Raw genomic sequence first — 60,948 nt, 5'->3', positions numbered from 1 at the left:
CCGTTGTTGGCAGCAAGGATGGAGGAGGTGGCGGGGCTCAGCCTCGGTCATCTGGCAATCACTTAGTATACTTATGTCTCATCTATTGTTTGTAGGAATCTTATATTCTTCTATAATCATTTACAAATCTATAAGAACGAGTCATGTGAGCTTAATTCTACTAAGCACCAATATATTGCTTATCAAAACAGCCTATCATCAGTTGATTTTTTTTCTTGTTTTTCCAACCAGCAACTTGCACCTGACTATGCTATTGCATATGATGCGGTTTATTCTCACGTGAACAACCTATATATTTTGTTGAAGCGGCTCTCATAGCTTGCATGTAGATGCATCACATAAATCACAAAGAAGCAAGAGAAAAGAGCGAGTGCCTACCTAGCACCGCAACGGCACGCCTCAGGCGGCGCAGCAAGGCTGCGCCCCAACAACTAGTTGTACAAGTATTATAGTGTGCTTAGATGTGTTTGTGGCTGTTTTATTTATAATATCTTGGTAGAGGGTTCTACTATGCACGAGTTTAAGAGGTATATTACAATTATATCATGTCTTATTTGAGTATTAGCTCACTTAATAGTTTGGTCCACACATTTGCATGTAACAAAGTTATATTTTTATATTAATAGATTGGGTAGCAAATAGATGGTGGAATAGAAGTTGTCCCCTTTTAAATTGAAAACCCCTTCAAGGAAGCAGATATTAGTGGATGGATTATTGTACACGAATTGCATGTCTTTATAGTTATGCGTCAACCGTATCATCAGTGTTTAGATGTTAGATTTAGCATAGGCGATAAAATAAGATAATCCAATGAATCAATATACATTTTCAAAAAGATGTTAATGCACAAAATATGTACAAAACTGTAAACATGAGTCGTTTCCAAACCCCCTGAGCAGTAGTATAATAGATGAAAAAAAGGCATGATATTGCTAAAATCATACAGGAAGACAGAAAGGAGACTAAAAGTGAGCAGAGGAAAAAAACTCTTTTCAAGTATCTCTACACATATTTAGATTATTGACTCCTCTATCTACTTCATATAATCTGTTTTCTGATGTATATAAATCCACTACTTCTTCTTGGTGTATGGATTTTTTTACCTGGGTGAAATCCAAATAAACCGAAGCTTTTACAAGGAACTAATCCCCACCCCTAGGGACGTTGTTGTGAGAATCTATCCAAAGGAGGGGGGCGATCGGAAAATATTTCCACAGCTCGCCTCCATGGCCTCCTTGGGTCGTGCTGTGGTTGGGTTTGTTTCCATAAAAACCCTACCAAAAGTCACAAATTAAGAAAACCCTCCTCAGGATTTGCTTGCTGCAGTCGCCGGATTGTGCAAATAATACCCAGAGGAAATCAGGACGCCGGCGGGAGCGGCAGCGGGAGGAGGAAGGGAGGGAGGAACGGCGACCGGCAGAGCGGGCATGTGCTGTGGCCCTGCGCGGCCCAGCGGTCGAGGCAGGCGCGGTGGAAGACGTGCCGGCACCCTCGCGGCCGGCGCACGCGCGCGGCGGCGTCGAAGTCGCCGAGGCACACCGCGCAGCCCTCCGGCAGCACCAGAGCTTCGGCTTCGTCTCCGCTGGTGGATAGCGCGTCGAAGCGCATGGCCGGGGAGTGCTCCTCCAGGTCCTCGAGGCGGTGGTCTTGGCGGTACAGCTCCTGGCGGCGGTGGCGGCCGGCGCTGCGGGAGGCAGTGGGGCGGTCAAAGCTGAGGTTGGCGTCGACGCCGGCGCCTGCTAGGCGGAGCAGCCAGGAGGAGAGGCGGCGGAGGCGGGCGAGCAGGAAGAGGAGGCTGAGCAGCAGCCTGGGCAGCTCTGGCTCCGAGAACACCGGCGCCGGGAACCCCATTAGCTAGCTGATCTCGATCGTCGGAGAAGAAGACGAAGACGAAGAATTCCTTGGCAATCTTGCAGCCCAATAAAAATACCAAGCAGAGTTGGAGAAAGAGGAGTGGTCTCTCTCACATGGCAGGGCACACAAAGCTACCTCCGGCCTTTATAAGGATGAGCTAGAGCTGGAGGGAGGAAGGAGAAGAGCTTTGTGAGCTACAGGATGGGGGTTGCAGGATGGTGACGGCCGGAGATCGTCGCGGAGGGACAGACATGGGCTAATTGTACTGCATGCTTAATTCATTATGATCTGTTGGGGCATGCGTGGCATGGAGTCCACGACCGAGATCAATGCATGCTTAATGGCTAGTTGGGTGGTGGGGTGGGGGTGTCGGGACAGGGGCAGGTCAGTTGTGCCTTTCGACTCTCTCCGGTCCGGCCAGATTTTTTTTGAATGGAATGCGAGCCTTTTTACGTACGAAATACGAAATCCATCAACAAATAATACGTGCGATTTCTTTCACTGACAGTTGGGTCGAGCGTGCAAGCATACGTGGGTTGGGGCAAGGCCGTGCATAACTCTAGGCACCGGAGCCGGCTGCTGCCGGGAGACTGCAGGGACAGACTCCACAAATGAAAGCACAATCCTTTGGGCTTTGGCGTTGCGAAACTTGGTAAGAGTAGACCATTTCACCTCCGCTGATGGTGCTCGCGCCGCCGGACGTACGATGGTCTTGAGCTACTTTTCTGCCTTAGCAGCCTGTGCTAGCAGTACTGGCTCTGGATCGCGGCCTCTGCTTTTCTGACTAAAAGGAACTGGCCAGACTAGATAGCCCCCAGTTCCTCATGCAATATAAAGCTAGTAAATCCAAACTTGTATCTGCATATGGTGGCTTCTCAATAGTACCGGCTTGGAAGATACGAAACAATCTGCGAATAAGGATTTGATTTTGGTTCCTGGCAAACTTGTTATGTGACAGCCGACGAAATTCAGACTAAGTTGCTCGGGGGGCTCCCCGCCGCACTGAGGTCACCGCGAACACCATCAAACTTCTCAAACAATTTGGTACAACTTTCATCCAACATGCTGCATATACCTCCCTTACGTAGCAATATAATAATAAAATCAGAGGGTCTCCTCAATAAGTTTCCATGTAGAGTATAATGGAAAAAAAGATGTTAGTAAGAAACAAGTGGAAGCACCTTAGAAAAAAAGTTTCCATGTAGAGTATAATGGAAAAAAAAATGTTACTATGAAACAAGTGGCAGAACCTTAAAAAAAGGGATGCGTCTGCCGAGAGTCGAACCCGGGTCTATTGCTTGGAAGGCAATTATCCTAACCGTTGGACTACAGACGCAATCATGTTCCGTTGTTCTCACACTATACTGATCTCCTAACATTTTTGCAAAACAGACAACTATTTGGTTACCTCATCAACTAAATTTTTGTCCACTCTTACTTTGAATTCATTGTACAAAGTATAATAACATTCATTTTTTTTCTATGATGGTCAACTACTACACGAAGAAAAAATATAGGGAAGAAAGCAAACACTCTAGTAAAACAGTACGAGGTAGACAGCCTAACTCGACAATCATCTCAAAGTTTTCCTAGAGTACATATATATGTAAGTACTAGAGAGTAGAGGCTGGACTAAAAGTCCCACCATGGCGCGCCGTCGTAAACAATAGGACATATGACTTGAGATGGGATGCTTTCCTTTTGAATTAGCCTATGAAGGCCCTTTAGTCCGGGTTGGTGTTATCAACCGGAACTAAATTAAGGGTCCTTTAGTCCTGGTTGGCAATACCAATCGGGACTAAAGATAGACCCTTTAGTCCGGGTTAGTGTTATCAAACGGGATTAAAGGATCAAGGCCTTTAGTCTAGGTTGGTAACACAAACCAAACCGAGACTAAAGGTCCCACACCAACCGGAACTAAGATAGAAGTGTTGCCCGTTCGCTCCTAGTCGCCCGAACCGGGACTAATGCTAGTCCCGGTTCGTAAAGCGACTGTGACTATTGCTCGATCGGGGCTAGGACGAAAGCTCTTTTTCCTACTAGTGGTCGTCGAGAGAGGGGGTGTCCTTACTCGTGTGTCGTAGTTCTAGATAACTTTTTTAGCATGTTTGCATCCTTCGTGGCTAGATCTGGGCGTTAATCGACAGGATGAACGCACCGTCCAGCTCCTGTCTTGGTCATCCTCATCTTGGTTTTCATTGCGGCCTTCCTCGCCGATGCCTTTGGCTCCTTAGCTGGAGGCCCACTTTATGGTCATTTGATGCAGCTCATCCGTCTCAAGCTCCTTAACCGGAGGCCCACTTTGTGGTCTTTGGATGCAGCCCATCGACAAGCAGGTTAATTTCAACGTTGCTTTAGTTTCTACACGGAGGCCACCGTCCATCCAAAGGGCACATTTCTCTCTCGCGCACGTTGTTACACATGATCCTTGCCGTCGACGATCTACTAATCCTCGGTGTCAAGAGGTTGCTTGATGAAGTCGTCTTCATCCCCCTTTAGGTTGTTGGTCATCATCTTCACCACCGGTGTCCGGCTACATGTTCTACTTGATGGTGATTGTCGGCAACAAGGATTTGAGGTGGAGCAGTGTCGATCGGCTCTCCTAACGTTTGCTAGACTCATGGTGGCCCTTCATGTGCCCTCTTCCTGCGTGATTGAGTGGGACGTGTTTGCTACAATATCCTTGTAGATGTTGTATTCAGTTCTTTTAATCAATGACATGCCTTTATTTCGAGTATTTAACCAAAAACTACCATAATTTATAGAAATGTGTTCAGAAACTACCACCACTAGTGGAAAACAGGCCTTTGCCCTGGACCCTTTAGTCTCGGCCTGCCTCTGGGCCGGGACTAAAGGCCCGGCCACGTCGCCCCAATTCCCCATGCCTCCCTCGAGGCTTTAGTCCCGGCCCGTAAGGATCCTTTAGTCCCGGTTCGTATCCCAAACCGGGACTAAAGGGCTACGCGGTGGGCAGCCCGCATGTGAGCCACCTTTAGTCCCGGTTTGTGTCTCAAACCGGGACTAAAGTCCTCTGCCTATATATAGCACAGCCCCCCTCTCCCCTCTTCCTTGCATTTTTCTTGGATGGAGGATTGTGGTTGGGTGCTTGCTCTCCAATTTTTTTTATGCACTAGAGGTGTTTGTTGAAATGTGTGTTAGAGCGATGCCGCTTCAGTTCACCGAACACAACTACGATATGAGATGCCCGAGCCACGCTTAAACCTCTTTCTCTTTATTTCTACTTATTCTAAAAGGTTAGCAACTATATTTCCTCGTTTAGACCGTGCGGTACTAATTTTTAGGATCGTGATTGTATTTGATATACTGTCGTATAACATAGATGAGCCATCCATGGATGTACGGTGATCGACGCACAACCGCTTACAGAGAAGGCGTGCATTCTTTTCGAGATGCAGCCGATGCGAACAAGCATGGTGGTGGCTATATGTTTTGTCCATGTGTTGAATGTCGGAATGAGAAGGATTACACTTCCTCAAGAGTCATTCAGAGCCACCTGCTTCGGTCCGGTTTTATGTCGGGCTATAATGTTTGGACCAAGCACGGAGAAAGAGGGGTTATGATGGAAGACGACGATGAAGAAGAAGAGAACGATGATGACAACTACCGATTTATGTTCCGTGAGTATGTTGATACCGCAATGGAAGACAATGAAGAAGAAGATCGGGATGAAGAACGGGAACCACATGAGCCCGCTGATGATCTTGGCCGGGTCATTTCTGATGCACGGCGAGGTTGCGACACAGAAAAGGAGAGGTTGCAGTTCGAGCAGATGTTACACGGTTGCCCAAGATAAAAAGAGCACCAACCAAAATAGTGGTGTCCGCTTTAATGCAACAGACGAGAATGGGCACTGTTTGGAAATATATTACGGGTACATAGAGGAGATATGGGAACTTGACTATGGACCTACTTTTAAGATCCCTTTGTTTCGGTGCAAATGGGTGAAGCTGACAGGAGGCGGGATAGTTGTAGACCAAAAGTACGACATGACAACAGTGGATCTCAACAATCTTGCGTACATGGGCGAACCATTTGTCCTAGCCAATGATGTCGCTCAGGTTTTCTATGTGAAGGACATGTCTACAAAAACGAGAAAAAGAAATCAGCAAAAGAAGATATCGTCCGATGAGCCAAAACGCCACATAGTTTTTTCAGGAAAAAGAAACATCGTGGGAGTAGATGACAAGACATACATGTCAGAAGATTATAATAAGTTTCATGAAATTCCGCCCTTCAAAGTGAAAACTGACCCAAGCATCCTACTGAATGATGAAGATTCTCCATGGCTACGACCCAGAAGAAAACAGAAATAATAGATAGGAATATTGGTGCAATAATGTAATAACGTATTAAACCTTTTATGTAATGCATGTATGGAATGTACTAAATGTTGAAATTTTGTGATGTGCCTTTGAATGGTGCATTTTAAACACACAAAAAGTATGGAGTTCAAATAAGTTCAAAAAAATGAAATCCCTTTGTAAGAGATGAGTTCTCGTTCGAAACCCTGATACTTCGAGAGAGATTGTCCGTTTTGTACACGAAGTGCATCCAGTTTTTGTCGTAGCCCTCTCAACTTTTTAACACATGCTATGTGGGTGAAATGATGATAGCATGCCAACTTTCAACATTTTCACAGTTCATTTGTAGTGCTTTTCAATTTCAGGGTCAACTAGCTCAAAAAAAAAGTAAATGCACGAAATATACCAAATGAAGTCAGAAATTGTTGAAATTTCGTGATGTGCCTTTGAATGGTGCATTTTGAACACACAAAAAGTATGGAGTTCAAATAAGTTCAAAAAAATGAAATCCCTTTGTAAGAGATGAGTTCTCGTTCGAAACCGTGATACTTTGAGAGAGATTGTCCGTTTTGTACACGAAGTGCATCCAGTTTTTGTCGCAGCCCTCTCAACTTTTTAACACATGCTATGTGGGTGAAAGGATGATAGCATGCCAACTTTCAACATTTTCAGAGTTCATTTGTAGTGCTTTTCAATTTCAGGGTCAACTAGCTCAAAAAACCATTGCAGAACATATGACCAAATTAATACAAGTTCATCATCACATTAAAGCCAAAGAACAGTAGTGATCAAATTGCAAAAAATAAATACATAAAGTTCTCTCATAAAAAACATACAACTATGTAAAACATTTAAATGCAACAACAAACGCGATCAAAATCGCAACTAAGGTAACAATTGACCCAACGGCATAATGATACCAAGCCTCTTTATCAATGGCATATTTTCTAATATTCCTAATCTTCAAGCGCATTTCATCCATCTTCAAGCACATTGCATCCATCTTCAACCGCATCGCATCGATCTTCATCTTGCGATCATCGATGACATCGGCGACATGCAACTCCAGTTCCATATTCTTATCCTCAATTATTTTCAATTTTTTCTTCAAGTATTTGTTTTCTTTTTCAACAAAATTTAACTTCTTGACAAGAATTTTTATGTGGGTTGGAATTTCCGGTTCACATACCTCCTAGATTAAAAAAATATATGTCACATTGGTCGTCATAATTGTCATAAACACTAAATAAAACAAATAGTTATAAAAGATAATATATACCACATCCGAATCATAGACAGGACGAGGGCCGACGGAGGCGGATACCAAAACCATCGCACTATATAATAACAAAAAATAATGAAAGTGAGTAATTTATACAAGTATGTATCTAAATCAGACAAGTAAGATTTTTTTCTTTTAAAAAGAAGATAAGAACAAGAGGCTCACCACGATGGTGCTTGCGACGAGATCGGCACGGGGCGATCGACAATGGTGAGGACGGGCACGGGACGACACCCTACGCATGTGCAGACTCTAAGAAGTTAATTTGAGCATTTGAAATGAGCTACACCAGCAGTGACAAATGAAAGGATGAAGTAGCTAACCTTTTAAAAGACGTGTGCAGTTGGTGCATGGCCAAACCTAGACAAATATTACGGAAAATGGAGCTTGGAGGTCGAGCTTGGAGAAGAGAAAGCTTAAGTAGAGTGGCTCGGGCATTTAATCAAACACGTCATGTGCATGAATTAGAGTGTCAAGAGCATGGCATGGTCACACTTCAACAACCAAAAAACAGGGGATATAGTGGGCAGGGGCGAGGGTTTATATAGGCAACACTTTAGTCCCGCCTTCTGGTCTGCCAAAAAAGGGCCTTTAGTCCCGGGTCGTAGCTCCACCCGGGACTAAAGACACCCTTTAGTCCCGGTTCTTGCCACGCCCCGGGACTAAAGGCCCCTGCTTCCCGCCTTTTGGTCTGCCGAAAAAGGGCCTTTAGTCCCGGGTCGTGGCTCCACCCGGGACTAAAGGGGTCTTTAGTCCCGGATCGAGCCCCGAACCGGGACTAAAGATCCACGTGTATAAGCGGGAGTTAGAAAATTTCGAACCCAAATCGTCCATTTCTCTTCTTCTTCCTCTTGTTCTCCTGCCCGGCGCGGCACAGCTAGCGACGAACTCGACGACGCCGTCAGGCTGCCCGCCGTCCTGCTCGCCGCCGCCTGCCGTCCTCCTCGCCGTCGCCGTTGTCCTGCTCGCCCCCGCCGTCCTCCTCGCCTCGCGCCGCCCTCCGCGCCGCGCGCCGTCGACACCTCCGGTCGGTAAGCCCCACACCCCCTCATCCCCAACACTCCGGCCAGCACAAGCAAAGAAGGAAAAGGAGAAGAAAGGAAGAAAAAGGAGAAGAAAGGAAGAAAAAGGAGAAGAAAGGAAGAAAAAGGGAAGGAGAGAAGAAAAGAAGAAAAAGGAGATGAAAAGAAGAAAAAGGGAAGAAAGGAAGAAAAAGGAGAAGAAAGGAAGAAAAGAAGAAAAATATTTTTTTGTCATTTAATTCCTATTGTTATTAGGTTTGTGCTAGATTATTAGGGTTAGTAATATGTAGAATTAGGAAAAAGGAAAATAAGAAGAGGAGGAGAAGAAAAGAAGAAAAAGGAGAATAAGAAGAGGAGAAGAGGAGAAGAAGAGGAAAAATATAAGAAGAGGAGAGGAGAAGTAGTAGAAGAAGAGGAGAAGTAGAAGTAGAAGAAGAGGAGAAATAGAAGAAGAGGAAAAATTAGTTTAGGGTTACAAGAAGAAGAAATATTTTTAGGGACTGGGCTCCGCCCGGCTGGTATTTTAGAGTTTAGGTTCTAGCCAAGACCCGAGACTAAAGGTCCTCCTATATAAAACGACACTTCGAAGTTTCCAACCCCTCTTATATAGTTTGTTAGTTTATTAGTTAATCAAATGTCCGTTTTTTGCAGAACTATGGATCCACATATCAGGAACCTCGAAGAGGAAGAACTTCTCAAAGATATAATCAAAGACGGCCCCGACGTTGAACCAGCTGAATCTCCGATGTCATATCTAAATGACTCCGGATATGGAATGGAGGTCGAGCGACCCGAAGATGAAGCGGATGGGCAGGAGATAGGTCCAATGACGGAGAAGGTGATAGCTCCACTGATGGAGAAGCCGGTGGAGAAGCCGGTGAAGAAATAATAAAGTCCGGCGAGGTATACATATGAAGTTCGACAATCACTTGTAATATGTGAAAAATATTGGAGATAGCTCTATATTGTATACATATACATTCATTTTACGAATATTTCTCCCTCTTAGGCCTCCACATCGAGCAAATCTACGAAACGAGGCCCGACTAGAAAGTTGGATGCACGGACGCATTACACCTTTGAGGTGATAATGCCTACGGGCGAACCCAAGCTTCCTAAGAATGTTGCTGACACATTCAAGAAGCAATGCGGAGTTCTCGTTAGGGATCACGTCCCGATCAGCGTTCGGAAGTGGAACAAGCGCAAAGGGGCAGCCGATAGTGACTATGTCGCCGAAAGGTACAAAGATAATCTTTGGAATGATCTCATGTCACATTTCAACCTGCCAGAATGTGAGAATGAAGACACCGCAGACAAACTGAGGGCCAAAGTCAAGCAGTGGACTCTAAAGAAGATGGCCGAACTGTTCCGTAGCTGGAAGAAGAAGCTATGGAAAAACTATCTGAAGACAAAGAAAGTGCAAGTATTCGAGGGGTATCTAGCCAAGCAGGCGAATCACTGGAAGGAATTTCAAGAGTACAAGGAGTCAGAAGATGCCCAGGCATTATCAGAAAAGAACAAGATAAATGCCGACAAGAAGAAATATCACCACAAGCTGGGGCCAGGGGGCTATGAGACTGCCATCCCAAAGTGGGATAAGAAAGAGCAAGATCTGATAGATAAAGGCATCGTACCTGAACCACTCCGTGATGAGTGGGAATTGAGAGCAAGAAATTGGTTCCTTGCGCATGGTGGGTCGTACGACGAAACAACAGGGGACCTCATCTGCAATGACGATCTTAGGATACCCAGGGAGAATTGGAAAAGGATAGTGAAAGAAATTAAGGAGGGACAAAGAAAGTTCACTGCAGATAGAGATAAAGATTTGCTCACACTGGTCCTCGGCAATGACGAACATGGAGGACGAACGCGAGGCTTCGGTCCTTCTTACCCGTGGTGGCTTGGGTTTGCCAGAGACCAAGACACTTACAGAAGCCGAGAGAGAGCAAAGAAGCGGCAGCAGGATGAGGAGAATGACAAGTTCAACCAGTTGCTTGCCAGGATTAACGAGCAACAGAAGCAGATTGATGAGCTTAGAGGAGTACCGCGCCACGAAGATCCTGCACTTGATATTACCGGCGCCCCATCTAAGCGGAAAAGCAGCGTGGCTGAATCTAAGGCCCCGCCCGACGATGAATGAAGAAGATAGAGGGCGGTCCCGGCTACCCCGTGGATGGAATCAAGGAGTCAACATCATGTGAACTCCATCAAAAATTCAAGAACATATCCATGAAGGTGGCCGTCGGACAAGCTTTACCTTCTGGCCCTGATGCACGCTGGCATGGCCGTGAGATTCCAGCTGGCTTTGCTAAAGTCGGGGTGGATGAAATCATGACGGAGTTTAATGATATGGAGCTCAACATAGCTGGACCCGAAGATGAGAGGACACTCGGAGAAGTACTAGGTGGAGTCATCCTATGGGACAAGAACTACATCAAGCTTCCAGGCTCGGCCCCAAGGACAACACCGCCTCCGAGTCATCGCAGGTCACCTACACCTCCAAGCCCTCCACATGACGTCGGCCAGAACAACACGAGTCCATCTCGATCACCGCCGCCGGACTTGTGTCGTCCGTCTCCGCCGCCGCCCGCTCCGGATACAAAGCGGGAGCGTGCCACCAAGAACGCTCCGCCGACGATTCCTAAACCACAGAGCACCCCAAAGCGCAAACGATCGCCCCTCCCAAAGGTACGTCATGCTAATCTTCCTATCAGACCATATGATTGTACCCCCGAGGAAAACGCCAGGATAGCAAAGGAACATCATGATGCGCAGATGAAAAAGAAGGAACCCGAGCCCCGCCCGGAATACACCGAGAAGCAAATAGCATTTGCAAAATACTTCACGACCCTTCCATCACCGTATTACTTACACCATAAGCCTGATGACTATAAGGCACAGTTTGTCATGGGTGAGCCTTTGGTCAGCAAAGATGATCTCCCAACAAATATGCGTTACTTGCATCAATGGTACTTAAGTGAATCAAAGAATGGGAGAACGATGATCGTGCTGAGTGTCCCACAGGAGTACTACGGCCGCCCCAAACAAATCCATATCGACTTTGATGAACTCTTCCAGATGTACAATGGCGACGCCCTCGACAAATCGCTTATGAGTTGCTATTGTCTGTAAGTTTTTCAATTCGTTGTCTACATATAACTTGTTTAGTTATTTCAATTCATTGTCTATATATAACTTGTAGTCTATTATGCAGAATGAAGATTCTGGATTGTAAAAGTAAGAGCATCCTAAATATTGGGTTTATTGACCCAGATAAAATACATATAGCGACGCTAACTAATTATCCCAAGGAGACGGAGGAAAACCTTTTAAGGTTTCTAACAGATCAAAATTTCTGTGACCACATACTGTTTCCATACAACTTCAGGTGAGGGTCTTTACTCTGTTGTGTCCATTCCCTTATAAGTGTAATTGATAAGTTACTGACACACACACACACACACACACACACACACACACACACACACACACACACACACACACACACACACACACACACACACACACACATATATATATATATATATACATACATACATGTGCAGCTTTCATTGAATTCTGTTGGACATTCAAATTGATAAGGGAAGAGTTGATGCCTTCGACCCATTATCGAGACCCTTGGAACAGTTCCAAAGCCTGCAGGACATGCTCCAAGGGTAATTTCAATCATTCTTGCGCTCTATCGGTCTCTTTCGATGATTTTCTGATATATCAATTAATGAAAAACTTAGCAAATCATTATCCTTGTCGGGCAGGGTTTGGAAGCGGTTCAAGTGCGTGACTCCCGGTATCGAGCATGAGAAGCTGACCTTTAGAGCGGCTCAGGTAAGTAGTAGTATGATATACTTCTATTTTCAATACATTTATGATGCTAGATTATTATTTTGATTATATATATTCTATTCTCGTGAAGTGCGACCAGCAGCCACGGGGAATGCATCTATGCGGATACTATGTTTGCGAGACCATTCGCACGTTTACCTCTGAGCACAAGGATCACAGATTCGACGTAAGCAATGAACATTCACACCTCTATTTTTACCCGTCATTCTTTGTTATCATGATTGATATTCATATTCATCTCCTCTTCTTATATAGCACACGGCCATGACGACGAAGGTCCTACCAGAGCAACGCGCGATTGCTGTTGAAGAGGAGCTTACGGGATTTCTGAGGACGGAAGCTATAGATGATAAATGACGATTTAGTGTAGCTAGGGGCCATTACTGATGTTCGTCCATGTAATCGAATAGACGGGCTCTAGTCCCGATAATTCAGATCTTCATATAATTGTATATATATGCTCGCTTGTAAAATAAGTTAACCTTATATATATATGCATAATTATTTCTATTTAAATTATATGAAAACTAATTCCCGAACACCAAACGAGGCATCACGTTAATCTCCCGAACATCTAAACCCTAAAACCCTAAAACCCAAAAATAATTTCATTAAAAAAACCCCGAAAATAAGCAAAATCTGAAAATCTTTAGTCCCGGCCCGTGTAACGAACCGGGACTAAAGGTCCTGCCCCTGGGGCGCTACGAGGCGCCCACGTGGAGCACCTTTAGACCCCGCTTGTAACAGGGCCGTGACTAAAGGTTAGGCCTTTAGTCCCGCCTCTTTAGTCCCGGTTGGTGAACTATACGTTTTTGTGTAGAAAACTACCACTTTTATCCTAATCAGTGGCAAAAAACTATCAAGCGTGAAAACTGCTCCATTCACCTCTTCTAAACGCCTTTCTGGCATGCTGGGCCCACAAGTCAGGTTGACCATTAACTTCAAACATTGTTTTTTTCTTTTTAGAAAATGTTCATGATTTTCAAAACGTGTTCAGGGTTTTTAAATAATGTTTTTAAAATTATGGAAAATGTTTCTGTTTTCTCAAAAAAACTTTTCTAGATTTAATAAAATCAGGATTTTGAACAATTGTTTATCAAATTCGAAATATGTTTTTTCTTTTTAGAAAAACGTTCTGGATTTTCAAGACATGTTCTGGATTTTTCAAAATTATCCCAAATTTATTCATGATTTTTAAGAATTATTCTTTGTGTTAAAATTCATGTTTATTGTTTTGTGAGCATCTTTTCAAATTTGCGAATATTTTTGTGAAATCACGAACAATGTTTGTACAAATTTTTAAAAATCATGAACAAATTTGGGACCGGGAACAAGTTTTGGAAGCACGGATATTTTTTGAATCTTACGAACAAAATTTTGAAAACCCCGAAAAAACATGTGGAAGCATTAACAATATTTTTAAATCACGACATTTTTTTTATTCTTGAGAACAAATATTGAAAATGAGAACAATTTTGAAAAATCCTGAACAAATTTATAAACATGAACAACTTTTGAAAATATGAACATTTATTGAATTTTATGAACAAATTTCGAAAAATAAGAGCTTTGTCGAAAAATCCAGAACATGTCTTGAAAATCCAAAACATTTTTCTAAAAAGAAAAAAAATTGAATTTGATAAACAATTGACGAAAATCCAGATTTAAAAAAAAATTCTAGAAAAGTTTTTTTTTGAGAAAACAGCAACATTTTCCAAATTTTAAGAACATTATTTAAAAACCCTGAACATTTTTGTAAAAATAAAAAACAATTTTCGAAGTTAATGGTCAACCTGACTTGTGGGGCCAACAGGTCAGAAAGGCGTTTAGAAGAGGTTAATGGAGCAGTTTTCACACTTGGTAGTTTTTTGCCACTGATTAGGATAAAAATGGTAGTTTTCGGCACAAAAACGTATAGTGGTAGTTTCTGGACATGTTTCCATGAATAGTGGTAGTTTTTGTTAAATACTCATTTATTTCGTATACCCTTTATCTCACAGTGCCATATGCTTTTCGTTCTTTGACATTATACTAGAGTTAAAAATGCTTTAAATCATTAGATGAAAAAAGTATCACACTTAGGCCTTGTTCGGGTCTTTCAGAATTAAAAGGGTTTGGAGGGATTAAATCCCCTACTAGTCAAATTTCATCTCAATCCGCTTCAATCCTCTCCAATCCCCTCCTTGCTAGGATTAACCGAAAAAGCCCTTAAGATGTTGTAGATTAGCTACTAGGTGTACACATCATATCCCGTGTACCCATGTGCGCCTCATAGCGGAGGCATCGAATGGCCGAGAACATCGCCCTAGCACACATTAATCGTATTCATTTTTCTTAAAAACCACATGGCTACATTTTACATTTTATTATCCCACTCGTCTAAGTCTTCCATTGATAACACGCACTCAATGTAAAAACATTGCACATATCACACTATCTTTGTATAGTCATGTTGAAAAAAGAGGGTTTATTTGTTCATTATAATCCCATCTCGTTTTATTTACGTCCGTGGAGCACGCATGCCTTCCCCATGCCAAATCGGCCGATCGCGACGGTCAGGCAATGCCGCTGGTGAGCCCGAGCGCGACGACGGCGAGGAGGCCGTACTCCTTGTCGTGCCCGGCGACGGGGACGGCGCCGGCGCCGCCTCCTCCCTGCGCATCCTCCTCGCCCTTCCACGCGTCCTCGCACCGCTCGGCGGCGCCCAGCGCGGCCGCGATCTGCTCCACGGCGCGCCCGTACACGCCCACACGGATGTTGTCCAACGCGTCCCGGAGCAAGTCGGCGACCGCACAGTAGAGCTCTGTGCACCGCCCCAGCCTGGCGTGCGCGCGGGGGCTACCCTCCGCCTCGCCCAGCCCCTTCATCCGCGCCCCCGTTGTCGCCGCGTGCTCCACCGCCATCCGCGTTGCCGCCGCCGCCATCGCGTGCATGTCCGCCGCGTCCCGGCCCTCCCGGTCCGACGATAGGGACGCCACGCAGTGCGCGTAGTCCACCGCCTGTCAGGACCCAAATGTTTGAAGCAAGATCAACAGATGATTTTAAATGGAGAAGATGGCGGGAAGCTGGCAAGACCGTCCATCAAGGATCCAACGCATGACAAGCCTTCTTACCATTTCGCTTTAAGTAAGGACTCGGCAGCCGTGGATCCTCGATCGTACGATGATCGCAGCGTCGAGCGTCCCTGTCGCTCTTCCGACACGCTCTCCTTTTCTTTTCTGCTTTTCTTAGCTTTACCGTCCCTCTCATCTTGTAAGGCTATATAAGCCATGATTCTAGCTCGTGTATGCTCATCTTTTCCTTCTAGGGTTTCCCCCTATTGCGCCGCCAGTGTTCCTGGCTGGACTCTTGTAAGATAACCTCGGCTTCTTGCCTTAAATTCACGAGTAAAGTGGCTAGTTCGAGTGCATATTCCCCTGTTTTGATTCTTCAGTTAAGCAGAGCATGACAATGGTAATTAGAGTCAGTCTCTCCTCGACAAAGTGCTAGATCTGGTAGCTGTGATGCTGGGGGACGAGCAGTGAAATCCCTCCCTCCCTCCCGATCTAGGCGGCGGTGACACTATGGTGGCGCTGGTGGCGGCGATCATCCGGTACAGGTCAGGTCAGGTTTGTGGTTGCAAAAGCTCATAGCTTGCGCAGTAAAATCCCACCACCCTCCCGGATCCAGTGTACTTTGGTGGCGCGACGACGGCGGCGGTGTCGGCGGCGGCAGGGCTAACAACACCAAGTTCGGGTTGCAGTTTCGGCTGTGGTAAAATTCCTCTCTTGGGTCTGTTGGTCACCATTGAGGTAATTGACTATCTCTGTCAAAACCCTCTCTGCCTGGTCTCATGACAAAGATGGTGGGACCTTCAGAATCCACTTCCACAGATCAGCTGGAGTTTACTTCTCTCCAACTGGATGTCCAACTGCTTCAGAAACACAGAGAGCAGGATAAGATGGAGTTTGATGAGTTCAGAGAACTGGTTCATGACAACTTTCAGTCTCTGCAGAAGACTCTGGGTGACTTGCAGGGTCCCTTGTCCACTTTCATCTCAGGTTTTCCCAAACCAAGGGAAGTGTATCACAACCCTCAGGATGTTCCCCAAGCCAGCACAATTGCTCACTCCCCACAGGGCACTGTGAACAAGTTCCAGGAAGCACAACCATCCTCTGCTACTGTTGGGTTTGCTACTTTAGTGGACAAAACTTCTGGTAAGGAGCTAAACTTGGGTGGTACCCTCAAGATGCCATACAGACATCCACACTTTGTTGAGAACAAACAAGCTCATGTTGAGGTAAAAAATCAAGCTCTTGCTCATCAAGTAGGACCTGGCCAACAAGTGATAACTGTAGAGCACGAACAAAGTGATGGACTAAATGCTCACCTTGACAGGAGGTTTGGTCTTGCAAACAGGGATTGGGCTCAAGAGAACAGAAGAGTGCACACACTGGTGAAACCTGCCAAGTATAATATACCTGAGTTTGATGGCTCCAGCACTGATTCTTGGATCCAAACTATTGAAATGTACTTTGAGGCTGTTAGAACCCCCTTGGAACAGAAAACTGAAATTGTTGTAACCTACCTGACTGGGCCTGCAACTGAGTGGTGGAGAGGAATAGGGGTCATAGCTAATACCCTGCCTTGGTACAGATTCTGTAGATTGCTTGGTGATAGATTCTCTGAAATTTCAGTATGTGACAATGTCAGAACATTTCATGCATTAAATCAAAATGGGACTGTCAATGATTATGTATTGACGTTTGAACAATCCATGAATTTAATCAGAAGAGATAAACCAGCACTACCACAGGATTATTACAAAGCTAGCTTCATTGCTGGTCTGTCTGACAGCATGCAGCATCATGTTCAGTGTCATGAGCCTCCTGACTTACAGAAGGCTATTTGGTTAGCTAGAAGAATGGAGCAGGCACAACCTGCTAAGAAACCTTACCAACCCTTTCTGAATCAAGCAGTTAAAAGACAGATTCAGTTTGATCCTGGCAAACAGCCTCCTAGTTCAAATGCTACTGTGATTCAACAAGCAAAACTGAAAGGCATATGTTACAAGTGCAAAGACCCATGGTTTCCAGGACACAAGAAAGTGTGTAAATTAGCCAACCAAGTCCAAATCCAGGCACTACAAGAGTGCTACCCTGAAGATGCAGAGTTAGTTTATTACACTGCAGAAAGTGATGAGGCAGAAACCCCTCCCCCTGTTGATAATGATGATCCACCTCTTCAAATTTCCATGCATACACTGATGGGAATCAGATTTGCTAGAAAACTCAGTCTCACAGTAATTGTCATGTTAGGGACTACTCCTGCCACAACACTCATTGTTAGTGGCAGCACTCCCACTTTCATAACCCCAAACTTAGCTAAGAAAGCTATGTGTGCCCTTACTCCAACAAAAAGAAGACAAGTGATTGTGGCAAATGGGGCTACCCTCTGGTCAGAGTTTATTGCATTAAACTGTCCTTTCTCCTTACAAGGTACATAATTCTTAACAGATTTCAGGGTGCTTCAACTACAAGGTTATGATGTCATCCTAGGAGCTGATTGGATGGCTTCATTCAGTCCTGTGGAACTTGACTTTGATGAAATGCATGTCATAGTCACTCTACCAGGTGGAGAAAAGAAAATATTCCAACATGAAAGCTTACCTAATGTTCCAGTTAAAGAAATGGCTATCGCAGAAGCAGTCCCTAATAAACCTGTCCGTGGAGCTGTTCTGATACTAAACATGATTATTGTGCAGGAACCAGTGGACCAAATTGTGCCTGAACCAGTGCAGAAGATTCTGAATGATTACTCTCCTGTTTTCAGCACACCAACTTCATTACCCCCCAAAAGAGCTATTGATCATGTCATCACATTCACACCCCAAGCTAAGGTGATTAATCAGAGGCCCTATAGATTACCTCATCACCAGAAGGATGCCATGGAAAGTATAGTGCAGGACATGATCAAATCCAAAGTTATAAGAGACAACAATAGTCCATATTCCTCACTAGCTCTTTTGGTGAAAAAGAAGGACATGACATGGAGGTTAGTTAATGATTTCAGGAAGGTTAATGAGCAGACAGTTAAGAACAAATATCCAATCCCTGTTATTGAAGATCTCCTGGATGCGTTAAAAGGAGCAACAGTGTTTTCTAAATTAGATCTGAGAAGTGGTTATCACCAGATAAGAATGAAGGAGGAGGACATGGGTAAAACTGCTTTCAACACCCACTGTGGACACTATGAGTACTTGGTGATGCCCTTTGGATTAACTAATGCTCCAGCCACCTTCCAACTCCTTATGAACACTATCCTAGCCCCTTTCCTGAGGAAGTTTGTCTTAGTTTTCTTTGATGATATCCTAATTTATAGCAAAAATATGAAGGAGCATCTTCAGCACCTACAACTGGTTCTAGATGCCTTAAAGTCCAATCAGTTGTTTGCAAAGCTTAGCAAGTGTTCTTTTGCTCAACCTCACGTGGAGTATCTAGGGCATGTGATCAGAGGAGATGGGGTAGCTACTAACCCAACAAAAATTGAGGCAATAACACAATGGCCAACAACTAAAAATGTAACTCAATTGAGAAGCTTCCTGGGCCTAACTGGTTATTACAGGAGGTTTATTCAACATTATGGGTTTATCTGCAAACCTTTGTTTCAATCCCTAAAAAAGGACAGTTTCCAGTGGGGTACTGATCAAATGGCTGCTTTTAACTTATTGAAGCACAAGATGACCCAAGCCCCAGTGTTGGCACTCCCTGATTTCTCTCAACCTTTCATCCTGGAGACAGATGCATGTGCCTATGGGATTGGTGCTGTCCTAATGCAAGAAGGTAGACCCCTTTCCTATTTCAGCAAAACTATTGGACGAAAGGCTGCTGCTATGTCAACTTATGATAAAGAAGCATTAGCAATCATTGAAGCACTTAAACACTGGAAACACTATTTTGCTGCTTCTGCCCTAGTTATAAGAATTGATCAACAGAGCTTGAGGTACATTCAGGAACAAAAGCTCACACAGGGTATTCAACATAAACTACTGATCAAGTTGTTGGGCTACAATTTCAAGATTGAATACAAACAAGGGAAGAACAACAAAGTTGCAGATGCATTATCTAGAGTTAAATACAGATTACAATCACTAATTGCCAGTCAGGCTCAACCAATTTGGTTAACTGAAGTGATTACTAGTTATGCTCATGACCAGAGATGCAAGGATCTTCTGTCACAACTAGCCATTTCATAAAATGCTTTTCCTAACTATGATCTCAAGCAAGGGTTGTTAAGGTACAAAAACAAAATTGTCATTGGAATGGACACTGCCCTGAGAACTAAACTGGTGTCAGCCTTGCACAATTCGGAACTGGGTGGCCACTGTGGGCATAGAGCAACATATCAGAGGATGAAACTCCTTTTCCACTGGCTTGGAATGAAGAAGTTTATTGCGGACTTTATCAAGCAGTGCCCTACTTGCCAAATTAACAAACCTGAACACTGCAAGTATCCAGGTCTTCTACAACCTCTTCCAGTCCCTGATTTTGCTTGGTGCCACATCAGCATGGACTTCATTGAGGGCCTCCCTACTTCACAGGCAAAGGACATGATCCTTGTAGTGGTAGACAGGTTCACCAAATATAGTCACTTCATTGCCATGAAACACCCCATAACTGTCAGTACTGTTGCTAAAGCTTTTACAAAACATATCTTCAAGTTGCATGGCCTTCCATCAGTCATTGTTACTGATAGAGACAGGATATTCACAAGCAACCCTTGGCAAGAATTATTCAAGAAACTAGGCATTAAACTCCACATGAGCACTTCCTATCACCCTCAGTCAGATGGGCAGACAGAGAGAGTTAACTAGTGCTTGGAAAATTACTTGAGATGCATGGCTTTCTTACAACCTCAAAAATGGCTACATTGGCTTCCATTAGCTGAATGGTGGTACAACACTAGTTACCACTCTTCACTAAAGCTCACCCCTTTCCAAGATTTGTATAACAGACCACCTAACATGTTGTCAGAGGCTGCCCTGTATCCTGCTGATCTAGCTCAAGAGTTTTCCTCCATTCTAAATGCAGAGCAAATTGCAGCCCGGATCAAAGGAAACCTTCTCAAGGCTCAAGAAAGAATGAAAATGTATGTTGACAGAAAAAGGTCTGAAAGAACATTGGAAATTGGAGATATGGTATACTTAAAGTTGCAGCCCTACATGCATACAACACTTAGCTTACACAGACGCCTCAAGTTGCATTCTAAATACTGTGGCCCCTTCAGAATAATCCAAAAAGTTGGACGTGTAGCTTATAAGTTGTTGTTACCTGAGCACTTCAAACTTCATCCTACATTCCATGTCAGTCAACTCAAAAAGCACCTTGGACCACAAGCTATTCCCAACCCCAACCTGCCACTACTACATACTGATGGAACAATCCTACTAGAACCTGAGAAACTATTGGAGAGAAAGCTTATTCCAAGAGTACAAGGTGATATCCAAATCCCAGTGGTCAGATGGCTGATAAAATGGACTAATTTGGAGGAGCAAGATGCTACATGGGAGGATGCCTCTTTCATCCAAAAGATCTTCCCAGCATTTCAGCCCTGAGGACAGGTCCGGTGTTACCCGAGGGGAATTGTCAGGACCCAAATGTCTGTAGCAAGATCAAGCGATGATTCCAAATGGAGAAGATGGCGGGAAGCTGGCAAGAGCGTCCATCAAGGATCCAACGCGTAACAAGCCTTCGTACCGTTTCGCTTTAAGTAAGGACTCGACAGCCATGGATCCTCGATCGTACGGTGATCGCAGTGTCGAGCGTCCCTGTCGCTCTTCCGGCACGCTCTCCTTTTATTTTCTGCTTTTCTTACCTTTACCGTTTCTCTCATCTTGTAAGGCTATATAAGCCATGTTTCTAGCTCGTGTAAGCTCATCTTTTCCTTCTAGGGTTTCCCCATATCGCGCAGCCAGTGTTCCTGGCTGGACTCTTGTAAGATAACCTTGGCTTCTTGCCTTAAATTCGCGAGTGAAGTGGCTAGTTCGAGTGCATATTCCCCTGTTTTGATTCTTCAGTTAAGCAGAGCATGACACCGCCGCGTCCCGCTCCGCCGCGCCCCGACACGCTCCGTCGCGCCCCGACACGCCTCCTTGATCCCCGCCGACGCCGACGCCTGCGCCGTGCAAGGCGCCCCGGCCAGGAAGAGGGCCGCCATGGCGACTGCGAGCACCGCCATGGACGTGGTGTGGTCGCCTCGTCCTCCTTCCCTCATCGCCATGCTACCTCGATTGTTCAGGAGGACGATGTGGTTGCGCTATGGGTATTTATGTATGCGCTCGTGCGTTGGGGTGAGGGCTCGTCAATGGAGGACGACACGGCACATGTGTCGGCCATGCCCCCAAGCCGGAGATCGGCCATTATAGATTGACTAGTACAAATGCCCGTGCGTTGCAACGGGCTAAAAATATCGTAAAACTTGCTCCGTGTGTCAGTTTCTTATTTCCGGTTCTGATAAACATCGGTTATAGTTTATAATCTTATTCTTTTTCGGAGTATGACGCGACCTGACAATGGAGTCTCACGCGTACTTGTCCGAATTCTTCTATACAAAGAATTCTTCTAATTTTGTTATACAAAGACGATGGAGTCCCACGAACGTCTTGTTATACAAAGAATTCTTTTAATTTTGTGACATTTGAATATATAATGATTCTCACCTGATTAATTAAAGTAATTAAGCTAGCTTGCCACAGCTCACATGCATACATCTACATGCATGGCGTCCACCAATAGGTTGCGTTGGTACTCTACTAACTATAGTCTGTGTGTAATGTAGGCACGGAGGAGGAGGCTACGGAGGCGTACGACATCGCGGCGATCAAGTTCCGGGGGCTCAACGCCGTCACCAACTTCGACATGACGTGCTACGACGTCAAGAGTATCCTCGACAGCACCGCGCTACCCATCGGCGGCGCCGCCAAGCGCCTGAAGGACGCCGAGGCGGCCACGGCGTCGTCCCTCGCGCAGCAGCAGCATCATCACGCCGGCGTGGTGAGCGGCTACGATATAGGTGCCCTGGCCGCGTATGGAGCGGCATACCACCACCGCCATCCCCCCGTTGCCGGCGCCACTGCATGGCCAACCATCGCATTCCAGGCCCTTCCCCAGCAGCAGGTATCTAGCGTCGGTGGTGGACACATGTACCACCCATACGCCCATGCGCAGCCACTGCGCGGGTGGTGCAAGCAGGAGCTGGACCACGCGGTGATCGCGGCCGCGCACAGCCTGCAGGAGCTCCACCACCTCAACCTCGGCGCTCGCGCTGGCGCTCACGACTTCTTCTCGCGGCATGCCCAGTCGATGCAGCAGCAGCAGCATGACACCCACGGCAGCATCGACAACGCGGCGACGGGCGCTTCGCTTGAACACAGCACATGCTGCAACTCTGTCGTGTACAATAACGACGTCGTCGAGAGCTACATGCTTCCCATGGGCACCACCACCACCGCTACGGCAAGCCACGCCCACGAGCAGGCGGCGACAGCTCATGCCCACGCACGCGCGATGGTGGCACAGGCGTACAACGGGGGCAACATGAGCAGGGATCACGGCGATGGGAACATCGCCTACGAGAACTACCTCGTGAGCACCACTGAAGCCTACAGTGGGGGGGGGGGGTGGCCACGGTGGCCAAGTTCCCGGGACGAAGGGAAAGAGGGACGGGAACGAGGGTCGAGAATCGCCATGTGGCCATAATAGGGAACGATGGGGGTATACATCTTTCGAGCGAACCGGTCGATAGGTGAAACGTGACCCAATTAACTTAGGAATGATGTCCCCGAAACGACACGGCGGGTCGAGGAACGAGACCCTCACCAATTTGGGTCGATGACCCCGGAACGACGTGATGGGTCGAGAAACGCCACTCGCGATGATTTGGATCGATGACCCCGGAACGATACCATGGATCGAGGAACGTGTCCCTCATCAATTTGGGTCGCTGACCCAACAACAATATCAGGATCATGACCTTAGCGAGCTTACATCAACCATACCAACGGAGCCAATATATATATTGGGTACTTATTAAAGTTTTGACGGGAGTATTAAGCAAAATACTTCAGTTTGTTACAAAAATACTTGAATATAAATGCACGCATATCTTGATTTCCAGGTATCACCATGTCATGCTCATGTCCATCTCCATCACCATGTCACCCGTATAGTCCCGTACCTTCAAGCAAAAAAGAACCATAATAAGTAACTACTATAGTAAAATACAAACAAATGAGTCAATTTTATCTAAAGTTCAAAGCAGTGTACCATTCACTTCCTTGTTTTGATTTTTCTTGGTGGTTCAGGTGCATCATCAAATGTTGGATTATCATTATTTCCCTCTAAACCCTTCCAAGGTATCTTCTCAAGCCTCAAGTTAGACTCCTCCAGCAAACTATTTTCCGGATCAATGTCCCACTTATAGTGCGGACCTTCTTTATACGACTCTGAAAACCTTCTCTTGAGGCGCTCGTTTGAGTGGATATAAACGAGCTTATCTGCAGTTTTTATGTCCATCCGGTTTCTCTTGACGTTATATACGTACGAGTATGTACTCCAATTCCTCTCAGCAGAGGAACTACTAATTGGCTGGGAGAGAACCTTTTTTGCAACCTTAGCTAAGTGTGGTGTTTCTGATCCATAATTAAACCACCAATCTATTGCATTCATTGTAACTGCATCAGCTTGAACAGCTGCCAGAGAGAATATACCCTTCTTCATGATGAAGGTGTTAAATTCCTCATGCAGGAGTTTATGCTCTGCTCCATCTTCTGCAATTCTCTTAAGAGCATCTATAACAGCAACCATGACCTCTTTATCCTGGTTAGGAGGTTTCCTAGTGATGCCCCAGGAGCAGGGGTTGTAAGATATGCATGATCATAATATTTTGGAGAAAGAGCAAAAGCTAAACAGTGAAGAGTCCAGTTCATCTTTCCCCACCGTTCAATAACAATTTCACTTATCTTGGGCCAATATTCTTTCCGTGGGTTATCTTCCTTTGTCACCACATCCTGAATCTCGCCAAGCATATTATCCATTCTCTCATATACATCACCAATTTTTGGACCTTCTCCATCGCTGAACTTTATAACCATGAACAATGGCTTCGTCATAGCAAGGAAGGCATCAACATTTTCCCAAAACCTCTCACTATTTATACTTTGAGCGATCGCTGTTGCTTTTGCTCTTCCTTGTGTGTCACATGCCTTCAGTAGGTCCTTCCACCTGGTTGTAACGACAGTAGTAGCAAGTGCCTCTCGAACATCGCTAAGCCTTCTTAGCACAATGTAATTTGATGCAAACCTTGTTTTCGCAACCCTGAGAAGGTCCGGCTGGGAGTTATCTCTAAATAGAGCTTGGCAATGTTGATGGTCCCGGAAGTAACTCCCAATTGCTTTTCCTTCTTCGCATGTCTCGACCATCCAGGGGTATGTATCAGCAAGATCTTTGAAAATGAGATTTAATGTGTGAACCACGCAGGGGGACCAAAATATATGTTTATGCACCTGTGAATATAGAAAAAGGAAACACAATCACACTTAGGGAGTGCAAGACAAATTAGAAGTCGGTTGCAAAAAAGTAATAAGTAAAACTAAACTACCAGGCACTTACATCCGTAATTTCTTTGCCTGCAAGTCTGCAGTTAGACGCATTAATACATTCTGATAAACATGAAGGTATTTGTTTGACCTTGATTGTCATGAAGAAGAAATAAAAACATTATTATGCTTTTCAATGGCTAGTCCTCATCTATTTTTTCTAAATCATTATCTTTGTTGGTATAGACCATTGCAGAGGCAATCTCTGAATTTATTGGACACCATACCAGGCAATAATTTTAAGAAGCAAGACACACAAGTTATATGTGTGAAGAGGTAATAAATATTACATAAGAAACTGATGGAAATTTAAGAAAAGAACTGGGGACTATTGCATAGCGAATCCAGATTTATGGAAAAAACGTACATAGTTCATGTCTTCTTCTTGGCCGAAACCAAGAAACAGAAACAGAGAAAAGGGGAAAAAAGTGCTAGAACCAAGGATCAAACCTAGCACTCCTAGATGCATGAGAGCTGCACCAGCCACTACGCCTCACACATGGTATTGACAAATACTGATTTCAAGCTTTAAGAAGGATAACGTACAACTACTTTGACAGGAACAAAATCTAAACAGTTTTTTTTACTTATGGATGGCATAGTGGGTAATTTAAACCAACTTCAAGAGCAATTTTAATGACGTATGCTTTATTAAGAGGTAAAGATAAAGATTTGAGTGACACCGTACCACCAACCAACATCTCATTGTAACATTGTTTATCTCCATCTTCACCGGAGCATCTCACTCTCATGTGGAAGAAGATCATCGGCGACAACATCACAAACTGTTTTCTCATCAAAACTTCAAATGCGTTCACAAGAGTCACACTCTCTCTTGTTGCTCTGCCACGTCTCCGTGGCCGGCTGCCGCCGCTGCTTCCACCGTCTTCGCCGGAGCGGCGGCGGCGGCGGCTTCCTCCCTCTTGCCCCACAACACGAGGTAGAGGCCCAGGATGACCAGCACCGACCCCAGCACGCTGCAAACATCATGTCATCATCAGATCAATAGACACTGAATCAGCTCACTGTCTGATGCAGTTTGGACACAGAAGTCTGACGAAAAACAACAACAGTGTTCAGAGAGCGGGTTCAGATTAATGGCGGAACGACCTGCCGAGGTAGAGCGGCTCGTGGAGGACGCAGAGGTCGATGCCGGCGACGAACATCTGCGCCAGCGGGCTGAAGGCGGCGGTGAACACAGGGCCCCGCTTCTCCACGCAGTAGGTCAGCAGCAGGTACCCGACCCCGGACGCCACCACCCCCTGCCAAATCCAAATCCAAATCCAAATCCCCAATCAAAATCTTGCATCTTTGATCTTCAGGAATCGATGGACGGATCTGGCGCACGTACGCAGTAGACGACGGCGGCGATCTCGACGGTGCCACGGAGCCGCCAGGCGGCGACGCCGGCGCCCCACTGCGTGGACAGCGCCAGCGCCGCCGCCTGCGCGAAGCTGAGCAGCGACATGAGCGCCGTGGCCGAGTACACGGCCGGGTACAGGCGCGTCAGCCGCCGCTGCAGCAGCAGCCACCCCGCGAACCCCACCACGTTCGCCAGCATCGACGCCGACCCCAGCACCCACCGCACCGCGCTCCGGTGCTGCTCCTCGACGCCTGCCGCCGCCGCCGACGGAGGCAGGTGGTGGAGGTGGTGGGTGAGGGACGCGCCCTTGTAGAAGGTGAGCATCATGGCCCCCGTGAGGGACAGCAGCGTGCCGGAGATCTTGGCGCTCCCGGGCTTGCTCCGAACCTCCAGCGCCTCATACCTAGCACCGATTATGGATGAAATTCATCTGAATTCGTCTGGTCTTCTAGTAGTAATTGTGTTTGTAAATCATGTCTCAATGTCTCATGAGTGTTCAATGCAACTTAGCTTATGAAAAAGTGTTTGATTCTGTTTCACATGATTTAGGAAATTACAGTATGTGTTAAATTTTTGTTCATAGGTAAAGTTATCGATGTGATCCGTAAAGTCGAAGTCTTTTTCCTTTGCTGTTGGTTCAGTTCAAGATGCTATTATTATGTGATAGATTTGATGAAAACAGATTTAGAAAGTTCTAGCACAGAATCAAACTAGTTTTTTTTTTTTGACAGTACAGAATCAAACTAGCTAGTATTAGACTCCTAGTGCATTTCAAGCCTGCTATTGTACAAGTTCCTAGTTAAATTAATGGAAACTGTATTTAAGTGTTAAAACCGAATAAATTCAAACTTATAGTGGTGCTACAGAAACCTCCCTTTCACAGAAAACAACTTTTTTGCCGCAGAAAAGAGAATGAACATTTACCCGAAAGCGAGTGATATCAGGAAGGTAACCATCGGGAGCAGATTGCCGAAAGTCGCAGCAAATGTTGCGGTCGTGTACTCCAACCCGACGAAGAGCGTGTACTGAAGCAGCACCGGTCCGAGGATTCCACTAAGGAACAGGTATGCAAAGATTTCAGCAGTGATCTTTGGTCTTGTCTTCCTGAAAGGAGGAAAGGGGGAGAGAAAAAAGGCCAGCGCAAGTGCATGATCAGCGACAGTGAAATAACAACGATGAACTACTGGTGCTACTACCAGCAGCTGCTTTTATCATCATGATCTGTTTGCCTTTGCTTTTGATTATAATGATGATGATGATACCTTTCCTTGAAGTAGGCAATGGGGCCAAGGAATACAGTGGCCAGCATCTGCCTGAAAGTGATGAGGACCAGCCGGTTCATCCCCTGGTTCAGCGCCTGCTTGAGCAGCGCGGTCATGACAGCGATCACGACGTTCGTCGCCACCATCGCCGCCGTCGGCATCCACTGCTCCATGCATCCTGCACTCCACATTTTCGGTCCGTCCGCCTTGATGATCTGATGGGCAGTTTGTTTCTGGTTATGCCATGGTTTTATAGGGGTGATGAGAGCCGAAGGTTCAGAAAATGGCATCTGAAGGTATGTTTCCGACTCGCGGTTTCGTTTTCGCGCACGTGACTGAGAGCTAAAACATGGCCTGGAGGAGAGGAGGACATCGCGTGTCCTCTTAATGTCTGAATAATTGTGGAAAATTTGCCGTATCGAGCAAATTGCGCACCCGGCTGAATCGAATAGCTGTCTCTTTATTGCACAGTGCAACGGAACAAAGTAAGGCTCTACGTCCCTTTTTTTCAGTTTCTGGCAAGCAAAATATAGCTTGTGATCCTTCCTGCATGGCCTTCGTCTACACTGTAGGGCATTGGATGCTGCCTTAGCACTGAAAATTTTGGCATGAGCTCGATTTAGGGGAACACCTTCCCGTGAGAAAGTTCTAAGATCCAATGCCCACTGTCTCTCTTCTTTGGTGAGCAAAATGTTTCTTTAAGTCCAAATCAAATCGCAAAGTATCGGTTCCATATTACCCGCCCACACAGGGCCGTGGGGTGGTCGTACGAAAATCGTGCGGAGGATATTTTTCTTTTCTTTTCTATTATTTCTTTCCATGCTCAATGTGACAGATGTGGGCAACCTATGCCCACCGCTCTTTATCACCTGAAGAATTTGGGCTACATTTACGCATATAACCTCAGGAATTAGCCTGGCACATCGTCTCGTTTTGTGAGCAAAAACGCATACGACAACTGCATTACTAATAGTACTGTATACTATTCCTCTTGGTTAAACTACGTAGGTGTAGGAAATTAAGGAGGAATATATGCCATAGTTTTACAGCCTGTGAGTTCCATAGCTTTGGTCCTCATGATTTGATTTGCTTCTCCTTATCCTCTTCCTCTTCTTTGGCAGATGGTACCATGGCCGAGGCATCCCTGCTCTTTCCCCACAGCAGAATATAGAGGCCCATGATCATCAGTATGGATCCCAGCACACTGCAATGGCAAAACAAAAAATACAAAAGGTGATGCCGTTTGGACCAGCCATTGCAGTTCTACAAGTTCAGAAAGTGGATAAACTCACTCGTAAACTGAAAAGATTAAGCATCATTTGTTTCAACATGGAAACTGAATGAATGGCCATGATTCAGTACTGATTTAATAACCGAGGCGGGTCAGTTTTACCTTCCAAGGTAGATGTTCTCATGGAGAAAGAAGAAATCAATTATGGCCACCATGATCTGGATGATGGGGATGAAGGATGAAGTGAACACTGGCCCTCTCTTCTCCACACACCATGTCATCAGTACATATCCCACTCCAGACCCCAAGATTCCCTGCAACATATGTTCTTTGGTTCAGTCAATTATCTACAGAGCTCTCTTAACTCTTTTTTGGGTATGAACTGCAACAAAAGATCTTACTGTGTATAGTACTGTAACAATCTCCACTGGCTTTGTGAGGACCCACACGGACGCCCGCCGCTGTATCGCCGCCGTCAGGCCCCCACCCTGCAGGGAGCTGATGAGGAACATGTATGCAGTGCTAGAGTAGAGTGCGGGGTACTTCTTGGTGAGCTTGGACTGCAGCAGGAGCCAAAAGGAGAAGCACAGGCAGTTCGCCAGTAATGCTAGGGTGCCCAGGGTCCAGCTCTTCTTGCCAGATTCTGCTGCTGCAGCTGCTGCTTCTGCATGCTGGCCTGAAGGCTCTGCTTGGTGTGTCAAAGCCACACCCTTGTAGAGGGTCAGGAGCATGACGCCGGCGAACGACATGAGCGTCCCGATGATCTTTGCAGCTCCTGCCTTGTTCTTCATGTTCAGCGACTCCACCCTACATCATCCATGAGCAGTATAGTATTCCCAAAGGGTTTCAGAGAACATTATTAGCAAGAACAAAGTGCATGAGAAAGGTACCACCTGCACGTTAATTTGAAAATTGGCACACACACACACACACCTGAGCAAAACCGCGATGAGGAAAGTCAGTACAGGAGCCAGGTTGGTGAAAGTTATGGCAAAGGTTGCTGTGGTGTACTGCAACCCGTAGAAGAAGGTATACTGAGAGAGCGCGGCGCTAAAATGGGAGGAAAAAGTCAATGATGAATCAAACAGAATCATTTCTGGCAGAACATTATATAGCTGGGTCGTCGTACTAATACGAGGAATTGATTGTTGTGATGCTATGTTTGCAAACCGTACCCTAACACTGCGCTGAAGAAGAGGTAGACGAGGATCTCCAGTGTGAGCTTAGGCCGCGTGTTCCTGAAACGAAAGAAAAAACAACAGTAGCATCAAATTATAGCCCAAGTTCTGAACTCTGTTAGTCATCTTCTGCGAATCATAATTTATGTAGTACCGTTCTTTGAAAAATGCGATCGGAGAAAGGAAGACCGTAGCCACCAGTTGACGCAGCGTGATGAGCACTAGGCGGTCGAGCCCTTCCTCGAGCGCCGCCTTGATCAGGGCCGTTGTCACGGCAGAGATGAGGTCAAAGACCAGCATTGCGATCACCGGTTTCCACTCATCGATGCGCGCCATCGCCCGCATTACGCTGATGATGAATCTTCACTTGTACTGCCATGATGATGCTCTTGTCATGGACTACTTATAGGCTTATTTTACCAGACGGAGATCCTTCTGCAAATTAAAGAGATGTCATGGAGGATACGCAGCAATGACCCTTTTACCCTCTGAAAAGAGGTGCAAGTGGTAACACATAATGCGATTAGTTATTGACATGAAATGGTCCATCTCAACATGTTCTTTTTTCTCCAGTGCCATGAGAAACTGCTGGCAAGAATGACTAAGATATATTGACCGGTGGAAGCATCTCCTCCATTGCTGAGTTGGCAGTGACACTGGAAAAGATTCCACTATTTGCACACTTTGGTGAGTTTGGCAAGCTCTTGTTTGGGCTACAAACTTGACCCCATTCTTATCATGGTAAGGATGCAGAACTATTCAGTTATGCAGAAAAGGTGGCGTTGTCCCATCCGATCCAATCTAGAGGAAAGCAGGATGGTGAGTTGTTAGTGGAATTGCGAGGCCGAGAGACGAGCAGCTCCTAGTTGCGAGATGAACGGCGAAAGTGGGTTGTCGGTATGATGCAGCATTGGCGCCCATGGCGGAACTGCACTTTGCTGCAACTGCATATTACTTCATGATCAGGAAACGGCCAGCAATGCGAGGCTAGCTCCTATACGCAGCGATAAGAAAAATCTCCGTCGCCGACAAAAGGTAGTAGATCCAGACCGGTGCGGTCTCATAAAATTCCCCGAGGTTTTGCCTGCGCACATTGTGCAGCGAGCAGCTGCCCATTAGTCGCTTTCAGCGGTAACGATGTTACCGGCGCTTGTTTCCTACTGCAGGGGGTACTGGATCCGGACAAGATGCTGAAGATTATGCCCACCTGGAGAATATCATCCATGTTCAGGTAACTTGCCTTACTGGATCACATACAGTTAGCAAACTAACATTGTTCAGGAATTACTGTGAGTGCAAAGCAAAATGAAACTTTATCAACTGGTTTGCATCCAGATCACAATCTAAGCCACATCTGCAGCCATATCCTCCTGCTAGGCTTTAGCTGCTTGCAAGGACAGTTAGATGGGGAACAGTAGGGTATTGTCCCAATCACAGTACAAGCCCTAAGCAAAAGCAAATTAAGAAGTAGAGGAAAAGAGAAGGCACTGGCTTTTGCCGTAGGCCTATGGCTGAGCAAAGTGCTGACTCTTCTCCATGCTGATAAAAAGCTGCCTTTAACCTGACACAAAAAAAGGTTGTGTGTCAAAAAAGAAAAGGAGAAACTTGTCATTTGCAATTTGTGAGAATAAAATGTTTGCATATATCAGTGCATCTTGTAAAAAAGAGGTTTTGTCGAAAAAAAGGGAGAGATCTTGCCTTTTGCATTTCCTGGTATAATTTTAATGATTGTAAACTTCAGAGCATCTTGTAAAAAGAGAACTTTAACTAACTGGTATCATTATTCTGGTGCCCACTGCAATCTAGCAGAGATTGGATGCTAACCTTAATACACTTGAGAGCCTAGTGCCTGTCGGTCTCATCGCTAGCCTTAATCAGATGCTAACAAAATTTGCTGATTAAATTATTATTTTTAGAAGATCTTCTGGTCTTTTTGTATTGGGAAGCTAGACTCAGAAAGTAGCAAAGCACTAACCAGCATTGTTTTTTCCTTGTAAAGAAAGCCACAAAGAAAGGAGACCAGTTTGTGCTGTCATGATTTGGACCAAATGAGCCATGCGGAGGCTGTTATTGGATTTCTTGGGCCAACTGTTGCATGTGAATCGGTGGCGGGCACTTAAATATGATTCTGAATTCCCGTCTTAATCGAAGTTCAGTGCAATGAAGTTCCAGTCCGATTTTATTTCTTTTTTCTATTTTTCTTTGTTTTTTATTTTCAAGTTTTCAAACAAAAAAAACATGTTTTAGAAAAATGTTTAAAATTGTAAGAAAACGTTTGGAATTATTTGAATTTATTGCACATTTTAAAAATTGTTTCAATTGAAAAATGTTCTCCATATTTAAAACTATTCAGGATATAAAGAAAACTCTTCTCAATTTTTAATAACTTCTCATAAAAAATGTTTCTCCTGGAGATCAAAATAAAAAGCGAAAACCTGAAGAAAATAGAAAATCAAATTACCTAGAGATAGTGCTCGCTATAGTGCGTTGCTACATTTTTTAGCAGTAAACTACGCTTTATTGAATAGTGTCAAGGTTTATACAGGAATAATAAGGGGATCATGGGGATCCCCTAACCACACATGGCGACCAACCTCTGAAGAACTAGATTTTTTTGCTAGATTATGTGCTTCCCAGTTGGAAGCTCGACCTTCAAAATTAGATATAACATGTCGAGAAGTCTCTCAAAGAAACTTATTTGACAATGGCTGAATATATTCCTTCTATGCCCTTGCTGATGTCTGCGACCACCGTCTTTGAATCACATGCAGCAACAAATATGTCCACCATGAGGTCGAAGGCTAGTGAAAGACCCAAGAACATTCCATTATAATCTCTGCAGATCGATGTTGCTCCCCTCGGTCACCATTCCTCGAAAAGCCGCCATCAACATTAATCTTTATGTAACCTTCTTCTGGAGGCCTCCAAGTTGGACATGAGGTAGCCCCGGCAGTGGGCACAAGACCTGCCTGCCATGAGTTCTCTCTGTTTTGTGTATGGTTTTCCGGTGCTCGCTAAAGTTCGTTGCTACATGGGTTGGCCGACCCAAGCACACCTTTGTGCGATAGACAGACAATTTAAACAATAACGCATGTGCAACACGCCTAAAGTGGGGCGTGCCTACTCAACGCGTGTTCAGTGTCAGCCATGCCTGAAGCGGGACCAGCCCAAACGTGCGAATAACAATTGCCTCGTCGTTTTTGTCTTTTTATGTTTGTTTTCATCATATATTTATTTACATTTTTATACTTCCAAATATTGTACACATATTTTACAAAAATATAATTTACATACAATTTGGAAAAACGTTAATCATGCATTTGAACAATGTTAAGTGTGTATAGAAAAAATGTTTCCGATGTATACAAAAAATATATAAAAAAATTTGATATAAAAAAGTAAGTTCTTAAAAAGTGGGAATCAATTATTCCGCAAATCATAAAAAAGTATATAAAGAATGTTACTGATGTATACAGAGAATGTATAATGGTTATGATAAAGAGTAGGTAGCCAAAAATATATGTTTAAAACAATCCTTATCATCTGTTTAAATGTATTTAAACTTGTATGGAAAAATGTTTCAGGTGTATACAACAATGTAGACCGTGTATAAAAAACTGAACATACGAACAAGTTATTTTTAAATGTTGATCATATATAAAAAATGTTAATGATATAAAAATATGTTAAACATGTAAAAAATAATGTTTCTGATGTAAACGGACAGTATACACATATGTTAAACATGTATGAAAGAATGATTCTAATATATATGAAAAATGTAAAATGCGTATTAAAAAATGAAACTGAAAACAATTATTTAAAAAATATTGATCGTGTATGAAAAATGTTAGTCATATATTTGAAATATTAAACAAGTATTAAAAATGTTCCTAATTTACCGAAAATGTAAAATATGTATGAAAAAGATAGCCGTCAAACATTAATTGTTAAATTCTAGGCATGTATAAAAAATGTTACTGGTGTATATGTAAAATATAGAAATGTGTATGAAAAATGTAGATGGATGGAACCACACTCCACTCACTACCCATGCCTTAAGTGTAGATTGATGGAACCACACTCCACTCACTACCCATTCCACTCGCGCAAAGCAAGGTATAGCTCCCATGCCTTAAGTGTTGAATGGAACCACACTCCACTCACTACACTAGTGGAAAACGGGCCTTTGGCCGGGACCCTTTAGTCCCGGCCTGCCTCTGGGCCGGGACTAAAGGCCCGGCCGCGTCGCCCCAATTCTCAATGCCTCCCTCGAGGCTTTAGTCCCGGCCCGTAAGGAGCCTTTAGTCCCGGTCCGTGTCCCAAACCGGGACTAAAGGGCTATGCGGTGGGCAGCCCGCATGTGCGCCACCTTTAGTCCCGGTTTGTGTCTCAAACCGGGACTAAAGTCCTCTGCCTATATATAGCACAACACCCCTCTCCCCTCTTCCTTGCATTTTTCTTGGATGGAGGATTGTGGGTGGGTGCTAGCTCTCCACTTTTTTTGATGCACTAGAGGTGTTTGTTGAAATGTGTGTTAGAGCGATGCCGCTTTAGTTCACCGAACGCAACTACGATATGAGATGCCTGAGCCACGCTTAAACCTCTTCCTCTTTATTTCTACTTATTCTAAAAGGTTAGCAACTATATTTCCTCGTTTAGACCGTGCGGTACTAATTTTTAGGATCGTTATTGTATTTGATAAACTGTCGTATAACACAGATGAGCCATCCATGGATGTACGATGATCGACGCACAACCGCTTACAGAGAAGGCGTGCATTCTTTTCGAGATGTAGCCAATGCGAACAAGCATGGTGGTGGCTATATGTTTTGTCCATGTGTTGAATGTCGGAATGAGAAGGATTACACTTCCTCAAGAGTCATTCAGAGCCATCTGCTTCGGTCCGGTTTCATGTCGGGCTATAATGTTTGGACCAAGCACGGAGAAAGAGGGGTTATGATGGAAGACGACGATGAAGAAGAAGAGAACGACGATGACAACTACCGATCTATGTTCCCTGAGTATGCTGATACCGCAATGGAAGACAATGAAGAAGAAGATCAGGATGAAGAACGGGAACCATATGAGCCCGCTGATGATCTTGGCCGGGTCATTTCTGATGCACGGCGAGGTTGCGACACAGAAAAGGAGAGGTTGCAGTTCAAGCAGATGTTACAGGGCCACAACAAATTGTTGTACCCAACTTGTGAACATGGCCAGAAGAAGCTGGGTAGCACACTGGAATTGCTGAAGTGGAAGGCAGAGACCGGTGTGACTGACTCGTCATTCGAAAAGTTGCTGGTACTGATGAAGAAGATGCTTCCAAGAAAGAACGAATTGCCCGCCAGCACGTACGAAGCAAAGAAGCTTGTCTGCCCTCTAGGATTAGACGTGCAGAAGATACATGCATGCCCTAATGACTGCATCCTTTACCGCGGTGAGAAGTACGAGAATATGGATAAATGCCCGGTATGCACTGCATTGCGGTATAAGATCAGAAAAGATGACCTTGGTGATATTGAGGGCGAGCCACCCATGAAGAGGGTTCCTGCCAAGATGATGTGGTATGCTCCTATAATACCACGGTTGAAACGTCTGTTCAGAAATAAAGATCATGCGAAGTTGTTGCGATGGCACATGGAAGATCGTATGGAAGACGATAAGTTGAGGCACACCGCTGATGGTCAGCAGTGGAGAAAAATCGAGAGAGAGTTCCCGAGATTTGCAGCTGACGCAAGGAACTTATGGTTAGGCCTGAGTACAGATGGCATGAATCCTTTTGGGGAGCAGAGTTGCAGTCACAGCACCTGGCCCGTTACTCTATGTATCTACAACCTTCCTCCTTGGTTGTGCATGAAGCGGAAGTTCATTATGATGCCAGTGCTTATCCAAGGTCCAAAGCAACCCGGCAACGATATTGATGTGTACCTAAGGCCATTAGTTGATGAACTTTTACAGCTGTGGGCCGAACCAGGTGTACGTGAAAGTGCGTTATATCGACTAGAGGGGGGGGTGAATAGGATATTTTTAGAATTTCATCACTGAGGAAATTCCTCTTGAGGAAATTCCTCACTGATGACTAACTTACAGCGGAAACAGTTAAGGATCAGTCGTGCAAACGTTCACAACAGCAGTATTACAGAGTGAAGATTGTGAAAACAGATTGCACAATAAGCAAGCATGCAGAATACATATGATGATTAACTCAAGTGAAGAATTTGGGGTTGAGGAAATTCAGAGAAAGTCTTCAGCAAATTCTTCAAACAGTCACAGTGAATGTCATCAACACATAATACAGAGAATGTAAAGAGTTGAGGAATTAGAACCCGATTCTTGGTGAAGACTGTTGTTGATGACCCAGTTCCAACTGCTGTGACAGTTGTACATCTGGTTTGGAGCGGCTTGGTATTGAAACCAAAGGACACCCAGTCCCGGGACACACAGTCCCTACCGTATTCTCCTTAAGCTAAGGACACACAGTCCTCGCCCAACACTCGTGGTAAGTCTTCAGGGCAGACTTCCAAACCCTCACAAACTCGGTCACCCGATGATCCACAATTGACTGCTGGATTGCTCTAGACCATGACGCCTAACCGTCTGGAGGATGCACAGTCCTCAAAGGTAAAAGGCTTCAGTCCCACACAGGAACAACTTCTTCAGTGATGCTCAATCACTAGGTTTGGTTTGTGGTTTCGGTGGGTGGTGTATTTCCTCACTGATGATTTACTCTCGAAGGCTCTGAGGAATTTGGGTTGCTCTTATGACAAGTGTCAGTTTCTAACGGAGCAGCCAACCAGCTAGTGGTTGTGGGGGCGACTATTTATAGCCTGGGAGCATCCCGACATGATTTGACACTAATGCCCTTAAATAATATGACCGTTGGAGTGGATAAGACCAGTGACTTGGCGTGGCTATCGAAACGGTCGGGACCCTCAACTGTGAGAGTCCTCATGTCACTCATATTCCTCACTTGAGGCTTTTGGTAGGATTTGGCTTGGGTTGAGCATCATGAGGAAATTCATTCCATAGCGTTACTTTGACCCCCTTTAACAGTACGTCGTTCCTACTCATCAAATGCGAAGAAAGTAAAAACAGAAAGCGTAAATCTTCACGCTTCAATTTCTTCGAAATGATTTTCTTCAGGAACCACCGATCTTCTCGATATCAATATCTTCATGAGGAATATCAATTTCATCGCAGATTCCTCGTGATTCATTTCTTCAGCTTCAGACCAATTTCTTCAACTGAAGACATATATTTTTAGGGGTCGATATTCTTCAAATATTTCAAACTCCTTAATGACTTATAGATCCTGTGTACACTTATAAACACATTAGATACTTAACCTATAAGTCTTCAAACCACCAAAATCACTAAGGGGCACTAGATGCACTTACAGTACGTGTGTGGGACGAGCACAAACAAGAGGAATTTGACCTTCGAGCGTTGCTTTTCGTAACCATCAATGATTGGCCTGCTCTTAGTAACATTTCAGGACAGTCAAACAAGGGATACAATGCATGCACACACTGTTTGGATCAGACAGAAACTATATATCTGGACAAATGTAGGAAGAATGTGTATCCGTACAATCGTCGTTTTCTTCCGCCCAAGCATCCCTTAAAGAAAAAAGGCAAGCATTTCAATGGCAAGGGAGAACCCCGGGGGAAGCCTGTCATCCGTACTGGTGCTGAAGTATTTGATATGGTCAAAGATTTAAAAGTAATCTTTGAAAAGGGTCCTGGCAGCCAACCTGTTCCTAACGGCCCTGATAATTAGGTTAAGTCTTCAACATGGATGACAATTAGGTTAAGTCTTCAACATGGATTAAAAATATGAAGTGTAAATAGTTAATTGAGGAATTTGAAAACAAGATTCACAGAGACTCCCCCTGAAGATGTGCATACCTTGAGGATTTTGCTTTTGTAGTATATGCACATTGATGATATATATCGTGGAGATCTCCCCCTGAATCTTGTAAGTCATGCATACATATAACATATCATTTGAAGAAAATGAAGATGCATGATGGTAAATGGTATCTGACGAATTCCAGCATGCGTGCATTAAAAACTTGAGGAATAAGCATGCGAAGAAAAACGTTCAAAAAGCGTCAGAGTACCATCGGGCTTAAGTTACAACTCATTACATAAAAACTTCAGAAGAGCCAAGAGTTTGTAACTTAAATATAGTTCATAAGCCCCAAAAATAAATCCCGTTTGAAGACTAACTCTCAAGTTTCTCCCCCTTTGTCATCAAGTTACAAAAAGGGACAAATTGAGGACTAATGCTTGTGAAGATTTCATTTCTTGGCGGTTGATGAAGATCCTTGACGCTTCTTGGGTGTAGTCTTCTTCCTTGGGCCTGTTGCGGTGTCGAGTCGTTCCTCATCAGATTCGGCAGTGCGGAATGACGAGAAGGAGCTGTCTTCAAGATCTGGCACGGGAACGGGCCTGAACTTCTTCTTGGGAGGCCACGACCACTCAAAGTCTTGCTCAAAGTTCATTTCTTCAAGCTCAGTCTGGGTCTTCAGATGTGCAAGAGTAGCCCAGGTGCGATCGAAAACCTCATGCAGATAGTGATGATTAAGTTTCACAGAGTTCTGTGTCTCAGTGAGGGTTTTCACAATGGCACCAAACTGGCGTTTGACCCATTTGTGGTTGTGATCTACCTTCTGATGAAGAATGAGGAGAAGCTCTCTGGTGTTGAGCATGCGAGGAGGAACAGGACTGGGTGGACGAGTCTCAGTATCGTCCCATGAAGAATAAGCGTCTGGTTCTTTAAACTGGCCATCAAGCGGCCTGCTGCCTTCATCAATCACAGACTTTCCTTTTCCCTCAATGGGCTCGAAAGTCTTCTTGTTGACCCGGATAGGAGGCATATAACCAACATGGTTCTGGAAATCTGCGTGGAAGTTGATGCCTGTCCTTGTCCTGAGGAATCTCATGATCCATGGGGCATAAATTTTGTGATCATAGGGGCACATTGCATTGTCAGCCAAAGTCCTCAAAAAGAAATCGTGGATATTCATGGGAATACCGTGAATGATGTTGAAGAGGATATTCTTTATGAGGCCGACGACATCTTCTTCATCATCATGGCCTTTGATTGGCGCTAGCACACTGCAGAGAATGCGATAGACAGACCGAGGTGTGTACTTGAGCTCATGGACGAGGAATGTGGTTCTTGAGGGTTTTCCTGCAGCCAAAGGCTTCATGAGGACTTCCATCATCCCATTTGGCAGCTCACGCTCGCCATAAAGCTTCACTGCCCCGTCTAAAGGAATTGGTACGGGCAGTTCTCTGAGGAGTTCAGATGCGGGAGCCTTGTAGTGAGTGTTTTGGGTCATCCAATTAAACACCCAAGTGTTGATGTCATCAGCATTGCCCGAGATGTGCAGAGTTGCATAGAACTGAAGAATAAGCTCACTATTCCAATCTGAGATGTCTGAGCACATAGGGAGCAAACCTGCATCATGGAGTACACTGAGGGCTGGTTCCATGCAGGGAATTTCTTCAAGCTCATCATGAGGAATGTGCCTGTGCTAGAATATCTTGTTGCTTCCACAGAGCACAGAAGCATAATAGTTCATCTGAGTCCTTATCCAAAACTTCAGATGCCTCATTTGAGGCTTGTCATAAAGATTCTCTCCGATGAAATACATGCGTTTCTCAAAGAAATTCTCTTTCTGAAACTTTGGCCGCTTCGAGAATGGCTGGCGCTGAACTCGCTTGATATTGTGCTGAGGAATGGGAGGGGAAACAACCATGGCAGTCTCTGGGTTGAGCACAATGAAGTCATTGTCAGGGGCGGGAACATTTGCTTCAGCAGTTTCCTCAGGTTGAGGAATTTCATCAGCTAGTATTTCTTGCTCTGGCTAGCTTCAGGCTGAGGAATTTCTTCTTCCTTCTCAGCTTGAGGAGTTTGGTCAGCCTGTTCAGTGGGAGGAGCCTGCTCAGACTGGACATTTTCTTCAGTTTGGTTTTCATCAGCTGACTTTGTGGCAGAAGCAGATTCATCAGCTGTTGCAGCTGAAGCTTGAGTAGTCTCTTTCTGAGGAATATGAGGTTGAGGACTGTCATCAATCTGGATTTCCTCATCAGTATGCTCCTCAGAGGCAGCATCCTTCATTTCCTCATCTGCCCTTGTAGTTTGGTCACCAATGACGACCATTTCATATGAAGGTGCAATATTTAGAGGCACCGGGTCCAGAGGGGCAGATTCTTCAGTTTCCTTGAGGCGTTTTGCCTCAATCTTTTCTTCTGCTGAGGAAGCTTTTCTCTTCTTCACTTCCTTCTCAGCAGCTCTTGTCTTTTTCGCGTCTGATGCAGACGGGATTACCTTCTTCACCTTTGAAGCTTTTGGTGAAGGTGTTTTCTCTACAGATTCTTCAGCTGGTAGTGAGGAACCAGCTGGAACAGAGTCATCAGCCTGCTTTGGTGAAGCAGCTGGATCAGGAGCAGTTGCATCAGGGGTTGCAGTTTCATCAGGAGCGGTCTCGGTGATGATTTCTTCAATGGCCGGCTCATCAGCACGGCGCCCTTGGTGTTGTTCCTCACCTTGAGGAATTTCCTCCTCATCAGGAGATGCATCTTCTGGCTGCTCAACCAGGGGCTAAGGAGTTGGTGCTGGTTGTGGGTGTCGCTTGTTGTAGTCATCAACAGCACTAGTGGCTAGTTTGATGAAATTGCGCTTGATGCTTTTGCGGTCTGACAGTTTGTCACACTTGTCAGTCAAGACTTGCAGCTCTGCCTGGGTTGACACCAATGCTTCAGGCGTCAGCTTGAGGAGATTTTGCCTGAGGAATTTCTCCTTTTTGGCCTTTGCAATCTTTGCCTGCTTGGCCTTCTGTTCCTTTCACTTGGCTTCGTTTATGAAGGTGACCACCATGTGGCTGACGCCAGGAGGAAGTTTGAAATCATCAATGGGTGTGTTTGGGTCTTCATACCATACATTGATGAAGTCGAGGAGGACCTTGGGGTCCATGGCCAGAGGAATAACACTGCCTGATGCTTGTGCTACCCTTTCTTGCTTGTTCCTGATGATGGCTTCCAGGGTTTCATCATCATAATCATCACTTCCCTCTGATGCAGAAGGGACTGCGATGATTTTGCTGGGGCTGGGCAGAGGTGCAGGTTCAATAGTTGCCAAAGTCTTCACAAGGGGTGTTGAAGACTTTGTCTCCGAGCTAGTTGCAGCTGGGAGTGAGGAGCTGGAGCTGGTTGTCGTAGGCTTCACGACTTTCTTCTGTACTGGCTTTGGAGGTGGAGCTGAGGACTTTGGTGTAGATGAGATGGGTGCTGAGGGTTTTGGCGCTGATGGTTTTGGTGTTGACGGTTTTGGAACCGAGGGTTTTGGAGCTGAGGGTTTTGTGACAGAGGCCGGTGCAGACTTCTCTTGAGGCTTGGAAGCCTTTGGCTTTGTGGGCGCAGACTGCTTTTGAGGAATCTCTGAGCCTGAAGTTTCTGCTGCTGAGGAATGAGCAGCACCGGAGGCAGCAGCTGAGGATTCATTAAATTTCTTCACTGCTATTTCGGCTTGCTTCTTGAGCTTGGCCAGATGCCTTTCTTTTTCATCTGGGTAGTCATCAAGTGTCATAAGACTTGAGGGATGAGCTACTTGATGATCCTCAAGTGGAGCCCTTCTGCCAGGAGGCTTCAAAGCGAATTTCTTCGCATATTTTGGAGTCACAAACCTATACTCCTTCCACTCCTTTGCCCATCTGCGCTCAATTTTCTGCAGCCTAATCTTTCTTTTGGCCATTGTCTCAGGTTCTTCATCAGGCGTGCAATAGTCCATGTATATGTCATCAGGAATATCAACAGTTGTGTTCTGCTCCAGTTTCTTTCCTCCCTTCTGTTTCCTTTCTTCCTCCATTTTCTTGAGATGAGGAATTTGCTGATGATTTTGAACTCTTGAGGATTCTGATGAGACTTGAAGAGTTTCTTCCAGAAACGCTGCAAATGAGTTAATGTGATGAAAACCGAGAGATTCATCAGCTGACATGTGTGTACCTGTGAACAGAGTATAGTTGCGAGGAATTTGGAGAGGTCATATGCGTTCTCAGATTTGAAGAAAATGAAAAAGTTTGACAGTTTGAGGAATATAACCAGTGGTTGAGGAATTTGCCTAAGCATACTGTTCTTGGGTTCCAGAGTTGTACAGATCCGAAAATTCGCACAATTGAGGAATCTCGTGAAAATCTTAGATGTTTAGCTAGTTCATCAATGATTGTGGTGATAGATAGTGTTTGAGAAATCATGTGCGCATCGTATCTTGAGGAAAAACAGATTTCACATGGGAGAGGTAAAATTTCAGATCTAATCTGCTGTAAAAATGGGATATATTTACCCTGGAAGATGCGAACGAAGAACACAAAAGGTGGTGTTGGAGAGGCTCTTCGGTCAAGTGTCCAATGCACCCTAACTTGGCAGCAGAGGACGTCTACGGCGGCGGCGGACGTAGATGTTCCGACTCCGGCGTGATCCTGGCGGCGAAAAGGTTGAGGCAGTGAAGCTCTTCCTTGCCGGCGACAAGACAACCAGCGGTGGCGCTAGGGTTCGATGGAGAGTGTGATGGCAGGAGAGCGATGAGGCGAAGAAGAAGATACCGAGGGGGATAAGGACCTATTTATAGCCCGAAAGTTACTGTTTGGCGCGAAAGTTTCGGACCGAATAGCCCTTGCATCTACGTCTCCGCAGGACACGTGTAGCTCCCGTACGATGCGGTGGAGATAGTGGAGATCGTGGTTATCCGATCATGAGAAGTGGGGGTTCAGTTACTGTTCCTTTGAAGAAAAACAATTTTTGAAGATTTGAGGATTTTTGTTACAAAATCATCAGCTGACAAGGATGCAATGAGGATTTTGAACCAAGTTTCAAGTAGAACGCATATGAAGAATTGAATAGACTGGATAAGTATAGCATAGAGGGAAAGTAGGGTCCGATCACATTCACTTAGCAGAAACATCAACTTGAAGAAATAGCAATAAGTGAATGCTGTTGAGGACTAGAAATCACAGTCTACCTAGGCAAATGAAAGTCATCAAGTGTTTTTGAAGATTTTGTAATAGATCATCACAATGAAGAATAACTATTTTAAAAAAAATGCATTGTGAGGTAATTGATCATTTGAAGAAAATCAACTTGAGGAATTTCACATTGGGCGGTGGCGTTACCCACCATATAAGAATGTTGATTACAGACGCCGCGTACAATTGTCGTAGGGCCCTGAGAATCAATTTCTTCGTTAATTTCTTCACATTTAGAGTGACTTTCTTCATTAGTTGAAGAAAATCGTTTCATCATGTGTTGCACATCTAAGTCATCAACTTTGCATAAGTGTTAGGATGTGTGCATGTTTTTACAAAACATTTGAAGACTCTAAGATATTTAGCTCACACGCAACTTGCAAAACCTTTTCTCATCCAAGGGCTTAGTGAAGATATCAGCCAGTTGATCATCAGTCTTCACATGGTCGATGAGGATATTGCCCTTGAGGACATGGTCCCGAAGAAAATGATGACGGATCTGGATGTGCTTGGTCTTCGAGTGCTGCACTGGGTTGTAGGCAATCTTGATAGCACTCTCATTGTCACAGTAGAGAGGCACATTCTTCATGTTGACGCCGTAGTCCTTGAGGGTTTGCTTCATCCATAGCAATTGAGCACAGCAAGAACCAGCAGCAATGTACTCAGCTTCGGCAGTGGAGAGTGATACGCAGTTTTGGTTCTTTGAGGACCAGCAAACTAGTGATCTTCCGAGGAAATGGCATGTGCCATAAGTTGACTTGCGATCCACACGGTCACCAGCATAGTCTGAATCAGAATACCCTACCAGATGAAGATTGGAGCCCTTGGGATACCATAATCCTAGTGTTGGTGTGTGAGCTAAGTATCGAAGAATATGTTTCACAGCCTTATGGTGTGATTCCTTCGGTTTTGCTTGAAAACGTGCACACATGCAAACACTAAGCATTATATCTGGCCTAGATGCACATAGATACAATAAAGAGCCAATCATAGAACGGTATACCCGCTGATCGAAATCTTTACCATTTTCATCAGTGCCGAGGTGACCGTTGGTAGGCATTGGAGTCTTGGCACCTTTGCATTCGTGCATGTCGAATTTCCTCAGAACATCCTTGAGGTATTTCTCCTGTGATATGAAGATTCCATTGCTTTGTTGACGAATTTGAAAACCTAAGAAGAATTTCAGCTCCCCCATCATGGACATCTGATATTCTTCACTCATCATATAGGCAAATTCATCACTGTATCTTTTGTCAGTACAACCAAATATGATGTCATCAACATATATTTGACATACAAACAACTCATTATCATAAGATTTTGTGAAAAGAGTTGGATCGAGTGAACCAGGTTTGAAGCCTTTCTTCATGAGGAATTCCTTCAATGTATCATACCATGCCCGAGGGGCTTGCTTGAGGCCATACAGAGCCTCTTTGAGTCTGAAGACTTTGTCTGGATTCTTTGGATCCTCAAAACCTGGGGGCTGAGCAACATATACTTCTTCCTCAAGCTTACCATTGAGGAATGCACTTTTCACATCCATTTGATATAAGGTGATGTTATGATGATTAGCATAAGCAAGTAGAATTCGAATAGCTTCAAGTCTAGCAACAGGTGCAAAAGTTTCATCGAAATCTATTCCTTCAACCTGGGTGTAGCCTTGGGCTACAAGTCGTGCCTTGTTCCTCACCACTGGACCGTCCTCATCTTGCTTGTTTCGGAAAATCCACTTGGTGCCGATGATGTTATGTTTGCGAGGATCTGGTCGTTTGACGAGCTCCCATACGTCATTCAGCTTGAATTGAAGAAGTTCATATTGCATGGCTTGGATCCACTCCGGTTCCAGAAAAGCCTCAGCTACTTTTGAGGGTTCTGTGATGGATACAAAGGAAAAATGCCTACAAAAGTTAACTAAGTGTGAAGCTTTTGAGCGAGTGAGAGGACCTGGCGCGTTGATGTCATTGAGGATTTTGTCAAGTTCTACTTCATTTGCAATCCTCGGATGAGCTGGTTGAGGATTTTTTCTGCTCTGAGGAAGTGGTGCTGTTGCAATTTCCTCAGGAGCATCTTCTTGGTTTTCATCAGCGATGGGGATCGTTTCTTCAGCAATTTCCTCAGTGGGGACAATGTCTTCAGTAGGCTTAAGCTTTATTGCTTCCTCAGGAGACAACTTATCTGGATCAGAAGGCAATTGCTCTCTTTGCGAGCCATTAGTTTCATCGAACCGCACATCTACAGTCTCAACAACTTTGTTGTGATAGTTGTTGAAGACTCTGTAGGTGTGCGAGTCCTTTCCATAACCGAGCATAAAACCTTCATGTGCCTTAGGTGCAAATTTTGGGCTATGATGAGGATCTCTAATCCAGCATTTTGCACCGAAGACTTTGAAATAACTTACATTGGGTTTCTTGTCAGTGAGGAGTTCATATGAGATTTTCTTGAGGAATTTGTGAAGATATACCCTGTTGATGATATGACATGCAGTGTTGATTGCTTCAGGCCAGAAGCGATGAGGAGTCTGATATTCTTCAAGCATAGTTCTTGCCATTTCAACCAGAGTCCTGTTCTTTCTTTCGACGACACCATTCTGCTGAGGAGTATAAGGAGCAGACAATTCGTGAGTAATACCAAGTTCATCAAGATAATCATCAAGACCAGTGTTTTTGAACTCGGTTCCATTATCACTCCTGATATGTTTGATCTTGATGCCGAAGTTCGTCGAGGCCCTTGAAGAAAATTGTTTGAAGATTTCCTGCACTTCAGTTTTATACACTATAATATGCACCCAAGTGTATCTGGAATAATCATCAACTATGACAAATCTATATAAAGATGCTGCATTGGTTAGTGTGGCATAGTGAGTAGGTCCAAATAAATCCATATGAAGCAATTCGAATGGCCGTGTAGTAGTCATGATGGTTCTAGAAGGATGCTTGGATCTGGTCATTTTCCCAGATTCACAAGCACCGCACAGATGGTCCTTGAGGAATTTGACTGATTCGATGCCGATGACATGCTTCTTCTTTGCAAGCGTGTGCAAATTCCTCATGTCTGCATGACCCAGTCTTCGGTGCCACAGCCATCCTTCTGAGGTTTTTGCTAGTAAGCAAGTGGCTGGTTGAGGACCTGTAGAGAAATCGACAATGTACAAATCCCCTCTTGTTACACCTTCGAAGACTTTGGATCTGTTAGATTCCATGATGACTACACATCTATATCTACCAAAGATAACAATCATATCAAGATCACAAAGCATCGAAACTGACATGAGGTTAAAACCAAGGGATTCAACAAGCATCACTTTGTCCATATGCCTATTCTTGGAAATAGCTACTTTGCCAAGTTCCAATACCTTGCTTTTACCTTTGTCAGCATATGTGATTTGCTTCAGAGGTGATGGAGTTAGTGGCATATTCATCAGTAAGCTTTTATCACCAGTCATGTGATGTGTGCAGCCACTATCGAGAACCCACTTAGTATTTTTGGGTTTGTCTTCCTGCAGATGAATTAGTACAGCTTACCATCTCATATGCTTCAGATTTGAAGAATATGATACTAGTTTCATCAGTTCAGTAATTTCATCATAACAGAAATGTAAGGACGTGTGAAATATTTCTATTTCATCAATCATTAGCTTGCGTCCTATCAAGCATTTCCTCAGGTCTCGAGCAAATTCTTCAGATGATGATTTTCATCTGGAGACCTGTCCTGCAGAAGTGATTAGTTTGATTTCTTCACCACCCACATCTGAAGGGGTGGCAAAGCGTTCATCATCCTGCGAGCACCATATGAGAAAGGTGGCATTGAAGCTAATGCACTTCTCTTAACAGTAGGGGGGTTAAAGTACTCATATGAGTATGCAGAGAATTGGTTTGAGGATTTATGAACATAATGATTTGAGGAGTAGCACTCATAATCATATTCCTTGTAGTTTCCCTGCATGTTAGACGCATAAGCACGGGTACGAGCATAGTTTTGACCAGTTGAGGATTTTGATCCTCTTGAAGACTTTAGTCCTCTTGAGGAATTGGATCTGGGGTTCAAATTCTTCAGAGGTGGTGTCATGAGGACATTCACTTGAAGATTTTCAAGACAACTTTTGGGAACCCAGATTTTCCTCAGAGGAGGGCCATTCCTGCAGTTAGTTCCAACATATCGAGCAAATACTTCACCAGATTGATTTTTGAACAGTTTATAGTTGGAATCAAATGACTCACCCGAGGAATAGGATAATTCACATGAGAAGCCAGTTAGATTAGATGGATCAAAAGGAGGCCCAGTAGCAGCAACCCATGAGGTTTTGGGATACTGCTCAGGTTTCCAATAAGTTCCATCAGCATTTAATTTCCTCTGAAAGGCGATTCCTTCTTTCCTCGGGTTCCTGTTCAAGATCTGCTTTTTGAGCACATCACAAAGGATTTGGTGTCCTTTGAGACTTTTGTACATGCCTGTTACGTACAATTCCTTCAACCCTGCATTTTCATCAGTAACATTTGTGTTTTCCTCAAGTGAGGAAATAGACACAGCAGGTGCAGTTGAAGAATTTGTAGCATTTGATGATTCTGGTGAAGAATTAGCAGTTTCAAGTTCAATGCATTTAAGACACGGAGGAATAAATTCAACTTGACTAGCGCTGATCTGTTGAGCTAGTAATGAACCATTTTCCATGCGAAGATCATCATAAGACATCCTCAGCTTCTCAAGATCAAGCTTCCTTTGAAGAAATTCGTAGGAAAGCTTCTCATGATCAGTGAGGAGTGTATCATAACGATCCTGAAGAATATCAAATCTAGACTGAAGATTTTTCATGTCATCAACGAGGATTTGATTAAGATTCATTTCATCATTCAACAGATCATCACTTTTGTTTAGCAGTTTTTGAAGCTTTTCGAGAGCAGTTTGTTGTTTAGTGGCAATGATGGCAAGTTTACTGTAACTGGGTTTTTTGTAATCATCATGTTCACAGTCACTTGAATCAGAGGAGGAGGCATTATTTGATACCTTTGAACCTTTCGCCATGAAGCAATAGGTTGAAGCGAAGTCATCAGCATATTCATCAGTATGGATGGTGCAATCATTTTCTTCAAGATTGAAGATTGACTTGCTGACGAAATTGGTTGCTAGTGCAAGACTAGCCTGTCCGGATTCTGAGTCTTCTCCAGAGCCTTCTTCTTCATCACATTCCTCTGATTCTGCCTCGGAATCCATTTCCTTGCCAATAAGTGCCCGAGCCTTTCTGAAGCTAGTCTTCTTGTGTGAGGAGGACCTTGAAGATGAGGATTTTAAAGATTTCTTCTTCTTCTTTGAGTCATCAGAACTGTTATCCTTGTATTTCTTCTTCTTTGATTCCTTTCCCCAGCGAGGACAATCAGCAATGTAATGACCTGATTTCTTGCACTTATGACAGGTCCGTTTCTTGTAGTCCTCAGATGCAGATTTTGATTTCCTCATGTCTCTTCTTGATGATTTACCGAACTGGCCTCGTCGTGTAAATCTCTGGAATTTCCTCACAAGCATTGCAAGTTCCTGACCAAATTCTTCAGGGTCACAACTGCTGTCATCTGTGTCTTCTTCTTCAGATGAGGAAATTGCTCTTGCCTTCAATGCACGTGGTCTGGAATAGCTTTGTCCATATAGATCTCTCTTTTCTTCTAGCTGGAATTCATGAGTATTTAGCCTTTCGAGGATATCAGCAGGATCTAGCATCTTGTAGTCTGGTCTTTCTTGAATCATCAGAACTAGAGTGTCAAATGAAGAATCTAAGGATCTCAGCAGTTTCTTCACAACTTCGTGATCAGTGATGTCTCGAGCTCCCAGTGCTTGCAGTTCATTTGATATGTCAGTGAGGCGATCAAAGGTGTCTTGGCAGCTTTCATTGTCATGTCTCTTGAAACGATTGAAGAGGTTGCGAAGAATATCAACACGAGAGTCACGTTGGGTTGATACTCCTTCATTTACCTTGCACAGTCTCTCCCAGATCAGTGTTGCAGAGCCTAAGGCACTTACTCTTCCAAACTGGCCAGGGCTCAGATGACCACAGATGATGTTCTTCGCCTGAGAATCGAGTTGCTTGAATTTCTTCACATCAGCTGCAGTGACACTAGCAGAAATGATGGGGACACCATTTTCCACAATATACCAGAGATCATTGTCTATAGCTTGTAGATGCATTTGCATTTTGTTCTTCCAGAAGGGAAAGTTCTTTCCCTCGTAGGTAGGACATGCTGCAGTCACCTTAAACATGCCTGCAGTCGACATAACTAAAACTCCAGGTGGTTAAACCAAAATCACACAGAACAAGGGAGTACCTTGCTCTGATACCAACTGAAAGTGCGTTATATCGACTAGAGGGGGGTGAATAGGAGATTTTTATAATTTCATCACTGAGGAAATTCCTTTTGAGGAAATTCCTCACTGATGACTAACTTATAGCGGAAACAGTTAAGAATCAGTCGTGCAAACGTTCACAACAGCAGTATTACAGAGTGAAGATTGTGAAAACAGATTGCACAATAAGCAGGCACGCAGAATACAGATGATGATTAACTCAAGTGAAGAATTTGGGGTTGAGGAAATTCAGAGAAAGTCTTCAGCAAATTCTTCAAACAGTCACAGTGAATGTCATCAACACATAATACAGAGAATGTAAAGAGTTGAGGAATTAGAACCCGATTCTTGGTGAAGACTGTTGTTGATGACCCAGTTCCAACTGCTGTGACAGTTGTACATCTGGTTTGGAGCGGCTTGGTATTGAAACCAAAGGACACCCAGTCCCGGGACACACAGTCCCTACCGTATTCTCCTTGAGCTAAGGACACACAGTCCTCGCCCAACACTCGTGGTAAGTCTTCAGGGCAGACTTCCAAACCCTCACAAATTCGGTCACCCGGCGATCCACAATTGACTGCTGGATTGCTCTAGACCATGACGCCTAACCGTCTGGAGGATGCACAGTCCTCAAAGGTAAAAGGCTTCAGTCCCACACAGGAACAACTTCTTCAGTGATGCTCAATCACTAGGTTTGGTTTGTGGTTTCGGTTGGTGGTGTATTTCCTCACTGATGATTTACTCTCGAAGGCTCTGAGGAATTTGGGTTGCTCTTATGACAAGTGTCAGTTTCTAACGGAGCAGCCAACCAGCTAGTGGTTGTGGGGGCGGCTATTTATAGCCTGGGAGCATCCCGACATGATTTGAGACTAATGCCCTTAAATAATATGACCGTTGGAGTGGATAAGACCAGTGACTTGGCGTGGCTATCGAAACGGTCGGGACCCTCAACTGTGAGAGTCCTCATGTCACTCATATTCCTCACTTGAGGCTTTTGGTAGGATTTGGCTTGGGTTGAGCATCATGAGGAAATTCATTCCATAGCGTTACTTTGACCCCCTTTAACAGTACGGTGTTCCTACTCATCAAATGCGAAGAAAGTAAAAACAGAAAGCGTAAATCTTCACGCTTCAATTTCTTCGAAATGATTTTCTTCAGGAACCACCGATCTTCTCGATATCAATATCTTCATGAGGAATATCAATTTCATCGCAGATTCCTCGTGATTCATTTCTTCAGCTTCAGACCAATTTCTTCAACTGAAGACATATATTTTTAGGGGTCGATATTCTTCAAATATTTCAAACTCCTTAATGACTTATAGATCCTGTGTACACTTATAAACACATTAGATACTTAACCTATAAGTCTTCAAACCACCAAAATCACTAAGGGGCACTAGATGCACTTACAGTACGTGTGTGGGACGAGCACAAACAAGAGGAATTTGACCTTCGAGCGTTGCTTTTCGTAACCATCAATGATTGGCCTGCTCTTAGTAACATTTCAGGACAGTCAAACAAGGGATACAATGCATGCACACACTGTTTGGATCAGACAGAAACTATATATCTGGACAAATGTAGGAAGAATGTGTATCCATACAATCGTCGTTTTCTTCCGCCCAAGCATCCCTTAAAGAAAAAAGGCAAGCATTTCAATGGCAAGGGAGAACCCCGGGGGAAGCCTGTCATCCATACTGGTGCTGAAGTATTTGATATGGTCAAAGATTTAAAAGTAATCTTTGAAAAGGGTCCTGGCAGCCAACCTGTTCCTAACGGCCCTGATAAGCGTGTACCCATGTGGAAGAAGAAATCTATATTTTGGGAGCTACCCTACTGGGAAGTCCATGAGGTCCGCTCGGCAATCGACGTGATGCACCTGACGAAGAATCTCTGCGTGAATATTCTAGGCTTCCTGGGCTTGTATGGGAAGTCAAAAGATACACCGGAAGCACGGGAGGACCAAGAACATCATAAAGGAAGAGATGGCATGCATCCAGGGCAGTTTCAAGGGCGTGCTAGCTACGCTCTTACTAAGGAAGAGAAGGAAATCTTCTTTGAAGTCCTTTTCAGTATCAAGGTCCCGACTGGCTTCTCGTCGAATATAAAGGGAATCGTAAATATGAAAGACAAAAAATTCCAAAACCTAAAGTCTCATGACTGCCACGTGCTTATGACGCAATTGCTTCCGGTTGCATTGAGGGGAATTCTACCGGAAAATGTTTGCCTGGCAATTGTGAAGGTATGTGCATTCCTCAATGCAATTTCTCAGAAGGTAATCGATCGAGAAAGTCTATCAGGGTTACAGATTGATGTGGTCCAATGTCTGGTCAGCTTTGAGTTGTTGTTCCCGTCATCCTTCTTCAATATAATGACACACCTCCTAGTTCACCTAGTCGAAGAGATTAGAATTCTTGGTCCTGTGTTTCTACACAATATGTACCCCTTCGAGAGGTTCATGGGAGTCTTAAATAAATATGTTCGTAACCGTGCTAGGCCAGAAGGAAGCATCTCCAAGGGCTATGGAACATAGGAGGTCATTGAGTTTTGTGTGGACTTTCTTCCTGACCTTAAGCCGATTGGTGTTCCTCAATCTCGGTAGGAGGGTAGGCTGACAGGAAAAGGCACACTAGGAAGGAAAGCAAAAGTATGTATGGACGGGCATTCTTTCTCTCAAGCACACTACACAGTTCTACACAATTCCACCGTGGTGGCTCCGTATATCGTGGGACACAAGAATATTCTACGCTCCGAAAACCCGGGGAAGGCTGACTCTTGGATTAATGGGGAACACGAGAACACTTTCGGCAGTTGGTTGCAGACACATCTCATGAATGACGACACCGTTGAAGATGATCTGTACTGTTTGGCCAGGCCACCATCTTCGACTATATGTACTTTTCAAGGGTATGAGATAAATGGGAATACATTTTACACGGTTGCCCAAGATAAAAAGAGCACCAACCAAAATAGTGGTGTCCGCTTTGATGCAACGGACGAGAATGGGCACTGTTTGGAAACATATTACGGGTACATAGAGGAGATATGGGAACTTGACTATGGACCTACTTTTAAGATCCCTTTGTTTCGGTGCAAATGGGTGAAGCTGACAGGAGGCGGGGTAGTTGTAGACCAAAAGTACGACATGACAACAGTGGATCTCAACAATCTTGCGTACATGGACGAACCATTTGTCCTAGCCAATGATGTCGCTCAGGTTTTCTATGTGAAGGACATGTCTACAAAGACGAGAAAAAGAAATCAGCAAAAGAAGATATCGTCCGATGAGCCACATAGTTCTTTCAGGGAAAATAAACATCGTGGGAGTAGATGACAAGACAGATGTGTCAGAAGATTATAATAAGTTTCATGAAATTCCGCCCTTCAAAGTGAAAACTGACCCAAGCATCCTACTGAATGATGAAGGTTCTCCATGGCTACGACCCAGAAGAAAACAGAAATAATAGATAGGAATATTGGTGCAATAATGTAATGATGTATTAAACCTTTTATGTAATGCATGTATGGAATGTACTAAATTTCAAACACTTTTCATTTTCATAGTATCCATGTAAGAGATGAGTTCTCGTTCGAAACCCTGATACTTCGAGAGAGATTGTCCGTTTTGTACACGAAGTGCATCCAGTTTTTGTCGTAGCCCTCTCAACTTTTTAACACATGCTATGTGGGTGAAATGATGATAGCATGCCAACTTTCAACATTTTCAGAGTTCATTTGTAGTGCTTTTCAATTTCAGGGTCAACTAGCTCAAAAAAAATAAGTAAATGCACGAAATATACCAAATGAAGTCAGAAATTGTTGAAATTTTGTGATGTGCCTTTGAATGGTGCATTTTGAACACACAGAAAGTATGGAGTTCAAATAAGTTCAAAAAATGAAATCCCTTTGTAAGAGACGAGTTCTCGTTCGAAATCCTGATACTTCGAGAGAGATTGTCCGTTGTGTACACGAAGTGCATCCAGTTTTTGTCGTAGCCCTCTCAACTTTTTAACACATGCTATGTGGGTGAAATGATGATAGCATGCCAACTTTCAACATTTTCAGAGTTCATTTGTAGCGCTTTTCAATTTCAGGGTCAACTAGCTCAAAAAAAAAAGTAAATGCACGAAATATACCAAATGAAGTCATAAATTGTTGAAATTTTGTGATGTGCCTTTGAATGGTGATTTTTGAACACACAAAAAGTATGGAGTTCAAATAAGTTCAAAAAAAAGAAATCCCTTTGTAAGAGATGAGTTCTCGTTCGAAACCCTGATACTTCGAGAGAGATTGTCCGTTTTGTACACGAAGTGCATCCAGTTTTTGTCGTAGCCCTCTCAACTTTTTAACACATGCTATGTGGGTGAAATGATGATAGCATGTCAACTTTCAACATTTTCAGAGTTCATTTGTAGTGCTTTTCAATTCAGGGTCAACTAGCTCAAAAACCATTGCAGAACATATGACCAAATTAATACAAGTTCATCATCACATTAAAGCCAAAGAACAGTAGTTATCAAATGTTATTATTGCAAACAATAAATACATAAAGTTCTGTCATAAAACAACATACAACTATGTAAAACATTTAAATGCAACAACAAACGCGATCAAAATCGCAACTAAGGTAACAATTGACCCAACAGCATAATGATACCAAGCCTCTTTACCAATGGCATATTTTCTAATATTCCTAATCTTCAAGCGCATTTCATCCATCTTCAAGCGCATTGCATCCATCTTCCACCGCATCGCATCGATCTTCATCTTGCGATCATCGATGACATCGGCGACATGCAACTCCAGTTCCATATTCTTATCCTCAATTATTTTCAATTTTTTCTTCAAGTATTTGTTTTCTTTTTCAACCAAATTTAACTTCTCGACAAGAATTTTTATGTGGGTTGGAATTTCCGGTTCACATACCTCCTAGATTAAAAAAATATATGTCACATTGGTCGTCATAATTGTCATAAACACTAAATAAAACAAATAGTTATAAAAGATAATATATACCACATCCGAATCATAGACAGGACGAGGGCCGACGGAGGCGGATACCAAAACCATCGCATTATATAATAACAAAAAATAATGAAAGTGAGTAATTTATACAAGTATGTATCTAAATCATACAAGTAAGATTTTTTTTCTTTTAAAAAGAAGATAAGAACAAGAGGCTCACCACGGTGGTGCTTGCGACGAGATCGGCACGGGGCGATCGACAATGGTGAGGACGGGCATGGGACGACACCCTACGCATGTGCAGACTCTAAGAAGTTAATTTAAGCATTTGAAATGAGCTACACTAGCAGTGACAAATGAAAGGATGAAGTTGCTAACCTTTTAAAACACTTGTGCAGTTGGTGCACGGCCAAACCTAGACAAATATTAAGGAAAATGGAGCTTGGAGGTCGAGCTTGGAGAGGAGAAAGCTTAAGTAGAGTGGCTCGGGCATTTCATCGAACACGTCATGTGCATGAACTAGAGTGGCAAGAGCATGGTATGGTCACACTTCAACAACCAAAAAACAGGGGATATGGTGGGCAGGGGCGAGGGTTTATATAGGCAACACTTTAGTCCCGGTTCTTGCCACGCTCCGGGACTAAAGGCCCCTGCTTCCCGCCTTCTGGTCTGCCGAAAAAGGGCCTTTAGTCCCGGGTTGTGGCAAGAACCGGGACTAAAGGGGTGTCTTTAGTCCCGGTTCGAGCCATGCCCCGGGACTAAAGGCCCCTGCTTCCCGCCTTTTGGTCTGCCAAAAAATGGCCTTTAGTCCCGGGTCGTGGCTCCACCCGGGACTAAAGGGGTCTTTAGTCCCGGATCGAGCCCCGAACCGGGACTAAAGATCCACCTGTATAAGCGGGAGTTAGAAAATTTCGAACCCAAATCGTCCATTTCTCTTCTTCTTCCTCTCGTTCTCCTGCCCGGCGCGGCACAGCTAGCGACGAACTCGACGACGCCGTCAGGCTGCCCGCCGTCCTGCTCGCCGCCGCCTGTCGTCCTCCTCGCCGTCGCCGTCGTCCTGCTCGCCGCGCGCCGCCGACACCTGCGGCCGGTAAGCCCCACGCCCCCTCATCCCCAACACTCCGGCCAGCACAAGCAAAGAAGAAAAATGAGAAGAAAAGAAGAAAAAGGAGAAGAAAGGAAGAAAAAGGAGAAGAAAGGAAGAAAAAGGGGAAGAAAGGAAGAAAAAGGGAAGAAAGGAAGAAAAATGAGAAGAAAGGAAGAAAAAGGAGAATAAAGGAAGAAAAGAAGAAAAAGATTATTTTTGTCATTTAATTCCTATTGTTATTAGGTTTGTGCTAGACTATTAGGGTTAGTAATATGTAGAATTAGGAAAAAGGAAAATAAGAAGAGGAGGAGAAGAAAAGAAGAAAAAGGAGAATAAGAAGAGGAGGAGAGGAGAAGAAGAGGAAAAATATAAGAAGAGGAGAGGAGAAGTAGTAGAAGAAGAGGAGAAGTAGAAGTAGAAGAAGAGGAGAAATAGAAGAAGAGGAAAAATTAGTTTAGGGTTACAAGAAGAAGAAATATATTTTTTGTCATTTAATTTTGCTATTGTATAGTGTATATGCTTAAGTGTTAATAGTGTTTCTTAGATTATTGCTTAATTTTGCTATTGTATATGCTTAAGTGTTAATAGTTTAATTTTGCTATTGTATATGCTTAAGTGTTAATAGTTTATTTTTAGCAATAAAATTAATAGAAATAGTTTAATTTTGCTATTGTATATGCTTAAGTGTCCGGGACTGGGCTCCGCCCGGCTGATATTTTAGAGTTTAGGTTCTAGCCAAGACCCGGGACTAAAGGTCCTCCTATATAAAACGATACTTCGAAGTTTCCAACCCCTCTTATATAGTTTGTTAGTTTATTAGTTAATCAAATGTCCGTTTTTTGCAGAACTATGGATCCACATATCAGGAACCTCGAAGAGGAAGAACTTCTCGAAGATATAATCAAAGACGGCCCCGACGTTGAACCAGCTGAATCTCCGACGTCATATGTAAACGACTCCGGATATGGAATGGAGGTTGAGCGACACGAAGATGAAGCCGATGGGGCAGGAGATAGGTCCAATGACGGAGAAGGTGATAGCTCCACTGATGAAGAAGCCGGTGAAAACATAATAAAGTCCGGCGAGGTATACATATGAAGTTCGACAATCACTTGTAATATGTGAAAAATATTGGAGATAGCTCTATATTGTATACATATACATTCATTTGACGAATGTTTCTCCCTCTTAGGCCTCCACATCGAGCAAATCTACGAAACGAGGCCCGACTAGAAAGTTGGATGCACGGACGCATTACACCTTTGAGGTGATAATGCCTACGGGCGAACCCAAGCTTCCTAAGAATGCTGCTGACACATTCAAGAAGCAATGCGGAGTTCTCGTTAGGGATCACGTCCCGATCAGCGTTTGGGAGTGGAACAAGCGCAAAGGGGCAGCCGATAGTGACTATGTCGCCGAAAGATACAAAGATAATCTTTGGAATGATCTCATGTCACATTTCAACCTGCCAGAATGTGAGAATGAAGACGCCGGAGACAAACTGAGGGCCAAAGTCAAGCAGTGGACTCTAAATAAGATGGCCGAACTGTTCCGTAGCTGGAAGAAGAAGCTATGGAAAAACTATCTGAAGACAAAGAAAGTGCCAGTATTCGAGGGGTATCTAGCCAAGCAGGCGAAACACTGGAAGGAATTTCAAGAGTACAAGGAGTCAGAAGATGCCGAGGCATTATCAGAAAAGAACAAGATAAATGCCGACAAGAAGAAATATCACCACAAGCTGGGGCCAGGGGGCTATGAGGTTGCCATCCCAAAGTGGGATAAGAAAGAGCAAGATCTGATAGATAAAGGCATGTACCTGAACCACTCCGTGATGAGTGGGAATTGAGAGCAAGAAATTGGTTCCTTGCGCATGGTGGGTCGTACGACGAAACAATAGGGGACCTCATCTGCAATGACGATCCTAGGATACCCAGGGAGAATTGGAAAAGGATAGTGAAAGAAATTAAGGAGGGACAAAGAAAGTTCACTGCAGATAGAGATAAAGATTTGCTCACACTGGTCCTCGGCAATGACGAACATGGAGGACGAACGCGAGGCTTCGGTCCTTCTTACCCGTGGTGGCTTGGGTTTGCCAGAGACCAAGACACTTACAGAAGTTGAGAGAGAGCAAAGAAGCGGCAGCAGGATGAGGAGAATGACAAGTTCAACCAGTTGCTTGCCAGGATTAACGAGCAACAGAAGCAGATTGATGAGCTTAGAGGACTACCGCGCCAGGAAGATCCTGCACTTGATATTACCGGCGCCCCATCTAAGCGGAAAAGCAACGTGGCTGAATCTGAGGCCCCTCCCGACGATGAACGAAGAATGATAGAGGGCGGTCCCGGCTACCCCGTGGATGGAATCAAGGAGTCAACATCATGTGAACTCCATCAGAAATTCAAGAACATATCCATGAAGGTGGCCGTCGGACAAGCTTTAGCTTCTGGCCCTGATGCACGCTGGCATGGCCGTGAGATTCCAGCTGGCTTTGCTAAAGTCGGGGTGGATGAAATCATGACGGGGTTTAATGATATGGAGCTCGACATAGCTGGCCCGAAGATGAGAGGACACTCGGAGAAGTACTGGGTGGAGTCATCCTATGGGACAAGAACTACATCAAGCTTCCAGGCTCGGCCCCAAGGACAACACCGCCTCCGAGTCATCGCACGTCACCTACACCTCCATTACCTCCAAGCCCTCCACATGACGTCGGCCAACACAACACGAGTCCATCTCAATCACCGCCGCCGGACTTGGGTCGTCCGTATCCGCCGCCGCCCGCTCCGGATACAAAGCGGGAGCGTGCCACCAAGAACGCTCCGCCGACGATTCCTAAGCCACAGAGCACCCCAAAGCGCAAACGGTCGCCCCTCCCAAAGGTACGTCATGCTAATCTTCCTATCAGACCTTATGATCGTACCCCCGAGGAAAACGCCAGGATAGCAAACGAACATAATGATGCGCAGATGAAAAAGAAGGAACCCGAGCCCCGCCCGGAATACACCGAGAAGCAAATAGCATTTGCAAAATACTTCACGACCCTTCCATCACAGTATGACTTACACCATAAGCCTGATGACTATACACGCACATTGCAGAAGGAAGTGAAAAAGAGCAGATCACGTGCAAGTGCAAGTGGGAGCAAATCAAGTTCAACTACAAGCAAGAAAAAATCAGACGTTCCTCAGCTTGGACAACAGGACAAACAGTCGATCCCACCCCTCAAGGTGTTAACCGAGAATGTTCCCCCTCCGGTGCAGGGGCTAGCTTTTGAAAGAGCAAATGAGTTGGCGGATGCATGTGGTGTCTCGGTTGAAGATTTGCTGGCTTCCCAAGACGACAGGATACCCAAGGCTGTGGTAGCCCCTAAGCCACAGTTTGTCATGGGTGAGCTTTGGTCAGCAAAGATGATCTCCCAACAAATATGCGTTACTTGCATCAATGGTACTTAAGTGAATCAAAGAATGGGAGAACGATGATCGTGCTGAGTGTCCCACAGGAGTACTACGGCCGCCCCGAACAAATCCATATCGACTTTGATGAACTCTTCCAGATGTACAATGGCGACGCCCTCAACAAATCACTTATGAGTTGCTATTGTCTGTAAATTTTTCAATTCGTTGTCTATATATAACTTGTTTAGTTATTTCAATTCATTGTCTATATATAACTTGTACTCTATTATGCAGAATGAAGATTCTGGATTGTAAAAGTAAGAGCATCCTAAATATTGGGTTTATTGACCCAGAAAAAATACATATAGCGACGCTAACTAATTATCCCAAGGAGACGGAGGAAAACCTTCTAAGGTTTCTAACAGATCAAAATTTCTGTGACCACATACTGTTTCCATACAACTTCAGGCGAGGGTCTTTACTCTGTTGTGTCCATTCACTTATAAGTGTAATTGATAAGTTACTGACACACACACACACACACACACACACACACATATATATATATATATATATATACATGTGCAGCTTCCATTGGATTCTGTTGGACATTCAAATTGATAAGGGAAGAGTTGATGCCTTCGACCCATTATCGAGACCCTTGGAACAGTTCCAAAGCCTGCAGGACATGCTCCAAGGGTAATTTCAATCATTCTTGCGCTCTATCGGTCTCTTTCGATGATTTTCTGATATATCAATTAATGAAAAACTTAGCAAATCATTATCCTTGTCGGGCAGGGTTTGGAAGCGGTTCAAGTGCGTGACTCCCGGTATCGAGCATGAGAAGCTAACCTTTAGAGCGGCTCAGGTAAGTAGTAGTATGATATACTTCTATTTTCAATACATTTATGATGCTAGATTATTATTTTGATTATATATATTCTATTCTCGTAAAGTGCGACCAGCAGCCACGGGGAACGCATCTATGCGGATACTATGTTTGCGAGACCATTCGCACGTTTACCTCTGAGCACAAGGATCACAGATTCGACGTAAGCAATGAACATTCACACCTCTATTTTTACCCGTCATTCTTTGTTATCATGATTGATATTCATATTCATCTCCTCTTCTTATATAGCACACGGCATGACGACGAAGGTTCTACCAGAGCAACGCGCGATTGCTGTTGCAGAGCAGCTTGCGACCTTTCTGAGGACGGAAGCTATAAATGACAAAGGACGATTTAGTGTAGCTAGGGGCCATTACTGATGTTCGTCCATGTAATCGAATAGACGGGCTCTAGTCCCGATAATTCAGATCTCCATATAATTGTATATATATGCTCGCTTGTAAGATAAGTTAACCTTATATATATATGCATAATTATTTCTATTTAAATTATATGAAAACTAATTCCCGAACACCAAACGAGGCATCACGTTAATCTCTCGAACACCTAAACCCTAAAACCCTAAAACCCAAAAATAATTTCATTAAAAAAACCCCCGAAAATAAGCAAAATCTGAAACTCTTTAGTCCCGGCCCGTGTAACGAACCGGGACTAAAGGTCCTGCCCGTGGGGCGCTACGAGGCGCCCACGTGGAGCACCTTTAGACCCGGCTTGTAACAGGGCCGGGACTAAAGGTTAGGCCTTTAGTCCCACCATTTTAGTCCCGGTTGGTGAACCGGGTCTAAAGCCCCTTACGGGCCGGGGGTAAAGGCCCCGTCCCCACTAGTGCTACCCATCACCATGGGCCAGCGGCCTAGTAATATTTTCTCCTTTTATTTCTAGTTCTATTTCCTTTTTACCCTTTCTTCATTTACTTGTTCATTTTTTAGTCCTTGTGTTTCATTCGCTACTTTCTAAAGTGTATATTTGTTTTTGGTCTCGTCTATTAATATATCAAAGTTCAATTTTATGTAGTTATTTATCATATTTATCAGTATGAACCAGTTTTACATGTCATGAAAATCTTTAAAAGCACCATCATTTTTTTGGCATACATATGAAAGTTATATACATAAAAGAATATTTATTAAATTTGAAAACCATTTTGAAAAAGTGTCATATTTTTATGATGATTTTTAGAATTTGCGTGAATTTTGTACTTTATGTGAATTGCG

General features: G+C 44.2%; 3 protein-coding genes, 1 long non-coding RNA gene and 1 other non-coding gene across 6 annotated transcripts; 1 reads left to right on the top strand and 4 right to left on the bottom strand.

The window, feature by feature from the left end:
- Positions 1–218: 218 nt before the first annotated feature.
- LOC123411472 (brassinosteroid-responsive RING protein 1-like) lies at positions 219–2,117 on the bottom strand. Its single transcript, XM_045104420.1, has one exon. It carries the CDS (start codon positions 1,849–1,851, stop codon positions 1,360–1,362), a length of 492 nt encoding a protein of 163 aa, XP_044960355.1. The 5' UTR covers positions 1,852–2,117; the 3' UTR covers positions 219–1,359.
- Positions 2,118–3,118: 1,001 nt separating this feature from the next.
- Positions 3,119–3,190, bottom strand: TRNAG-UCC. Its single transcript has one exon. It is a non-coding gene; the product is annotated as a tRNA-Gly (tRNA).
- A 22,473-nt stretch (positions 3,191–25,663) lies between these two features.
- On the bottom strand, positions 25,664–28,088 carry LOC123411685 (WAT1-related protein At3g30340-like). Its single transcript, XM_045104649.1, has 5 exons — positions 27,604–28,088; positions 27,266–27,445; positions 26,330–26,744; positions 26,089–26,240; positions 25,664–25,955 (listed from the first exon to the last, which is right to left on the bottom strand). Exons 1-5 carry the CDS (start codon positions 27,891–27,893, stop codon positions 25,802–25,804), a joined length of 1,191 nt encoding a protein of 396 aa, XP_044960584.1. The 5' UTR covers positions 27,894–28,088; the 3' UTR covers positions 25,664–25,801.
- Positions 28,089–28,291: 203 nt separating this feature from the next.
- LOC123411686 (WAT1-related protein At3g30340-like) lies at positions 28,292–30,368 on the bottom strand. Its single transcript, XM_045104650.1, has 6 exons — positions 30,167–30,368; positions 30,010–30,072; positions 29,768–29,884; positions 29,236–29,641; positions 28,997–29,148; positions 28,292–28,807 (listed from the first exon to the last, which is right to left on the bottom strand). Exons 1-6 carry the CDS (start codon positions 30,355–30,357, stop codon positions 28,678–28,680), a joined length of 1,059 nt encoding a protein of 352 aa, XP_044960585.1. The 5' UTR covers positions 30,358–30,368; the 3' UTR covers positions 28,292–28,677.
- A 586-nt stretch (positions 30,369–30,954) lies between these two features.
- Positions 30,955–33,331, top strand: LOC123411687. Of its 2 annotated transcripts, XR_006613308.1 has the most exons (3): positions 30,955–31,047; positions 31,179–31,243; positions 32,784–33,331. It is a non-coding gene; the product is annotated as an uncharacterized LOC123411687 (long non-coding RNA). The 2 variants fall into 2 exon arrangements; XR_006613307.1 differs by lacking the exon at positions 32,784–33,331 and having other exon boundaries at positions 31,179–31,597.
- The last annotated feature ends 27,617 nt before the right edge of the window (positions 33,332–60,948 follow it).

The sequence above is a fragment of the Hordeum vulgare genome, chromosome 7H, assembly GCF_904849725.1.
Source record: "Hordeum vulgare subsp. vulgare chromosome 7H, MorexV3_pseudomolecules_assembly, whole genome shotgun sequence".
In the NCBI taxonomy this organism is placed as follows: domain Eukaryota; kingdom Viridiplantae; phylum Streptophyta; class Magnoliopsida; order Poales; family Poaceae; genus Hordeum; species Hordeum vulgare.
Note: the sequence above shows the minus strand (reverse complement) of the source record. Positions and strands in the feature narration are given on the sequence as shown.

Bases quoted from the DNA above. Each gene is read 5' to 3' on its own strand.
- LOC123411472 (XM_045104420.1), bottom strand. From the start codon at position 1,851: ATGGGGTTCCCGGCGCCGGTGTTCTCGGAGCCAGAGCTGCCCAGGCTG.
- LOC123411685 (XM_045104649.1), bottom strand. From the start codon at position 27,893: ATGCCATTTTCTGAACCTTCGGCTCTCATCACCCCTATAAAACCATGG. The intron at 26,241-26,329 runs GTACGTGCGCCA...TGGATTTGGCAG, and splicing joins TCGCCGCCGTCGTCTACTGC to GGGGTGGTGGCGTCCGGGGT. The intron at 25,956-26,088 runs GTCGTTCCGCCA...TGATGTTTGCAG, and splicing joins GAGCCGCTCTACCTCGGCAG to CGTGCTGGGGTCGGTGCTGG.
- LOC123411686 (XM_045104650.1), bottom strand. From the start codon at position 30,357: ATGCGGGCGATGGCGCGCATCGATGAGTGGAAACCGGTGATCGCAATG. The intron at 29,885-30,009 runs GTACGGTTTGCA...CTCCCATTTTAG, and splicing joins TTCTTCAGCGCAGTGTTAGG to CGCCGCGCTCTCTCAGTATA. The intron at 29,642-29,767 runs GTGTGTGTGTGT...TGGATGATGTAG, and splicing joins CTCATCGCGGTTTTGCTCAG to GGTGGAGTCGCTGAACATGA.